The sequence below is a fragment of the Lolium rigidum genome, chromosome 5 (assembly GCF_022539505.1).
Source record: "Lolium rigidum isolate FL_2022 chromosome 5, APGP_CSIRO_Lrig_0.1, whole genome shotgun sequence".
NCBI lineage: Eukaryota > Viridiplantae > Streptophyta > Magnoliopsida > Poales > Poaceae > Lolium > Lolium rigidum.
Genome location: NC_061512.1, coordinates 204,407,037 through 204,479,125, shown reverse-complemented (window position 1 = coordinate 204,479,125; position 72,089 = coordinate 204,407,037). Strand labels below are relative to the sequence as shown.

The 72,089-nt window shown below is 44.5% G+C and overlaps 2 protein-coding genes across 8 annotated transcripts; one reads left to right on the top strand and one right to left on the bottom strand.

Annotated features, from left to right (window-relative positions):
• The first annotated feature begins 24,962 nt into the window (after positions 1 to 24,962).
• On the top strand, positions 24,963 to 29,166 carry LOC124658430 (F-box/FBD/LRR-repeat protein At1g13570-like). 7 transcript variants are annotated; one of them, XM_047196767.1, is made up of 9 exons: positions 24,963 to 25,192; positions 25,434 to 25,571; positions 25,658 to 26,028; positions 26,104 to 26,521; positions 26,605 to 26,754; positions 26,871 to 27,134; positions 27,365 to 27,916; positions 28,006 to 28,437; positions 28,535 to 29,166. In XM_047196767.1, exons 2-7 carry the CDS (start codon positions 25,446 to 25,448, stop codon positions 27,515 to 27,517), a joined length of 1,482 nt encoding a protein of 493 aa, XP_047052723.1. In that variant the 5' UTR covers positions 24,963 to 25,192; positions 25,434 to 25,445; the 3' UTR covers positions 27,518 to 27,916; positions 28,006 to 28,437; positions 28,535 to 29,166. The 7 variants fall into 7 exon arrangements, 6 of the variants coding, with proteins under 6 accessions (XP_047052723.1, XP_047052721.1, XP_047052720.1 ...); XM_047196765.1 differs by having other exon boundaries at positions 25,658 to 26,521; positions 27,365 to 27,628; positions 27,862 to 27,916; XM_047196764.1 differs by having other exon boundaries at positions 25,658 to 26,521; positions 28,006 to 28,123; positions 28,348 to 28,437.
• Positions 29,167 to 30,577: 1,411 nt separating this feature from the next.
• On the bottom strand, positions 30,578 to 34,740 carry LOC124656967. Its single transcript, XM_047195612.1, has 4 exons — positions 34,724 to 34,740; positions 33,261 to 33,739; positions 31,091 to 31,479; positions 30,578 to 30,864 (listed from the first exon to the last, which is right to left on the bottom strand). The coding sequence occupies exons 1-4, from the start codon at positions 34,738 to 34,740 to the stop codon at positions 30,673 to 30,675; spliced, it is 1,077 nt and encodes a 358-aa protein (XP_047051568.1). The 3' UTR covers positions 30,578 to 30,672.
• Positions 34,741 to 72,089: the final 37,349 nt, after the last annotated feature.

The following is a 72,089-nucleotide window of genomic DNA, read 5'->3' as shown; positions in this document are numbered from 1 at the left end:
CACTGCGTAAATGGGTGGTTATAAAGGTGGGATTAAGTATCCGGAAAGTATGAGTTGAGGCATATGGATCAACAGTGGGATTTGTCCATCCCGATGACGGATAGATATACTCTGGGCCCTCTCGGTGGAATGTCGTCTAATGTCTTGCAAGCATATGAATGAGTTCATAAGAGACCACATACCACGGTACGAGTAAAGAGTACTTGTCAGGAGATGAGGTTGAACAAGGTATAGAGTGATACCGAAGATCAAACCTCGGACAAGTAAAATATCGCGAGACAAAGGGAATTGGTAATGTTTGTGAATGGTTCATTCGATCACTAAAGTCATCGTTGAATATGTGGGAGCCATTATGGATCTCCAGCATCCCGCTATTGGTTATTGGTCGGAGTGAGTACTCAACCATGTCCGCATAGTTCTCGAACCGTAGGGTGACACACTTAAAGTTGGATGTTGAAATGGTAGTTCTTGAATATGGAATGAAGTTGGAATATTTGTTCGGAGTCCCGGATGTGATCCCGGACATCACGAGGAGTTCCGGAATGGTCCGGAGAATAAGATTCATATATAGGATGTCATTTTATGTGAATAAAATGTCGCGGAAGGTTCTATGGAAGGTTCTAGAAGGTTCTAGAAAAGTCCGGAAGAAACCACCAAGGAAGGTGGAGTCCACAAGGGACTCCACCTCCATGGCCGGCCAGCCCTAGTGGGGGTGGAGTCCCAAGTGGACTCCACCATAGGGGGCCGGCCACCCCCACATGGGAGGTGGGAATCCCACCTTTGGGTGGGAGTCCTAGTTGGGCTAGGTTTGCCCCCTCCTATGGAAGGTTTTGGTTTCGGGTCTTATTCGAAGACTTGGACACCAACACTTGGGATCCACCTATATAATGAGGGGCCAAGGGAGGGGGCCGGCCACCCCTAAGACCATAGCTTGGCCGCCCCCTTGAGTGGCCGGCCACCCCCTCCCAAACCCTAGCTTTGCTCCTCCACTTCATATTGCCCGGTTTGCTTAGCGAAGCTCCGCCGAACTTCTACACCGCCACCGACACCACGCCGTCGTGTCTGTCGGATTCAAGAGGAGCTACTACTTCCGCTGCCCAGCTGGAACGGGGAGGTGGACGTCGTCTTCATCAACAACCGAACGTGTGACCGAGTACGGAGGTGCCGCCCGTTCGTGGCGCCGGAACCGATCGTGATCAAGATCTTCTACGCGCTTTTGCAAGCGGCAAGTGAACGTCTACCGCAGCAACAAGAGCCTCATCTTGTAGGCTTTGGAATCTCTTCAAGGGTGAGACTCGATACCCCCTCGTTGCTACCGTCTTCTAGATTGCATCTTGGCTTGGATTGCGTGTTCGCGGTAGGAAAATTTTTGTTTTCTATGCAACGTTATCCTACAGTGGTATCGAGCCGTGTCTATGCATAGATGGTTGCACGAGTAGAACACAATGGTTTGTGGGCGTTGATGCTCTTGTTATCTTTAGTTGAGTACTTTGCATCTTTATGGCATAGTGGGATGAAGCGGCTCGGACTAACTTTACATGACCGCGTTCATGAGACTTGTTCCTCGTTCGACATGCAACTTGTATTGCATAAGAGGCTTTGCGGGTGTCTCGTCTCTCCTACTATAGTAAAGATTCAATTTACTCTTCTATTGACAACATTAGTATCAACGTTGTGGTTCATGTTCGTAGGTAGATTAGATCTATATCGAAAACCCTAAACCACGTAAAATATGCAAACCAAATTAGAGAGCGTCTAACTTGTTTTTGCAGGGTTTGGTGATGTGATATGGCCATAATGTGATGATGAATATGTATGAGATGATCATTATTGTATTGTGGCAACCGGCAGGAGCCTTATGGTTGTCTTTAAATTTCATGTTGAGTAGTATTTCAAAGTAGTTGTAATAGTTGCTACATGGAGGACAATCATGAAGACGGCGCCATTGACCTTGGTGCTTCGCCGACGATGATGGAGATCATGCCCGAAGATGATGGAGATCATATCCGTGCTTTGGAGATGAAGATCAAAGGCGCAAAGACAAAAGGGCCATATCATATCACATATGAACTGCATGTGATGTTAATCCTTTTATGCATCTTATTTTGCTTAGATCGCGACGGTAGCATTATAAGATGATCCCTCACTAAAATCTCAAGATAATAAAGTGTTCATCCTTAGTAGCACCGTTGCCAAGACTTGTCGTTTCGAAGCATCTCGTGATGATCGGGTGTGATAGAATCAACAAGTGCATACAACGGGTGCAAGCCAGCTTTGCACATGCGGATACTAAGGTGGCCTTGACGAGCCTAGCATGTACGGACATGGTCTCGGAACACGTGATACCGAAAGGTAGAGCATGAATCATATGATTGATATGATGAACACTTTGAGTGTTCGCCATTGAAATTACACCTTGTCTCGTGATGATCGGACTATGGTGTGGTGGATTTGGTTCGTGTGATCACTAAGACAATGCGAGGGATATTGTTTTGAGTGGGAGTTCACCTAGATTTTTAATTATATTGAATTAAAATTTGAACTCAATTTGTCATAAACTTAGTCTAAACTATTGCAAATATATGTTGTAGAGATGGCGTCCCCAATCAATTTTAACCAGTTCCTAGAGAAAGAAAAGCTTAAGAGCAACGGTAGCAACTTCACCGATCGGTTCCAGTCATGTGAGGATCTTCCTCTCCGGCGGAAATCTGCAATATGTGCTTGATGCACCGCTAGGTGACCCTCCTGCAGAACCGAAACCGATGAAGTAAAAGCTGTTTACGAGACTCGGAAAACTCGGTACTCTCAAGTTCGGTGTGCCATCCTGTGCGGTCACGGAATCCGATCTTCAAAAACGTTTTGAGCACCACGATCCTCATGAGTTGATGAAAGAGTTAAAGACTATTTTCAAGACTCATGCGGCCGTGGAATGCTATGAAGCATCGAAACATTTCTTCAGCTGTATGATGGAAGAAGGCAGCTCCATTAGTGAGCACATGCTCGCCATGACCGGCATGCGAAGAAACTCGGTGACTTGGGAATAGTGATTCCTAACGGATCGGGATTAATCGTGTCCTTCAATCACCGCCACCAAGTTACAAGAACTTTGTGATGAACTACAATATGCAGAACATGAACAAGGAGTTACCCGAACTCTTTGGCATGCTAAAAGCTGCTGAGATTGAGATCAAGAAAGAGCACCAAGTGTTGATGGTCAACAAGACCACTAGTTTCAAGAAACAGGGCAAGTCTAAGGGAAAATTCAAGAAGGGTGGCAAGAAAGCTGCCACGCCTCCTATGAAACCTAAGAACGGCCCTAAGCCTGATGCTGAGTGCTATTATTGCAAGGAGAAGGGACACTGGAAGCGTAATTGCTCCAAGTATCTGGCTGATCCGAAGAGCGGCCTTGTCAAGAAGAAGAAAGAAGGTATATCCGATATACATGTTATAGATGTTTATCTCACTCGGTTCTCGTTCTAGTACCTGGGTATTTGATACTCGGTTCGGTTGCTCATATTTGTAACTCGAAACAGGAACTAAAGAATAAACGAAGACTACCGAAAGATGAAGTGACAATGCGCGTTGGAAATGGATCCAAAGTCGATGTGATCGCCGTCGGCACACTTCCTCTACATCTACCTTCGGGATTAGTTTTAAGCCTAAATAATTGTTATTTTGTACCCGCGTTGAGCATGAACATTATATCTCGGATCTTGTTTAATGCAAGACGGTTATTCATTCAAGTCTCGAGAATAATGGTTGTTCTATTTTTATGAATAATATCTTTTATGGTCAAGCACCACAAAAGAATGGCTTATTTCGTTAGATCTCGATAGTAGTGATACGCATATACATAACATTGATGCTAAGCGAATTAAATTAAATGATAATTCTACTTATATGTGGCACTGTCTGTCTTGGTCATATTGGAGTGAAGCGCATGAAGAAACTCCATACCGATGGATTACTTAAATCACTTGACTTTGAGTCACTTGATAGATGCGAAGCATGTCTAATGGGAAAAATGACTAAGACTCCATTTTCTGGTATGATGGAGCGAGCTACCGACTTATTGGAAATCATACATACCGATGTGTGCGGACCAATGAGTGTAGCATCGCGCGGTGGTTATCGTTATGTTCTAACCTTCACAGATGATCTGAGTAGATATGGGTATATCTATTTCATGAAACATAAATCCGAAACTTTCGAGAAGTTTAAGGAATTTCAAAGTGAAGTAGAAAATCAACGTAACAAGAAGATAAAATTTCTACGATCTGATCGTGGAGGTGAATATCTGAGTTATGAGTTTGGCATGCATTTAAAGAAATGCGGAATACTTTCACAATTGACACCGCCAGGAACACCACAACGAAACGGTGTATCCGAACGTCGTAATCGAACTCTCTTAGATATGGTTCGTTCTATGATGTCTCTTACCGATTTGCCATTATCATTTTGGAGTTATGCATTAGAGACAGCCGCATTCACTTTAAATAGAGCACCATCAAAATCCGTAGAAACGACACCGTATGAATTATGGTTTAATAAGAAACCTAAGTCAGTCGTTCCTCGAAAGTTTGGGGTTGCGAAGCCTATGTAAAGAAGTTACAACCGGACAAGCTAGAACCCAAAGCGGAGAAATGCGTCTTCATAGGATACCCTAAGGAAACTATAGGGTATACTTTCTATCACAAATCCGAAGGCAAAATATTTGTTGCAAAGAACGGAACCTTTCTTGAGAAAGAATTTCTCACTAAAGAAGTGACTCGGAAGAAAAGTAGAACTCGATGAGATTAATGAATCTATACTCGTTGATCGAGTAGCGCAGTATCGGAAGTTGTACTGCATCGCCTACACCGGCAACGAGAGGAAGCTAATGATAATGATCATGAAACTTCGAACGAGGAAACTATCGAACCTCGCAGATCGACAAGGGAACGTGCCACTCCGATTGGTATGATCCTTGTCTAAATGTCATGATTGTGGATAACAATTATGAGGACCCCGCGACGTATGAAGAAGCAATGATGAGCCCAGATTCCAACAAATGGCAAGAAGCCATGAAATCCGAAATGGGATCCATGTATGATAACAAAGTATGGACTTTGGTAGACTTACCCGATAGCCGAAAGGCTCGTCGAGAATAAATGGATCTTCAAGAGAAAAACAGATGCCGATGGTAATATTACTGTCTATAAAGCTCGACTTGTCGCAAAGGGTTTCCGACAAATTCAAGGAGTTGACTACGATGAGACTTTCTCACCTGTAGCGAAGCTAAAATCTGTGAGGATTTTGTTAGCAATAGCTGCATTTTTCGATTATGAGATTTGGCGATGGATGTCAAAACGGCGTTCCTTAATGGAGACATTGAGGAAGAGTTGTATATGGTACAACCCAAAGGTTTTGTCGATCCTAAAAATGCCGACAAAGTATGCAAACTTCAGCCGTTCAATCTATGGACTCGAAGCAAGCATCAAGAAGTTGGAACCGAGGCTTTGATAAGGTGATCAAAGACTTTGGGTTTATACAGTGTCATGGAGAGGCCTGTATTTACAAGAAAGTGAGTGGGAGCTCTGTAGCATTCCCGATATTATATGTAGATGACATATTATTAATTGGGAATGATATAGAACTATTAAGCGAAGTGTAAAAGGTTATTTGAATAATAGTTTTTCAATGAAAGACCTTGGTGAAGCATCGTATATATTAGGCATCAAGATTTATAGAGATAGATCAAGACGCCTAATAGGGCTATCGCAGAGTACATATCTCGGACAAGATTCTAAAGAAATTTAGAATGGACGAAAGTAAGAAAGGATTCTTACCTATGTTACCAGTGCAAGGTCTTGAGTAAGACTCAAGGACCGGCTACTGCAGATGAAAGAGAAAGGATGAGTAATATCCCCTATGCCTCGGCGAGTAGGATCTATCATGTATGCCATGCTATGTACTAGACCGGATATAGCACATGCCGTTAGTTTGACTAGCAGATATCAAAGTGATCCAGGAATGGAACACCGGACAGTGGTCAAGAATATCCCGAAGTACTTGAAAAGAACTAAGGATATGTTTCTTTGTTATGGAGGTGACCAAGAGCTCGTTGTAAATGGTTACACCGATGCAAGTTGGAACACCGATCCCGATGACTCTAAGTCACAATCCGGGTACGTGTTTATATTGAATGGTGCCGCAAGAAGTCGGGCAAGCTCGAAGCAAAGTGCACGGTGGCGAAGTCTTCAACGAATCGAGTACATAGCGAGCTTCGCAGGCTTCATCGAAGCGGTATGGATGAAGAGGTTCATTGTAGAGCTCGGTGTGGTTCCTAGTGCATTGGACCCATTAATCATTTACCGTGATAACATGGGTGCCATCGCCAATGCACAAGAGCCAAGGTCACACAAGAGGTCGAAGCATATCAAGCTGCGTTACCACTCGATTCGCGAGTACATCGAAGATGGAGAAGTAAAGATTTGCAAAGTACACACAGATCTGAATGTAGCAGATCCATTGACTAAAGCTCTCCCTAGGGCAAAGCATGACCAACACCAGAATGCCATGGGTGTTAGGTATATTACAATGTAATCTAGATTATTGACTCTAGTGCAAGTGGGAGACTGAAGGAGATATGCCCTAGAGGCAATAATAAAAGTAGTTATTAAATCTCTATGTTTATGATAAATGTTTATATGTCATGCTATAATTGTATTAACCGAAACATTAGTACATGTGTGATATGTAGACAAACAAGAAGTCCCTAGTATGCCTCTTAAACTAGCTTGTTGATTAATGGATGATTAGTTTCATAATCATGAACATTGGATGTTATTAATAACAAGGTTATATCATTGTGTGAATGATATAATGGACACACCCAATTAAGCGTAGCATAAGATCTCGTCATTAAGTTATTTGCTATAAGCTTTCAATACATAGTTACCTAGTCCTTATGACCATGAGATCATGTAAATCACTTATACCGGAAAGGTACTTTGATTACACCAAACACCACTCGCGTAAATGGGTGGTTATAAAGGTGGGATTAAGTATCCGGAAAGTATGAGTTGAGGCATATGGATCAACAATGGGATTTGTCCATCCCGATGACGGATAGATATACTCGGGCCCTCTCGGTGGAATGTCGTCTAATGTCTTGCAAGCATATGAATGAGTTCATAAGAGACCACATACCACTGGTACGAGTAAAGAGTACTTGTCGGAGACGAGGTTGAACAAGGTATAGAGTGATACCGAAGATCAAACCTCTGGACAAGTAAAATATCGCGAGACAAAGGGAATTGGTAATGTTTGTGAATGGTTCATTCGATCACTAAAGTCATCGTTGAATATGTGGGAGCCATTATGGATCTCCGGATCCCGCTATTGGTTATTGGTCGGAGTGAGTACTCAACCATGTCCGCATAGTTCTCGAACCGTAGGGTGACACACTTAAAGTTGGATGTTGAAATGGTAGTTCTTGAATATGGAATGAAGTTGGAATATTTGTTCGGAGTCCCGATGTGATCCCGGACATCACGAGGAGTTCCGAATGGTCCGGAGAATAAGATTCATATATAGGATGTCATTTTATGTGAATAAAATGTCGCGGAAGGTTCTATGGAAGGTTCTAGAAGGTTCTAGAAAAGTCCGGAAGAAACCACCAAGGAAGGTGGAGTCCACAAGGGACTCCACCTCCATGGCCGGCCAGCCCTAGTGGGGGTGGAGTCCCAAGTGGACTCCACCATAGGGGGCCGGCCACCCCCCACATGGGAGGTGGGAATCCCACCTTTGGGTGGGAGTCCTAGTTGGGCTAGGTTTGCCCCCTCCTATGGAAGGTTTTGGTTTCGGGTCTTATTCGAAGACTTGGACACCAACACTTGGGATCCACCTATATAATGAGGGGCCAAGGGAGGGGGCCGGCCACCCCTAAGACCATAGCTTGGCCGCCCCCTGAGTGGCCGGCCACCCCCTCCCAAACCCTAGCTTTGCTCCTCCACTTCATATTGCCCGGTTTGCTTAGCGAAGCTCCGCCGAACTTCTACACCGCCACCGACACCACGCCGTCGTGCCGTCGGATTCAAGAGGAGCTACTACTTCCGCTGCCCGCCGGAACGGGGAGGTGGACGTCGTCTTCATCAACAACCGAACGTGTGACCGAGTACGGAGGTGCTGCCCGTTCGTGGCGCCGGAACCGATCGTGATCAAGATCTTCTACGCGCTTTTGCAAGCGGCAAGTGAACGTCTACCGCAGCAACAAGAGCCTCATCTTGTAGGCTTTGGAATCTCTTCAAGGGTGAGACTCGATACCCCCTCGTTGCTACCGTCTTCTAGATTGCATCTTGGCTTGGATTGCGTGTTCGCGGTAGGAAAATTTTTGTTTTCTATGCAACGTTATCCTACAGATAGCACCAGTAGATGTATTGCAATAAATAGCAGCTAGTATAGACTACATAGAAAATCCTAGGCACATAACCATCAGTAAAACCCTAGATTTCATCACAGTGGTGCATATTGGCATTCATAGTTAGTATGATCCCCAAATATGCAAGCAAAGTTGAGTAGCCCACAAGATCCAACCAACCATGTGAGCAACCGACCGCAGCAAGGCTACCGAGGTCACATCACATTTAGCACCAATTAAGAGAAAGCCAAATAGATCACATCACTATCCGGAAATGGATTCAGACTTTAATTGCTTGTAAAAGAATCATGAACAGCAAATTCATATACAAGCAAGTCATTTAAATCATCACTGCATAAGCAGTTCATCATAATTTAAGTAATCCAAGCATGAATCTATCACAGATCCATGCTAAACATTGACAGCAGCATACTGTTAAGCAACACAGTTTAATCCATAACCACTAGAACAAGTCTAGATAGCTAAGATGAGCAACAGCACAAGTAGGCATCAGCATCACAAGAAAAATTGAATCATTTAGCCACAGTATTAACCAGTAAGCTATCATCGATAATGGGATTGATCAAGTGGATCAATCCTAGCAAGCCAAGTTACACGCAGAGGTTAGCCAACAAGCAAGAAATGATCCAATGGATCATTGGCTTGCATAGGAAGCACCGAAGCATATCACGAGCACCACCGGCACACACACAAGTGTCACGGATGCAACACAAGTACACCTAGACAAGCAAGTATGATAGCCCAAGAAGCACAAGCAAATCCTAATCAAGCATAGCATGGAATAGTTAGCTCTTGAGCAAGCACAAGAGAGCATGACAAGTGTAGAGCATGCTAGGAGCAAGCAGAGAAGCAAGCACAAGCATAAACAAGCAAGCAAAGCAAAGCATGTGCCGCACCAAGAAATGGTAATTGGGCCATGAACTTGCAATTAACGTAGCTACATGTGCAATTTGCATAGGAATAGCATGGCTCGTGTGATCACAGGATCACCGAGAGCAAGCAGAACATGAGGAGGAAGAAGAACGAGTAGCTTGAGAGGCGCAGGCATGGAGAGGAGAAGGAGATGAAGAGAAGTACTTACACACGCCTGGTGGCAGAGGCTATGGCATGGCGAGGCAGTGCTCGCGCGGCCATAGCAGCTGCAAGGCCAGGGAAGGCGTCGGCGTTACGCCGACGAACACCACCACAGCAGCACGGCACGGAGACGACGGCACAGGTACTGCGAGCAGCACCTGCGCCAGGTCGGTCTCGGAGGCGCGCACGTCGACGGCGAGGACGAGATTCGTCGGAGACCACCAGATCGCCCAAGGCGATTCTCCACAAGATCCAGATGGAGGCGATTCGCCAGGAGAGGGCGAGAAGGGAAAAACTGCGCGGACAGATCAATAGATCTGCTTGCGGCGGTTCAAGATCGGTAGGTGGCTACGGCGGAGGAGCACGGCAATGGCCGGAGCAAGGCGGCGGCCATGGCGGCGACGCCATCGCCACGGGAGTCGCAGGAGCCTAGGGTTAGGGACGAAGAGAGTGAGAGGGCCGAGTGAGTGAGTGAGTGGGTGGGCCGTTCGGCGCCACCAAGCCACTATGGGGCAAGCCGTAATGGGCTGTCCCATGGGCTTTGAGTATTGGGCTGGGCCCAATAGGGGCCAGGGGCATTTTTGTCTTTTAACATTTAATAAAAGACCGTAACTTTGCCAATTTTTAATAAATAAAATACAATTCTAAAAATCCATTAAAAATTGGATTTATGAATGAAAAATAAATCTTAACAAAGATAAAATATGAAATGGAATTTATGAAACAAATTCAAAATTATGAATTTTAAGAATTTAAATAATAACTTGGAATTTAAAATTATTATTTCCTTGTATTTAAAATTCAAGGAAAAATCTCAAATAAGTTCAAATACTTATTTTCAAACATTTGAAAATGAAATTCTAATATTCCACGTCATTTCTATTGCAAAGAGTATTTTTCCAAGAAAAATACTATATTCCTTTTTATTTCAAAAACTATAGAGGTAACTTTATAATTTTCAATTATTTTTGGAATAATTAAGGGAATTACCAAGTAAATAGTTTTACTTTGAATTGTTGTACTTTGTGTGAATTAAAATGGTTTATATTTTTAAATCAATTGTAAATTACCATCAAAGACATAAATCTTAATACAACCCTAAATTGTAATAACTCCACGGGGAAAGGGATTCAACATAAAATAATACATCCATGATTGCATTATTTGGATTTTATAACATTGTCCTTACCGGACAATGATGCTTCTTACGTAACCCGAGGTCCAGGTTCCATCAACCGCATTGAACCGCACTATCTCGCAGTCCACGTGCAAGTTCACCCTTGCTCATGTCAACTTGAGTATTTTATATTATTTTAATGCAAATCTATATACTTATCATTCCCGCATCGCAAATGAAATGTTACTTTACAACTATGAATATGACTATGTGGCTGGCAATGGAACCATGGTATGTGTTGATATGGTGGAGGTTCCATTGCAATGGGTTATATCACCCTAGGATTAAATTACCAATGCCGTCCGAGTGATTCTAGCGCCGTACAAATCGCGTTGACCATGAGATCTATAATGGCTCTGGGGAAGCCAGTCGTATCTTTTCCCTTCTGCACGCCAACGGATTGGTAGAGCCGGCGGGGTGCTGGAGGCACTGCCGTAGGTTGGGATAGCCTTTTAAATCCCCATCCATTAGTGATGATGGCTCTATGATCTATGAAGGATTGTCCAAAGTACACCATGAGTAAAGCCGTATTATCGGGGGAAGTCTACCGGAGGTGTGCGGGTGGACAAAAGGGTGGGTTTGCAGTCAAGTGAGAAGGCGGTGTGGGCTTGGATCTTTATACCTGGCCTCACACCAAAGGAAGTGTGAACGGGGCAAGTTCCCTGCGATGGCAAAAAGGGTGAGATCTCTTGTGGGAAAAGTAACGCACCTCTCGCAGAGTGTATCAAATTGTGGTCGTCACTCCTTGTTCCGGGAAGGGAACCGCGAACGCGGCGTGAAAGGAACTCCATGAAGTTCTAGTCAACCCGTGAAGACCGACGGGCATAGTTTTCATAATAAAAGCAACCTTTTGAAGAAATGATTGCGAAACATGCATTGACCGGCGATTTCCTAATCAATGGTCGTAGCTAGTGCATCAAACACCTTTTTATTCTTTTAGAACTTGCCGAGTACCTCTCGTACTCACTTTCTTCCGACACCCTTGCTAGACCGTGATCCGAAGTGGAGGCCATCAACGATGGAGCACCGTGAGGGAAGCTACGAGCTGGTCTACGAAGAACCCGATCTTACCGGCGGAGGGAAGGCGTAGACTATGGGATAGTCTACGGACCGCACGACACGGAGGTGGAGGAGTAGTGACATACCCTAGCATCATAGAGCCGAGCAACGTAGAACTTACCTAAATAAGTTGTTGAGCTCTCTTTTATATTGTTATGAGTTGTAATCGTACTTAAGTAGTATCTTAGGGTGTTCTCATAGGACCCGTGAGAATACCAACTTGTTAAGACAATGTTTGTAATAAAGTATGGAGTGTTATGACCTGCAATGTTTCTGTTGTACCACTCTGAGGGATATGGCAAATTGTGAAGAAGTCCCTTCGCAAAGATCATATCAACGACTTGTATACTACAACATGCGATGGTATGTTGGGTCACCGCAGCTGGTATCAGAGCAAATGTTGCGACCTTAGGTTGGAAGGACCTAGTATAGGGAAGAAACCTGTAGGAGTCTAGTAGAAATAGTAAAGGATTCTCTAGAAGTATGGTGATTATTCACTTGAGAATAGCAAAACCATATATTTTAGTGCGATAATTCTTTATTATAGCTATTATGATGCATTATCACTACTAATATTCTCGCTTTTGTATACGAGCCATAATGGCGAACACTTTTCCTAAGAGGACTTTGAGGAAGGTTGAGGGTTGGCTTGGTGATTATGATGGACCAATAACAGCCTCTCCGTGTGGGATGTCGAAGGAACTTCATTGCGATCCACGTGATACTCGTTATCAAGTATACTTACTATGATGGGGAAATCCTAGCCAAGTGCGTAGTATCGGTCCAACTACCGGAAAACCGCTGATGAGTCGTATAATGCCATACGGAGAAGCCAAAACTATCACCACAGCCTACCATATGGGCCTATTCAAGGCAATCCTTGAGATAAGGCAACACAAGTCAGTAGAACTCCTATGTTCGTAGTTTTCTCATATACCTCATGCCGAGGAAGATGAGGATCCCACTCTTAATCATTTGGTGTTAGCACACGAGTCCCGAAGCCGCACCACAACGACATGGATAGTCAGTAAGTCTTTATTGACCACGATGTACCTTTTACACATGAAGATGAGAGGTGAGATTGACCACATGCTAGCCGAGTTCACTAGACCTCGATAAAGTCCAAACTCGGATGCGAGATTTGAGGGCACAACCACAACATACTACACCTTTCTTTAACCTGCATGAACGATGTAGATTTGAGTGACCAGTGGTCCAAGAGAAATCCATTTACGAGAGATCCACTTACACTTAACTTTGTCCCGCACTATCCACACGTGTCAGCATCATATGATACTGGATATGGGGGAGACCACTCATGGAACATAAATTGCTCGGAGTCACCAATCGAGAACTCGACGGGTTGGCGTTTCGGGGAACCTTTTGGTGATGAGGAGGAGCCAATTCCATGTGATACAGGAGATGAGAGTGGTGGGGTTAACCAACATTGCGGTCAGGAAGAGAAAGGTACTGATTCCATTTCTTTAGATTTGGAGATGGGATTATCTAAACCATCACAGTACGAAGTAGGTGAGAGTTCTGGAACCAAGAAAAAGAAGAAGAAGAAGAAGAAGAGGGGTCAGGTGAATAGGAATCCTTCATGGATGACTGAAGAAGGAGGTATGTATCCTACTGGGGATATGTACGAGTCATTGTCTAGCTACTTAGGCATGACTGATCTCTGTCTCGGCACTTCGTCCGATTCAGATTACATACCTACTGGAAGGACCTTTGTCCCGGATGGTGTACGAAAGACAAGTCGCTATACCGGATGGACCCCAGGGATGTACGCGGAGGCGAGCTATGATGATGGGGAGTAGAGCTCCAAGGAGAAATAAAGTAATCTAGGTGGTATTGTAATAGAACGTATTTTAAATTCCCGTTGGCTTGGGCTTTGAGCCAAATAAGTGGTTATATATACCACATGTAATATAAGTTTGTGAGTGTGTTATGTATTATACGGTGTATATACATAATAAATGTTTGTTTTGGATTTGCTTCTTGATTTTATTGTGTGACTAGTTCTCGGGCAATGAGTTGAGCTCAGAAAACATTTGCATGGTGTAATTATGAGTAATCGCTCTTTGTTACAGGACTAGGGGGAAATGGCGTTAGTAGAAACCGAAGAGGCTCGCAGAGAGCGGGAAGAAAGAGAGAAAGAGGAGGCAGATGCAGCAGCTAGAGCAGAGAACGCACCACCACCACCACACCCAATGTTGCACCCAGACTTCCAACAGTATATGAGGTCAATGGAGGAAGATAGGAGGCGTTACCAGGAAAGCCAGAGCAAGAACATGCAAGATTTCTTTACCCATGTCATCAATGATAGGGGTAATGAAGGGCAAGGGAGTAACTCTATCGGACTTCCAAAATGCAAGACCACTACCATTTACATCAGCTCCAGAACCAATGGACGCTGAAGATTGGCTCATGGATACGGATCGGAAGTTGAAGACCGTTGGTTGCAACGATGAGGAGAAGATCGATATACCACTTATTCGTTGTCGTGACCGAGCAAGCATCATGGTGGGAGAACCTTGTAGCAAGTACACCCTCCGTGATAAGGTATTTACCCGGGAGGAGTTCAAGAAGAAGTTTCGGGATGCTCATGTTCGTGACGGCGTGGTGGAGTTGAAGAAGAGGGAGTTTGAAGAACTAAGACGTAACACCGCACCAATCATGCAGTATGTTCGGGATTTCAATAGGTTATCCGTGTATGCACCCGAGGATGTAGATACGGAGGAGAAGCGGAAGAAACGGTTCATGAAAGGCATGAATCCATACATGAAGATGCAACTAAGGTTGCCAAGGACTGCCGAATTCCAGGAACTGATTGACTCGGCAATCACTTTCGAGGATGATTACAGGCAAGTCCAAGAGGACAGAAGGAAAAGGGCTCGTATAGAGCCAAGGAAGTACCCAATAAGTAAACCAATACCTGATCGGAGTTTCAAACCCCGATACAGACCTACTACTGGTAACCAATACAACCGGGGAGGTCAGAGTCAGAACCCAATCAACCAGGTCATCTGCAACAATTGTGGCCTAAAGGGTCATTTGCAGAAGGATTGTCAGAAACCCGTAATCATCTGCTATGGTTGTGGGAAGGAAGGACACATCAAGCCGGAGTGTCCAAACAAGTCGTCGTGGAGCGGACGGAGCTCTGGAGGACGAGGTGGAAACAACAACAACAACCGCAACAACAACAACAACAACAACAACAACAACAACAACAACCGCAACTACAACAACAACAATAATAAGAGGGGAAAGCCTTATGGAAAGCTGAATTGCACATCTTTGGAACAAGCGGAAGAGTCGGATCAAACAGTCTTAGGTACGCTAAGCATTCTTACTCATCCTGGGCAAAGTATTATTTGATACTCGGAGCAACCACATCATTTCTTGCATTGGAATTTGTGGAAAAATTCGGGCTTAGATGTTCTAAGTTAGAAACCCCTATAACTGTCTCTATCCGCGGGGAACGATCTTAGTAACCCACGTGAAAGAAGCACAAGTCCTAACCATATGTGACTCGTGTGTATTTCGCGGACCTATTCATCATACCCATGAAGGACATATCGCTCATCCTAGGGATGGATTGGTTGATAGAGAATGGAGCGGTGATTAACTCGTGGAGACAAAAACAAGATCACTTCGCAACTCCATCGGGAGGTCGAATAGTGTTCCAAGGAGATAAGTACGATGAGTTAGAGATTGGATTGGAACTCAATAGTCTCGAAGGAGGTGAGAATTGAAGATATTCCTGTAGTGAATGAGTTTAAGGATGTATTTCCTAAGGAACTACCGTGAATGCCACCCGATAGAGAGATAGAATTCACAATCGATCCGATTCCAAGCACGACGACCAATAGCACAACCACCATATAAGATGGGGCCAAAGGAGTTAGTGGAACTGAAAGCTCGTGATAGATGAACTGGAACAGAAGGGATTTATTCAAGAAAGTGTGTCACCATGGGGTACACCGAGCTTATTTTGTGGATAAAAGAGATGGAGGAAAGAGGATGTGTGGAGATTACGTAAATTTGAACAATGTCACTATCAAGAACAAGTATCCTTTACCTAGAATTCAAGATCTTTTTGATCGAAGTTCAAGGAGCGAGAGTCTTCTCGAAGATAGATTTAAGGTCCGGATACCATCAAATCAAGATCAAGAAGGAAGATGTACCAAAAACAGCCTTTGTATCAAGGTATGGACACCATGAATACTTGGTTGTACCATTTGGACTAACAAATGCACCAGCAATTTTCATGAATTTGATGAACAAGATATTCATGAAGTACTTGGACAAGTTTGTGATAGTGTTCATAGATGATATTCTAATCTATTCCAAAGATAAAGAAGAACATGCCAAGCATTTGAAGATAGTTTTGCAAACTTTGAGGGAACATCAGCTATATGCAAAGTTCAGTAAGTGCAAATTTTGGTTAGATAGTGTTGAATTTCTTGGACATGTCATAACCAAAGAAGGCATAGCGGTGAATCCAAGCAAGGTTCAGTCCGTATTGGAATGGAAATCACCTAAAAATGCTAAGGAGATACGAGGATTTCTTGGTATGGCAGGTTACTATCGGAGATTCATAGAGGGATTTTCGAAGATTGCAGGACCAATGACCAAGTTACTCAAGAAAAATACTCCATTTGTGTGGACTGATGAGTGTGAAGCCGACTTCCAAACACTCAAAGATAAGTTAACCACAAGCACCGGTGTTAGCAGGCTCTCGAACCTGGAAAGGATTACACGGTGTATTGTGATGCTTCCAAGAATGGACTTGGATGTGTTCTCATGCAAGATCGGAAGGTAATAGCTTATGGATCAAGGCAGTTAAAACCACATGAACACAACTACCCCGTACATGATCTAGAGTTAGCGGCAGTTGTGTATGCTTTGAAGAGTTGGAGACAATTTCTATATGGATCCAAGTGTGAGTTATACACCGATCACAAAAGTTTGAAATATTTCTTCACCCGTAAAAGAATTAAATATGAGACAGAAGAGATGGTTGGAGTTGATTAAGGATTACGACCTTAAGATCAACTATACACCGGGCAAGGCTAATGTAGTAGCAGATGCCCTAAGTAGGAAGAGTACGGAGAATCAACCTACGGAATGGGAAATTCCAAAGGAACTTCGGAAAGAGTTAGAAGATGCTCGGATTCTCGTTTATTCAAGGTGATGCCAAAGGAAGTATAGCAACCATGAGGATTATGGATGAGATGTACTCAGATTTGAAATATGAGATTATCCGAAGCAAGCGGATGATTTGTTCATCCAAGAGGAAATCAAGAGGATTGGAGAAGGAAGACCATCGAATTCCATCTAGGGGATTTTGATTCATTATACTTCCGAAAAGGATCCGTGGTACCGATGATCCAGAAGTGAAATCAATCATATTAAAGGAAGCTCATGAAACCCCTTATTCAATACATCCGGGAAGTACTAAAATGTATATGGATTTGAAGGAGATGTTCTGGTGGAACAACATGAAAAGAGAAATAGCACAATATGTCTCGGAATGTCATACATGTCAACGAGTGAAGGCAGAGCATCAGAGTCCTGTGGGATTACTCAAACCACTAGAGATACCGGAATGGAAATGGGATGAAATAGGAATGGATTTTGTTACTGGTTTACCAATGACTAGTAAGAAGAAGGATATGATATGGGTAATAGTGGACAGACTTACCAAGAGTGCTCATTTCATAGCCGTAAACACAAAAGATACTGCCGAGAAAAGCTTGTGGATATATATGTGAAGGAGATTGTTAGCAAGCATGGAGTACCAAAGAAGATAGTCTCGGATAGAGGTTCAATTTTCACATCGACGATCTCGGAAACAACTACAAGAATCTTTGGGATCCAAGTTGGATTTCGAGACAGACGATACCATCCACAAACCGGAGGACAAACCGAAAGAACCAATCAAATACTTGAGGACATGCTTAGAGCTTGTGCTCTGAACTTTGGAGGCTCATGGGAGGACCATTTACCTCTAGCAGAATTCTCATATAACAATAGTTATCAGAGTAGCATCCAGATGGCACCGTACGAAGCATTGTACGGAAGAAAGTGTAGATCACCAATTTGTTGGTTTGAAACCGGAGAAAACAAGGAGTTTACACCGGACTACATCAAGGAGAGACAAGACGTCATCGAGGTGATCCGGGATAGACTCAAAATAGCTCGTAGTCGTCGAAGAGTTACTGCTGACTTAAAGAGAAGAGATTGGGAACCGAAAGTGGGAGACATGGTTTATCTGAAGGTTAGTCCAATGAAAGGACTTAAGAGGTTCGGAGTGAAAGGAAAGTTAAGCCCTCGATATATTGGACCATTTAAGATACTCAGTCAGAATCGAGGAACAGCTTTTGAGTTGGAATTACCGGCACAACTAAGTCAAGTTCATAATGTATTTCATGTTTCACAACTCAGAAAATGTTTGAAGGCACCGGATGATCCTATCACATATGAGGAAATAGAATTGCAATCTGATTTAACTTATGTGGAAAGGCCTGAAAAGATCTTAGAAGTACAATGGAAGAAGTTAAGAAACAGAGCAATCAAATATTGTAAAGTGCAATGGCAACACCATCCTGAGCGAGAAGCTACTTGGGAGACAGAAGAAGAACTCAGGAAGTCTTACCCCGAGATGTTCAGGTACCAATCTTAACTTCGGGACGAAGTTTCTGTTAAGGGGGAGAGGCTGTAATAACCCAGAACATAGGAACAACGAAGGTTAGATTTAGAAATGGGATGTGCATTTCATCGCAAAACGGGGGAAATTTTCGCGCCTTATTGCAACTAAACCTAAGAGGGATCGAGGTTCTCTCTCATCTTGCACTTAGGATTAGGCAATGTGAGTTGGGGAAATTTCGATATGATCTCTTTTGTATCTTGTTGATTTGGGGAATTGATTTCATTTGACAAGTGTTAATACATTTAACAATAAGCATTGAACAATATCAAATGGAATTCATAATTTAAACACAACTTATGAATTCAAACAACTTTGAATTTCAAAGTGAATCATAAATACAATGTTTATTCCGAATATAAATATTAAATAAATCAAAAGCTCATAAACAAAAACTTGGGCTTTATTGATATCACAACACAAATTACATTGTCTTTACAAAATTCTTGATACAAGAATTGATGAATAATAAACGAGAAATGAAAATAAAGATTACAATATTGCTCCTAAACTAAAACCTAGACTATATGACTTGGAGAATATCTTCCGGCCATGTCCATCTTCAAAACCCGCAAGAAAAAGAACCAACACTAGCCGAATATTAGTGTTAAGCCAAATAAATTCAGTTTGGACAGAACCAAGTGTCATGCACACTTGTGCTTGTCCAAAACCATGGACAACACAAGATAAGGGCAGTGAGCGAGACCAAACCCGAGCACACACCGTGGGCTCAAGTTTCAGCATATGAGAGCACACGGTCTCAAGTGTCTTTGAGCAGACAACGGCAAGGCCATGCATCAGCTTAGTCACTAAAGCGGCCAGTGCTTGTGTGTCAATGCAAGGATAGAAGCAGTGGCTCATATAAAAGCAACACAAACCCTAGAAATTGTAGCAGCTCGACCAGGATAAGGAATTCACCGTGGTAAGGGTGAAGCTAGAACACAGAGTTCATCCAGCTTCTTGAGCAAGAACGGAACAAAACCACACAACCACTTAAACCACCGAAATCATGGTGACCTAGAAGATCATCCAAGATCCGGAGGTGAAGGGACTGTGAACAAACCACAAGTCCGCATCAACACAAAATCTCATACTAGGAGCCGGAACAAGGTATACCAAGTTCTCGGAGCGGATCCAATGGATCTAATCCATAAAACATGCATGACATAGTCATGGGGTTGAGCGAGATGCTCAACGAGGGTGAATCATCACTTGGTTTTCACCAAGGATCACTCGCTAGTCTAAAAAGCCACCAAAATAGAAACCATCCAGGATACGGATCTTGTGCACGAAGCAAGATCTGATGCACAGATAGCACCAGTAGATGTATTGCAATAAATAGCAGCTAGTATAGACTACACAGAAAATCCTAGGCACATAACCATCAGTAAAACCCTAGATTTCATCACAGGCAGGCATATTGGCATTCATAGTTAGTATGATCCCCAAATATGCAAGCAAAGTTGAGTAGCCCACAAGATCCAACCAACCATGTGAGCAACCAGTCAGTAGCAAGGCTACTGAGGTCACATCACATTTAGCACCAATTAAGAGAAAGCCAAATAGATCACATCACTATCCAGAAATGGATTCAGACTTTAATTGCTTGTAAAATAATCATGAACAGCAAATTCATATACAAGCAAGTCATTTAAATCATCATCTGCATAAGCGAGTTCATCATAATTTAAGTAATCCAAGCATGAATCTATCACGGATCCATGCTAAACATTGACAAGAAGACATCTTGTTAAGCAACACGATTTAATCCATAACCACTAGAACAAGTCTAGATAGCTAAGATGAGCAACAGACACAAGTAGGCATCGACATCACAAGAAAAATTGAATCATTTAGCCACAGATTAACCGATAAGCTATCATCGATAATGGGATTGATCAAGTGGATCAATCCTAGCAAGCCAAGTTACACGAGAGGTTAGCCAACAAGCAAGAAATGATCCAATGGATCATTGGCTTGCATAGAAGCTATCGAAGCATATCACGAGGCACCACTGGCACACACACAAGTGTCACAGATGCAACACAAGTACACCTAGACAAGAAAGTATGATAGCCCAGTAAGCACAAGCAAATCCTAATCAAGCATAGCATGGAATAGTTAGCTCTTGAGCAAGCACAGTAGAGCATGACAAGTGTAGAGCATGCTAGGAGCAACGAGAGAAGCAAGCACAAGCATGAACAAGAAGCAAAGCAGACATGTGCCGCACCGGTAAATGGTAATTGGGCCATGAACTTGCAATTAACGAAGCACGAGCAATTTGCATAGGAATAGCATGGCTCGTGATGATCACGGGATCACCAGAGAGCGGCGAACATGAGGAGGAAGAAGAACGAGTATCTTGAGAGGCGCAGGGCATGGAGAGGAGAAGGAGATGAAGAGAAGTACTTACACACGCCTGGTGGCGGAGGGCTATGGCATGGCGAGGCGGTGCTCGCGCGGCCATAGCAGATCGCAAGGCCGAGAAGGCGCCGGCGTTACGCCGACGAACACCACCACGAGCAGCACGGCACGGAGACGACGGCACGCAGTGCGCGAGCGGCACTGCGCCGGGTCGGTCTCGGAGGCGCGCACGTCGACGGCGAGGACGAGATTCGTCGGAGACCACCAGATCGCCCAAGGCGATTCTCCACAAGATCCAGATGGAGGCGATTCGCCAGGAGAGGGCGAGAAGGGAAAAACTGCGCGGACAGATCAATAGATCTGCTCGCGGCGGTTCAAGATCGGTAGGTGGCTACGGCGGAGGAGCACGGCAATGGCCGGAGCAAGGCGGCGGCCATGGCGGCGACGCCATCGCCACGGGAGTCGCAGGAGCCTAGGGTTAGGGACGAAGAGAGTGAGAGGGCCGAGTGAGTGAGTGAGTGAGTGGGTGGGCCGTTCGGCGCCCACCAAGCCACTATGGGGCAAGCCGTAATGGGCTGTCCCATGGGCTTTGAGTATTGGGTCGGGCCCAATAGGGGCTGGGGCATTTTTGTCTTTTAACAATTATTAAAAGACCAGAACTTTGCCAATTTTTAATAAATAAAATACAATTCTAAAAATCCATTAAAAATTGGATTTATGAATGAAAAATAAATCTTAACAAAGATAAAATATGAAATGGAATTTATGAAACAAATTCAAAATTATGAATTTTAAGAATTTAAATAATAACTTGGAATTTAAAATTATTATTTCCTTGTATTTAAAATTCAAGGAAAAATCTCAAATAAGTTCAAATACTTATTTTCAAACATTTCAAAATGAAATTCTAATATTCCAAGTCATTTCTATTGCAAAGAGTATTTTTCCAAGAAAAATACTATATTCCTTTTTATTTCAAAAACTATAGAGGTAACTTTATAATTTTCAATTATTTTTGGAATAATTAAGGGAATTACCAAGTAAATAGTTTTACTTTGAATTGTTGTACTTTGTGTGAATTAAAATGGTTTATATTTTTAAATCAATTGTAAATTACCGTCAAAGACATAAATCTTAATACAACCTTAAATTGTAATAACTCCACGGGGAAAGGGATTCAACATAAAATAATACATCCATGATTGCATTATTTGGATTTTATAACATTGTCCTTACCGGACAATGATGCTTCTTACAGAACCCGAGGTCCAGGTTCCATCAACTGCATTGAACTGCACTATCTCGCGAGTCCACGAGCAAGTTCACCCTTGCTCATGTCAACTTGAGTATTTTATATTATTTTAATGCAAATCTATATACTTATCATTCCTGCATCGCAAATGAAATGTTACTTTACAACTATGAATATGACTATGTGGCTGGCAATGGAACCATGGTATGTGTTGATATGGTGGAGGTTCCATTGCAATGGGTTATATCACCCTAGGATTAAATTACCAATGCCGTCCAGTGATTCTAGCGTCGTACAAATCGCGTTGACCATGAGATCTATAATGGCTCTGGGAAGCCGATCGTATCTTTCCTTCTGCACGCCAACGGATTGGTAGAGCCGGCGGGTGCCTGGAGGCACCGCCGTAGGTTGGGATAGCCTTTTAAATCCCCATCCATTAGTGATAATGGCTCTACGATCTATGAAGGATTGTCCAAAGTACACCATGAGTAAAGCCGTATTATCGGGGAAGTCTAACTGGAGGTGTGCGGGTGGACAAAAGGGTGGGTTTGCAGTCGCGGAGAAGGCGGTGTGGGCTTGGATCTTTATACCTGGCCTCACACCAAAGGAAGTGTGAACGGGGGCAAGTCCCTGCGTGATGGCAAAAAGGGTGAGATCTCTTGTGGGAAAAGTAACGCACCTCTGCAGAGTGTATCAAATTGTAGGCTGTCACTCCTTGTTCCGGGAAGGGAGCTGCGAACGCGGCGGAAAGGAACTCCATGAAGTTCTAGTCAACTCTGTGAAGATCGACGGGCATAGTTTTCATAATAAAAGCAACCTTTTGAAGAAATGATTGCGAAACATGCATTGACCGGCGATTTCTCGATCAATGGTCGTAGCTAGTGCATCAAACACCTTTTTATTCTTTTAGAACTTGCTCGAGTACCTTCGTACTCACTTTCTTCCGACACCCTTGCTAGACTGTGATCCGGAAGTGGAGGCCATCAACGATGGAGCACCAGAGGGAAGCTACGAGCTGGTCTACGAAGAACCCGATCTTACCAGCGGAGTGGAAGGCGTAGACTATGGGATAGTCTACGGACCGTGACGACACGGAGGTGGAGGAGTAGTGACATACCCTAGCATCATAGAGCCGAGCAACGTAGAACTTACCTAAATAAGTTGTTGAGCTCTCTTTTATATTGTTATGAGTTGTAATCGTACTTAAGTAGTATCTTAGGGTGTTCTCATAGGACCTGTGAGAATACCAACTTGTTAAGACACTGTTTGTAATAAAGTATGGAGTGTTATGACCCGCAATGTTTCTGTCGTACCACTCTGAGGGATATGGCAAATTGTGAAGAAGTCCCTTCGCAAAGATCATATCAACGACTTGTATACTACAACATGCAGTGGTATGCTGGGTCACCGCACCAAATATGAGGTGCCAAAAATAACTCCAAGAAACAAAAGTTGATTGCACATAGAGGATGACAGGCGGGTCCCATTTAGCAGCAGCGGTATCACCGTTTCAGAGGCGGCACGAGATCGAAAGAAAAAGGCAAGTGACCAAATATGAGGTGCCAAAAATAACTCCAAGAAAAGAAATTTGATTGCACATAGAGGATGACATGCGGGTCATATTTAGCAGCAGCGATCTCAACGTTTCCAAGGCAGCACGGGATCGAAAGAAAAAGGCAAGTGACCAAATATCAGGTGTCAAAAAAAATCCAAGAAAAGAAAGTTTTATAGTACATAGAGGATGATATGCGGGTCCCATTTTGCAGCAGCGGTATCACCGTTTGAGAGGCGGCACGGGACCGAAAGAAAAAGGCAAGTGACCAAGTATGAGGTGCCAAAAATAAGTTCAAGAAAAGAAACTTGATTGCACATAGAGGATGACATGCGGATCCCATTTAGCAGTAGCGGTCTCAACGTTTCCAAGGCGGCACGGGATCAAAAAAAAAATGAAGTAGCCAGAAATCAGGGGGTAGAAAAATCCAAGAAAAGAAAGAATTTTCGTTCATAGAGGATGACATGCGGGATCCATGATCCTGCATCGTAAACGGCTCGATCAGAGAGCGTTGAACGAGACGGCGCAATCGAGAAAAAAATAATGCTAGAGAGGCTGCCATCTGGGCCCTACATCCCTAGACGGTGCGGATTTGCGTTGACTCTGCCGGCGAACCCGAGAATTCGTGATGCACCATGTCTCGGGCTACCATACGCGATGTTTTGGACGTTTTCGTCGGGCTAGGTGGCCTCAAAAACGAGAAAAAAAAGTTTTGATATGCACCACGAAGAGACAAAAAATCGTCGGCCATGGTGCAGCAGCAACCACGGCGCGACTTCAACTTCACCGGCTATGGAAACTTTTCTTGTAGTGTGGTGGGCATTGCAGAGGGGCTCCCTCGTCACAGGACCCATCTACCAATATATCTGGTGACTGATGAGGCCAGTGCATACCCGTGACCTCCCCATTCCATTTCCGCCGGTGGAGAGCTCGACACAACCACCCGCCTCGCCTGAATCTCCCTCTCCCCTGCGTGGAAACGAGTTGGACGGAGAAATGAAGCCGATGAACAAAAACAAAAAAGGTCAAAGTCAGGGGAAAGCCGAGTGGGAAAAAAATCGGAATAAAACAGGACTGAAGCCTGAAGGTAGGAGGCATCAAGATTCGCTAGCTGAAAATTAGGAAACATATATGTAGGTAAAAAAAAAAGCACGAACGAGGGAATCTCAACGTTATATATCGAACGGCTGTAAACATGACTGAGATTTAACTAATTCTCAGGTTCGCAGGCGAAATTAGCAAATCCGAAAAAATATCGCTTGGTTTTGGTTCTCGGGAGTCCGGATGCGACAACGCGTACACACGTCGGATACTCCTGAGAAGAAAGAGCAATTCCGTACGGAGTCGGGCTCCTGCTCCTTCACATAGGGCTCCGCCGGGGAGGAAGGAGGAAGCCCTCGCTATCCTTCCACTGCTAGCCTCGGAGGCCGAATTGAGAACCCGTTGCCCGCATCAGGAGCTCGTTGCCGACTCCGCCGCCCACCCCAAAACCGTCCATCGCCCGCCAGATCTCTCAATCCATCGTCCCGGCCGGCGAGGCGATTGGGGAATAAGAGGAACCGCCGGAGCATCCACTGGTTTGCCCTCTGCTCTTTAGTCCTCCTCTGCTAAGCTTTTTGTTCCAGATGCCAGTTTTACGATGCATCCTGGATCCCTAGCGAATTGAGGTTGTGTACGAAAACACATTTAGACGTATCCAGAAAAAAATGGCTCACAACATACTGCTACTACTTCGCTTTACTGAACTATCTTAGCTGAAGCCTCCACTATACTCTTTTTTTTTTCTAACATAACCAATTTTTGTAAAAATATTTTCAGCAATAAAATAAGATGGGCAACTATCTGACAAGCACAATATCGGCACAGGAGCATGATCAGCATGTCCATGTTAGACCAGCGAGGAGACTGACAAACGAAAAGGGAAGGCCGATTGTTAGGCTCGAAGACCTTCCAGAGGTACATATATGGGTGCCTAAATCTAAATCGCCTTGTTGATTTCCTGAACTAATAAGTGGTATGTCTTTTTTGTTCTCTCTCTCAAGGATGTGCTGCATACGGTTCTATCGAAATTACCTGCAAGAGAGGTCGTGCGGTCCAGCGTCTTGTCGAGAAAGTGGAGATCCGTGTGGACAACCTGCATCAAGCTGAGCTTCAATGACGCCGATGTGTGCAGTGGGCGTGGCGGTGCGAAATCGGAACAAGGCACCCAGGTTTTCATCGACCGTGTCGACGCGGTTCTGCGGAGGCACCGAGGCAGGGCTGTTGACCAGTTTGAGATCAAGTTTATATTCGAGAGCAAGCTCGCTGACCATCTCGATAACTGGATCAGCTTTGCGATGACAGCCCACACGAAGAATCTAGCTTTTGATCTGGCACCACCATCCAATTTCCTCAAGCACGGGGATCATTACAGGTTCCCGTTTGAACTTCTAGACAGGGAAGGTGCGTCCTGCCTACAGCGTCTTCAGCTTTGCTTTGTGTCTTTCAGACCACCTCCTGCCCAGTTCGTAGGTTTCCCAAACCTAAGAAAGCTTGCTCTCCACGTACTCGACACCACAAATCAGGATCTCGACAATATCTTGGGCAGTTGCTGTAAACTTGAGTGGCTGAGCATAGTGAGATGCCATCTGAAGGATGAACTGAAGGTGACTCGCCCATTGTCCCACCTGCGTTACCTGAGAGTCATGCACTGCGATATAACCAAGATAGACTTCCATGCTGCAGAACTCTCCACCTTTGTTTATAAAGGATCATTCATACCTGTTTCCCTCCGTCATGCTTCGAAACTTGAAAAGGCGAAAATTTGGTTTTACGATACAACTTTTCAGCAAGCTATCACCTCACTTCTCGATGGGCTTCCGGATGTACGAAACCTGACATTGCAGTTTTCATTTCAACGACTAGAGGTATTTTACTGGAACACTATTGAAGTTACGATTTAATTTGTGCAACGGCATTTTAAGATGACCTTTGCTGTTTTATCTTTCAGAACCGATGGGTGTTAAACAGCCCTCACATGTTTTCTCAGCTCAGGCATGTGCAGATACTGCTCATCGCAACTGATGAAGACGCTGACAAAATTCTCTATTTAGTTTCCTTTCTGAGGGTTGCTCCCTTTATTGAAAAGCTTGAAGTACATGTGAGTAGCATTCTCGATCTACTCTTCTTTTATCACCTATTATTTTCAACCTTAGCATATATTAATTAGTATTTTGTTCCAACAACTGTAGTAATCTTTGACATTGTTGTTCGCAGTTTCATTGCCTTCCTACTTTGTGGTTTGCAAATTGTGGGCCTTTGAGACAACAAATACCCGCGAATGAATACAAATACGTGAATCTGAAGAATGTACGTGTTACAGGATTTAGAGGAGCAAGAGGCCAAGTTGAATTCCTTATGCATGTTGTGGAGAATGCCCCTGCGATACAAGGGGTGACTGTAGATACAACTCAAAGACTAACTGACGCATATGATCCAGATGAAGCAACCCCAACACTAGATAGGGCGGCGCTTGATATGGTTAGAGGTCCTGTCCTTAAGGGACTCCCATCGCATGCAAAGCTTTCACTTATTTAAGATAGATATGCAGAGGTATCTGTGTACTTTTGAACTCCATGGAAGCAACAAGTGTAGTACATCAAGCCTGATTTAAAGGCCATGTAAATTTGTATGTTTTGCCATATTGAATTAAAAGCGGCATCCCATCCCATGATTTAAATCCTCAGCGCCTCGGGCTTTCTTGCTGTCAGATTGGCACTAGATACCATCTAAGCACATCGGCGCTCGGGCGTGGTGGCCGTGACCCCAGCAAGCGATGTCCTCTTCATCACCAGCCGGTCGAGGACAATGCAATCCACTCCCTCTCTTCCTACGGCTGCCGCACCGCGCCACTCATGACCTGAGCACTGGAGATCTGCAGCGTCCGGTGCTCTGGCTGCAAGGAGATCCATCTTTCATGTCATGTCTCCTTTACCGTGTTGTGCTCACGGCACATTGTCCTAATGCTTGCAAAGGTAACCCGCTCAATCTTATTACAGTTTATGATAGTTATAGTAGCCTGCGAATGTACCATGGATTAGACTGTTGTAATTGCAGTGCAGACTTCAATATTAAGATGGACTGATGTCGCCTTGATCCCCTTCTCTACAGAACATTCTGCTCACTGATGAGCATCTTTAATTTTTCTATGCATTTGGTGTTGGGTGTTGATAACTGCTTGCTTTTATTATCTCATCATGTGTGACAGCTCTGGAGTTGGAATCACCTGATCAAATGAACAAGCTTCTTCTAGCACTCGTAAGGTGTTAAGTACATCTACATTTCAGGGTCTACATATATGACGGTGAATGCAGTTCACAATACTGATTCTGATCTATATGCATCTTCTCAGGGAGGAGGCGGAGGAAATCTTTAGGCTTCAGCAAACAAGTTGTGATTCTCTGGTTTCTTCTTCCACATAAGCGGTGGTGTAGGAAGCATGTGCCTCTCGGGGGTGGATGATCCGAGAGGTGATCTCTTTTTGTCTGAGACAGTTTCAGCTACCATACAACAAACAATAATATCAGGCCATTTGGTTCCATTTATTTTTCTACATACTGCATACATAGGTTTCTAACTTTGAGGTAGCTGCTTGTCTTTAGTTTTCTGTGGAGCTTCAAGTTCTCTATATATGATCTTATAATTTTTTTTTTCTTGTGCTGTTTTATTTGAATAGCTTCCCTTAGTTATGCAGGTTTAGTACATTTTTCAATATTCTGCTCATTGTGATCCAACTAAATTAACCCAACAATTTGAGGCTCTCATGCACGTCAGCAGCAGCCAGGTAAGCAGCGGTGCTTGATGTATGTAATAGAGGATATCCATCTGCTCCTGGAATCGATTACAATAACCAACTAAACATATCTTTGTGTCAGGAACAGTGCAGGTTAATCCTGTCTGGGACAAACTCTGGAAGTTGTCGGTTCCAAGTAAAGTTCAGATTTTTCTCTGGAAGGCGCTTCATGAGGCTGTGCCGGGAAGGGCAGTATTAGCAGCAAGACACATTAACGACTTGGAATAAACCTTTTCCGGGTTGTTATAAATTGAATACCGATGCTTCTTTCTTTGGTGATGGTTCAGCAGCAGTTGGTGTAGTTTTGAGAAATACCAGCGGTGAGGCAATTGCGGGCGAGTACTGTCCGTTGGAAAATGTTTTATCTGCAGCTACTGCAGAAGCTTTGGCTCTCCTAACGGGACTGAAACTTTTGGAGTTTGTGGGATGCAACAATGTGACGATTGAGGCAGATTCTTTGGAGTTGATACAGGCCTGTAATGGTACCATTGAAATTTGGAATCCTATGCCTTTTGAAGGCGAGCAATATTCAGAATATAACTTTCAAGCTCTATCCGAGGGAGGCTAATTGAGTGGCGCATGAACTAGCTAGATTTGCTTCTGAAACAAAGGAGAGTTTTGTATGGGATGGTGATCCACCTGGGTTCATCCACCCTTTTATTTTGCATGATGTAACTCTTCTGTCAATGAAATAAAACGCCATAGAGGCTTCCCTTTCAATTTTTTTTTCTTTGTGTCAAGTAAGTTCTTAGTGCTATTATCTGAAGGACACTACTTTGGCTCAATGTTTGATCCTCTGTCTACTATCCCAATCTCCCATGGCACCGCCCCCTCCTTCTCCCCATTGGGAGCGCCCCCTCCTGCCCCTTCCCATGGCTTCCCCTTCCTCTTTTGATGTGTGGCTCTCCCTTCTTCGCTTAATCCCTAGAACACCAGTGTCTCAATTCCTAATCCTTTCTTTCCTTTGGAAGCTGCTTCAAGTTGTGACAAGAAATCTGCAGTAATCAGTACCATAAAAGGACCGAGAATGAATCTGATCTGCCTTTTGTGATGAATTTTGTGTGTCCAGATGCAACTGAAGTGCTACAACGTGCTCTTTTCTTTTACCGTGAAACTGATGGTATTTTGTGCAGGCCAAAGTGTTACTAAGTACTGTGAGATACATCATTAGCTTACTTGATGAAATCTGCCTTGTAGCAAGTACTTTCTGATACGAGAAATCTGCAGTGTAGCAAGTACTTTCTGATTTACGAGAAACCTGCCGTATAGCAACATGCTCAAAATTTGCAAGCTTTTGCTCTAACTGTCAGCAAACAAATCACACCTGCACCCATCAACTGGACAGTATGCTTATCAATTGGTGGTAGTATAACTAATAGATTGGCATTCCTGGATTTCTTTTTACTGAACATGTACTTATTTTCTGATATTCCTCAGAAGAAAAAGTTGCTAGTCGCCGCTGCATAAATGTGTTGGATACAATTTTTGCATTGTTTAATTCCCTTTTTCATAACAAATTTTTTCTTTATTATTAATTTTTTCCATGTGTTTATTTGTTTTGTCCATATATTTTACAGGGTACTGTGGCTTACTATCAATAGACCCGGGCCTCATTGCCAGTGCCAGGAGACTAGATACTGGAGAGGGTTTCTAAGCTTTGGTCATTTATTTAGGTCTAGGTTATCTGTGAGTAACATGATATGTGCAGCATGGGAAAAAAAATTACTTGTGTTTGGCATATCAAGCTCAGCTGCCTTCTCATGCTAATAATTTTAGTGATGAGATAAGCTATACTTACAAGAGTATTTTCAGACATATTCCTTCTCTGGGACAAAATATCTATAGAGCTCAGCCTCTGCATGTAGCAAGAACCTTCTTGCTGTTTTGATTGCTGAAACTCTACAGTGCTGTCAATGCAATTAGATGTCAACTGCTGACTTACCGAATTCAGAAAATACAAGAGATGAGGGAAGCCTGCTGGGATATACTACAATGCCATGTCAGATCGATAACAAGAAAGAACCATCAGTTTTTTGTTCATGATGATGACTCATCATAGAGACGAGGCAAGCCTGATGGGTATACTACAATGCTATTTCAGATTGATAAGAATGAAAGCATGATCAGTTTTTCTATTCATGACAATGACTCATCAGAGCTACATCTGCCTACAGAACTGAACTCCCACCAGCAGAACAATCAACCAGTAAAGGGTCCTGGACCCGACTAGTCGTTCTTCTCGTAGAAGGCAGCCCGCTTAGCCTTCAGTGTGGCTCCTCCACTGATCAAGGACAGAACCTGAGGGCCGTGTGACCTGAACTCTTCGTAAATCTTGACAGCCATGAATGGCGTAACATCCAGGTCGACATCCACCTCAGCCTCAGAGTCGTTGCCAATCCACTTGATAACCTTTACTGCCTACAAATAGTACACGGCTTATTTAGGATGCAGATTAACAAAGACGAAACAGACAGAACATAATTCAGAAAGTTAAGACACTGAAGAATGCTCCATTTTCCTAACTTGAGCAGAGCAGAGCAAAGCAAGTTAACACAGAACACCTACTTGGTCAGAGACATGTCAGATAAAGCTGAACGCTAGAGATGCAGACATAGAATTGCACAAGAAGTGCAGAGTAATCTACCTGCTCAACCGTGCTAACGATGATTTTTGTCTTCGTTGGTGAAGAGGCTGCCTCAGGCTTCCCCTCCGGCTTTGGCTCCTCCACCACCTCTAGCCCGTAGAGCCGTGCCACCTGTTGAAGTGCACCCCCCAAAAGCAGCCCTATAGAGTTAGCTCCTTGGATTGCAGCTGCAGTATCTCCTAGTAAACCCCCGATGTTGCCGCAAACCCTGGCGATGCTAGTCAGCACAGCTGGGCCAGGTCCTGCTGTGGCGCTGTCCGGCGCATAAGTAGCGACGCGCTGCAGGAATTCGCTAAGATGTGCAACGCTGGCCTGGTACCCAGAAATGGACGTGCTTAATCCGTACAACCTCTCGCCGGCCGCCCCCAATCCAGTCACCCATGCCCTGACTGGAAATTAGCAAATGATGTTAGCTTCAAACCATAGCATTGCAGAAATACTGTTAGAACCACGCAGGAGATATTCATAAATTTATGGGAGCATTTGCTGTGCAATCACTTGTTTCGTGCAATCGTGCAATCTAACTCACGCGAGACGTCCGATCCAAAATCTGCGGCCCGCTCCAAATACACGTGCGTCCACCTCCACTAACTTGCAAGTTTGTCAACAAAAACCCTGCACATCTCGGCTGTCCCATACTGAGAACTCATTCTTCTCTAACAGATCTCGATCTCTCAGGTTATCTCTTTCGTTAATCACTCTAGGGCTCCGGCCACCGGCTGACACAGGTTCCAGACGGCGCCGACTCCGCTGAGCTTTTCCTCAACGCCAAAGAGATAAAGTGTCAATCACAATCAGAAGTTCGTTTTTTACTGGTTGCACTACTGTTCACAGATGCATTGATAGCTTGTTGTTTCTTAATTACCACACAGCTGGGCTAGTAGCTGATCGCTGTTGTATTTGATATCGTTAAATCCTCATACACTGATACACATCTAGTTGGATATATAATATCAGTAACCCATCGATCCAAGGCCTGCACTCACATCCTTTTGTATTTAGTATCAGTATATAGAGTTCAAGAACACGTATAGGCATGGTGGTTTTCAGATGTGTATTAACCCATGATCAAACCATCCTTGCAGATCATGGAAGCTAACAATAGCATGCCTGCACATGAATTTGTTGGCGCCCAATCGTCCATGGACATAAATGGCCCACGAAGCAACAATGATGGTTTCAGTACACCCAGGAAAACAACAAGTATACCTCTACGTGTAAGTATCCAGTCAGTCAGACAATATAGTATGTCCTCTAGTTTAAAATTTTATATAGATGTGCATTGTGGAACAGATTTACTTAGCATGGTTATGTTGCTACAGTGTTCATCATTCACCCCTGAGTGTGAAGAGGAACTGAAGCCTGTAGTAGGGATGGTATTTGATGACATGGACTCTGTGGAGAAATTTTATAAGTCATATGCACATCATGTTGGATTTGGAGTCCGTGTCGGGCAGCACAAGAAGTTAGTGGATGATGTAGTTATGTGGAAGCGTTTCTTATGTGACAGACAAGGATTTAAGTTGAAGAAAAGTACAACTAGTACTAATCCCTCACAGAAAGCTACAATGACCGGCAATACCTCAAAAAAGAATTCAAAAAAACGTAAAAGGAAGGAAACAAGATGTGGATGTGATGCCCGTATTTTTGTCAAGAGGACTAGTGATAACAAGTATATGATAGCTTCATTAGTTGAGAATCACAATCATGGACTAGTGACACCTATTAAGCATCATCTGATCAGATCGAACCGCCGAGTCAATGAGAAGGCAAAACAGACACTTTACTCATGTCACAAAGCAAGCATAGGCACATCACAGGAAACTGATGGTATCTTGTGCAAGCCAAAGTGTTACTAAGATCCGCGAGTCATGGATTCCAGCCTACTTCAGGGACATACACCTAGCAGGGATTCTTAGAACTACATCAAGATCGGAAAGTGCAAATTACACAGCAAATGCTCCCTAAATTTATTCCTAAATGTGATGTAGTTGTCAAAAACTCAAAACTAAAACCAGAAAGCATAACTGATTATTGATATCAAGAATTCTATGCCCAAATTCGTTACAAATCCGTTTTTATCGGCAAGGACGCGATCAACATTTAGAAATTGGTACAGAGATAGTGTGTAGGTTTTGACAAATATATCAAGAACGGAAGAAGTAGCAACCTGGCATGGACGACTCAGCGCCGCTTGTCCCAGCCTCGCCCGCTCTGGGATTCTCGGGCTCGTTGCCGCTTGTCCCAGGCTCGTCCGCTCTCGGAATCTTGGGCTCGTCGCCGGTCGGCTTCTTGTGCTCTCCCCCGGTTTCCGCCTTCTTGAGCTCAGCCGCGGTGGGCTTCTTGACGCCCTCCCCTTCGGCCTCTGGCTTCCTGAGGCCCTCCCCCTCCGCTCCAAGCTCCCCGCCCGCAACCGCCTCCTTCGAGAGAGGGGGCCTCGCCACCGCCGTCCCGTCCCCCGCCTCCTTCGAGGGAGGGTCCCCATTCGCCGCGGCCTCCTTCGCGGCAGGCCTCTCGTCCGTTTCCCCCGACTGGGCGCGAGGCGACGACTCCGCCGCCGCAATCGGGTGGCCTTTGACCTCCTTCGCCGGAGAACTGGGGAGGAGCGGCGAGGTGAGGCGGAGCGAGCGGTTACGGACCGGTGGTGAGCTGGAGGAACGAGTATCAAGTTGGGTTGTGTTGAGACGGGACGGGGTCTGGGGGTCGGTTCGGATTATATGCGTCGCCTCACCCCAAAGAAGGCCTCCCTATTTTTCTTGGATTTCCCTGGATGTTTGTTTATCTGAGTTTTAATTTTTTTTGTCGATTTTCTGTCAATTTTCATGTTTTCAACCCAAACCTGACTAGAACCATATGCAAAAAGTTAAGTACTCACTCCGTATGTAAAAAAATATCAAAGATTTATCTATATTGGATGTATCTATACACTAAAAAATATCTAGATACATCTAAATTCACACAAACTTATAACATCCTTTTATATTTTAGTGAACCACTAGTGAGGATCTAACATTTGGTATCAAAGTCATAGATCCTTGAGCCACCCAACTTCCAAAATCCCCGCCCCCATAGCTCCAAATTCCACCAAAAATGTTCAAATATGTTAACGACCAGAAAAATAGATGATATCATTCCGGAGTGTCGGGTATTTATGACATCATCAAGGATGTCATGTTTTCCGGCGTCTCCCTGTAGGGTCTTGTTTGGTTCTCATATGGCTTTCCCCTTCTTATGCAACTTGGCTCGCTCGAAGTTGTATAAGTGGAAGCTTGATTTAGGTCTGTTTATGCATTTTGATTGGTTGTAACAATTCTATTTTCCCTATGTGGGAGAAACAGAAGCCTTGCCGTTTGTTTAGATGCACGTTAAATCACTACTAGGAAAAGGGCAATCAGTGGCGCACCACTTTTACCCATCAGTGGCGCACTAGTGGTGCGTTACTGTTATCACGCCACTGCTAAGTTTTAGTAGTGGCGCACTAGTGGTGCGCCACAACTACCCTAAGTAACAGTGGCGCACTACGTGGTGCGCCATTGACAAGTCCAGTGATGCGCCACTATTACCCCAAAGGGGTGCGCCATTGTTGTTCGCGATAGTGCGCCACAACTCTATGGTGTCGGTGCACTACGCTACCTCTCGGGGTGCGCCATCTGTTATGGCGTTCAGGTGCGCTACTTGCTACTTTCGAAAGGGGATCGGAGGGTAGTGCGCCACAAGGTCTAGACTAGTGCGCCACTGCTACTTACAGTGTCGTGCGCCAGCGATGGTCCTCTAGTGCGCCACTTGCTAGTATTTCGTTTTTATTTTTTGTATTCCTGGCAGGTATTTGTACAGGTTGTATATCACACTATAACAACACAAATACGGTATATATAACACATATAAGCAGCTAGCACGGTATACCAATACATAGTCCTTCACATTAGCCTCCATGATTCACAAGATTTCAAATATTAGATAAGTGTTACGGTGTTACAAGTCACAAATGAGCTAGTGGTTACACAAGGTCGATCATCTAAACTAGCATCACATAGAAGAGAGCTAGAGTCACTACTAGCACCGTCCCGATGAAAGTGGTCTTCATCCGGTTCCTCCTCCGCTCCAGTCCTATCTCCCGCCGGATAGCGTGCGTATCTGTCTTCGGCCTCCGCTCTAGTGGTGTACCCTTTGTAGCTGTTACCGCTAAAACGGTGAACTCTGTCTCCGACACTCCTCCCGGTCGTTGTAGACTCCGGGAACCTTGCCCTTGTACACGACATACCACGTCATATCTGCACATATATGAACAAGCCAAAGAAACTAAGAAGCGCAAACTCAAATAAGAGACAAGTAGCTAGTATGAACTAAATGGAATGCCTCATATTTTGTTGGTCGGAACAAATATGAACATTTAGAGAAGGCGTCGGTGAAACCAAGTAGGATGCACAAGAGATTGATATTTGTGTCATCGCACCGGGTTCAACGGCCCCTCCTCCAAGTGTATAGGTGACCAAACATTCTAATCATCGGCATTCGAAAAACCAAAGCAAATGGAATGACGATGGCCTCATACATTGTTGGTCGAAACAAATATGAACATCCCGGGATGGCGTAAGTGAGGCCGGGTAGGATGCACAAGAGATTGATACTTGTGCCATCACACCGAGGCTCACTTGCGTCACCCGAGGTGTACTGATTGACCGAACATTCTAATCATCGGCATTCCGAAAAACCAAAGCAAATGGAATGACGAGGGCCTCATACATTGTTGGTCAAAACAAATTTTAACATTCGAGGGATGGAGTAAGCGAGGCCGGGTAGGATGCACAAGACATGGATATTTGTGCCATCACACCGAGGCTCGCTTGCTCCACCCAAGTGTACAAGTGACCAACCATTCTAATCATCGGCATATGCAAACAAAATTAACGACCAAATCAAGTGCGGAAAACGACGAGCCATATATATAAGTTCACAAACATAGTCGAACTAGTAATTAAACGAGACATGCAAGTAAAAGTCGTTGGATAAAGTTTATTACAACACAAGCTACATAACTAGGCTCGCACATCAAGACTCGGCTATGTGGACTTAGGAGCGTGGATAAAACCGCCGCCTTTCTTCAAGCACATCCATGAGCGGTAGTCGTCACCCTGCATTTGGAGCATTGTGTCTATTTCAGCATTCGACGGGCGATAGCCGGCATAGAACTCCCCCGCGCTTCTAATGACATCTTGAAAGATGATTTCACAGAACTCTACTTGGACGCGAAAGAAGTCTTCCTTGATGCCGTCGTCAGGGACCCGCGACAATTTGTTGGCCCAGTCTCTGAGATGCTCAGGTAGCATAAGTTGCTGCTGGTCCCGTATGAACTTATCCATGTGATAGAGGGCGTAGTAGGCATCCTTGTTACTAGAAGGCGGCTTCTTAACGCAGGGAAACTTTGTTTGGTGCTTGAACACATGCTTCCCGTACCTAACATTTGGCCTCTGCATGTGGCCTTTCGCTTTGGCGTAGCCATTGAGAGCATCATCAAGTACGGCCTTGACATTCGTGTAGTCCGTTTTTGACTCACCGTCCGCATCGAGGTATGTGGCCACAGAATGTTTCGAGGTTATGGAGATGAGTGTGCAGGTTTTGTCTCTGCGTAGAACACATAATGTTTAAGAACATGACGATTGAAATCTAAAAAAATCACGAGTTAAGACCGGTACGGTGAGGGGTGACTTACTCGGGAAATACGGGCGGGGAGGAGGTTACACTTCTTCGGTTCGCTAGGAAGAAGTCTTTGAGGTATCCACTCGCGACTGCCCGGTCTCCGGCGGTGGCCAAGTGGACGGCACGCATGTAGAAGGGGTCGGCTATCGCGATGTCCGGGATGTTGTTTCTAATGATCCGCATCGCCTTGCTGAGCGAATATAGGCGAATGAAGGTGTAGTGCAGCGGATAAGCTGTTCAGCATGGCGAAGATGTCATCATACCGCGAGGAAGATCTTCTCCGCGTAGCCACTATCGACAAAGCCATGGCCCGAGGGCACCTTCGCAAGATACACTGGGTATCCATGATCTTTCTCCTTGATACGCCGCTCCTCCATAAACTGAATACCGTCAACGAGAGATCGCATAGGACCGGGTGCAGCATCGTACAATCTTTGAATTAGCATCCGCTGACCCGACACATGCACCCTCGACTCGATATTCTTGAGCGCTGGTGGCCCGTCCACGAGCACGGATCGGTGCCGGCTGGTGTGGCGGACTTGTCGTTCTTATTCTTTCTTTTCCGTCCCTTCGGCTTCGTATTTATTGGGACTACATTCTCCTCTTCGCAAGCCTTCTTCAGTGTGTTAGGACTGATAACACTTCTCACCTCGGCTATCGGCTCGGTCTCGGTGAAGTCGGCGGCTGGAGGCGTCTCCCGAGAACGAGAATAGGCGCCGCTTGTTGCAAAAGGTTTTCCCCTCGGCGGCAGCTTGAGAGGGCGGTTGGCTGCGAGATCGTAGTCCGCCCCAAAATCGAAGTGGCAATCCGGGTTGGCGAACGTAATGTCCTCGTCGGACCATCGTTCGGATCCTGTGCCATATGCATGTCCTCGTCGGGCTGATGGCGGCACCGTTGGGGTGGTCTTGCCATGGCTTGGCGCCGGCACGGCTTGGGGTGCTTGTCCGTGGGGTGGTGTCGCTCGCCCCCAAACGAATACGGCTCTTTGGCCAAACCATGGACCAATTGAAGCATTGGTGGAGGGCAAGGACCTCATCTGCGTCGGCGCCATGGGGTTGAAAGGGAGGTACCACGTCGTCATAGCCACTAAGCACCCGAACCAGTTGAATCCTATAGACGTCGGGTGCCATGGGTACACCGTGTAACTGGCGGTTGCTCGGTTGAACGATTTTGGCCTTGGCAACATCGATCAACTCACCGTTCACAAAATGCGGGGAGAGTGCATGGGACGTCGGCGGCGGCATCCTGCGGAAAACATGTAGGGCGTTAGGGATGGCTAGCGTAGTCAAAGGCAAGGATATGGAAGTCATATCGGAGACGAGGGTTGGTTACCGTGATGGCGTCCCGCTCGGCTAAGGTCGAGGCACCGCCGGCGGCGGGCGTGCCACTGATGGAGTGGCCGCTTGTTGGCGCGGTGCCGGGCGGCGTATTATCCGCAGCGACGGGTGCATTGAGCTGAAGTAATGGCGCCGCGGGAGACACCAAGGTTGGCGCTGCCGGAGCCACCAAGGTTGGCGCCGCCGGAGCCACCAAGGTTGGCGCCGCGGGAGCCACCAATGCTTGGCGCCGCCGGAGACACCATTGTTGCCGCCTGCGGACTCACCGATGGCTCCACGTTGTGGGAGTTGCTGCCCGTGAGCCGGGAACCGGGGGAGGCCCCTTTTTTCCTCCCCTATACCACGCGTCCAGACCGGCAACCAAGGTAGGGATGATGGAGCTAAGCGTCGTGCCCACTTGGTCCTCCACTTGCTGTCGTTGCGTCCTCTGTTGGGTCTCCACGATATGTTGCACTTGTTGCCGCACTTGCTCGTCGACCAATGTCGGGATCCGCACAACTTGTGCCTTGAGATGTGCGACCTCCTTCTCATCGATGGTGGCCTTTTTCTCCTTTTTCCCCGACTTATAGTATTCTGACCATTTCATAGAGCATCCTTTGCCGACCACACGACCATCCGGCGTCGGCTTACTCAATGGATCCCTCTTCTTGTGGGCATTCAACGCCCTATTTAAAGGGTTGTCCCAAGGGGCACCTTTGCGAGGAGCTCGTGGACCCCGCGCCGCTACTAGCTTCCTTTTCACTTTCCGCAGCAATCTCCTTAGCCTACGGGAGGAACATGCATGAACCATTTAGAAATTTGGATTCATCAATAAGAATGCAACCATAAAGGAGCTAATTAAGCGGGTGCATTCCTTACCAGAAGAGCCTCAAACTCCTTCACATCCGGAGTGGTGGTGAGCTCCTTTGTTTTCGGGTCAATACGGTACCGGGCCAGGAGAAAGTTCCTGGTTTGCTTGATTTTGTATTGCGGGAAGAGGGGCTCGAGGCCGTTCTTCACACGCTCCTCATCCGCGGCGTCCCATTTCGGTTGCGCCACCCTAAAACCGCCAGGACCAAGTTTGTGGGTGCCTAAGTTCAGTTTTCGCATGTCCTCCCCCACGACTAGAATCCGACGTTGACTCGCTCTCGCACTTGATCTTGAAATCAGCGTAGTCTTGCTCGGTGATCGAGGGATTTAACTCCTTGATCTTCTCGTAACTCTCACCACTATTAATCATTTTCTTCACTCGGTTCCTCCAACTAGCGAGGGCGGTGCTCATCTTCGTGAGGGCGGCATTGTGCACTTTGTTCCGCATGAGACGCTTTCTTGAGCAGTCCACCGGGAACTCGTATCGTTCGTGCGGCTTCTGGAAGAGGAGGGTGCGCAAATTCGCTCGGTCAGGATGCCTGAGGTTCTCGGTGTTGATCGAGACCGTGCTCCGGAGGATGCACCCGAGTTGGGCCGAGTACCCTTTGACTAACTCAGGGGGCGCCGTTGGATGCCCACTGGCGTCCACTTCGGTGAATGCCTGCTTCACGGTGCTGAGCACATTTGGGCGACGCTCCCTCCGTAGCTTCTTCCGTTTGCCGGTGTCATCCTCGCCGGCACCATCCGTGGTGTGGTCATCCTCGCCGGCACCATCAGTGGTGTCATCGTCGGCGGCATCGTCCGATCGGTACTGCGGATCGGTGCCATCATCCTCGCCGTCGTCACGGCGAGGTTGTGACTCCATCACCTCCATTTCATCGGTTAGCATCCAAAATGGCTTGCTTGCCGCTGCCGCCGGCCTCATCGTTGTCGGCCATGTTCGAACTAAGTAGGAAAAAATGCATAAATTAGCGCAAGATTTCACGGAAAAATTGGGCATGACCTATGCTAATTTATGTACATATGAGTGCCCCATTTTCGCCGAAACGGAAATGAATCAACATTTCGACGATAATGGGCAACTCATGTCGATCCACGCACAAGAATATGACACAAATACGAGCAGGAAAACAATCCACCAGCTGAGCACCATGGCACATATACAATTGTTCCTCCATATACACCATATGCATCAGCTAACCATGGGCAGTACAACAAGCAGCAAGCAGCAAGCATCATCAAGCAGCAAGCAGCAAGCAGCAAGCAGCTAGCAGCTAGCAGCCAGCAGCAGTAGCAAGCAGCAGCAAGCAGCAACAAGCACCATCAGCACCAACAGCAAGAAGATGATGCGAACTATTAAATGAATAGAAAAATCAGTAACAAATCAGTAACTTTAAGAACCTAGCAGCAACAACAATCAACCTAGCAACTAAAATGGTGGTTATTCATATTTGAGTGTACATGTACAGTACACAATGGTGGTTATTCATTTCAGGTGAAAACAATTTTTTCAGCCTTCTAGCTTTGAAAGCCTACGGACACTTGTATGCTTTCGACATAGTAAGGTACCCGAGGTTTAAAAATCTCAAATTGTTTTTAACTTGGTGTTCTCTCTATTAATTCCTTATTTCTTTCGTTATTAAGCCTAAAACTTCACAAGTACAATAGGGCAATATCAATTATAAGAGGTCTTACTCTCCTCGGTGCTTTCGGGACGGAAAGAATCAGCTTGGATGAAGCTATAACGATTTCATACACTAATCTAGAGGAGACTTCAAGCAATCCCTCAACCAAAAGAAAATAATGTAGCATATTTACCAGTAGATTTTTAGGGTTACAACATGTAAGAACATTTTGAACACTTATAAGCTAACCAACATGAAATGCATGGTTGCTACCAATAAAAAACTTGGAAAATCTGTAGAAGTGACAAATTGTGATTAGAGAGTTTTGCTACTCAGTTACGGGCTTACAAGCGATCGAAGTGATGATCAACATCGGTACATTGTATAATCATTTCTTTCAAGACAAGCGAGAGACTCGTTGCTCTACTACCAGCTAAACTAACGAAGTATCCATAAGCACAATTCACCATTCCAATAGGAGAATGGTGAAGTGGTGCGACACCAAACATTTCATTTTACTACTAATAATGTCAGCAAACTGAATTACAAAAAAAGTGAACATCTGGACACAGGTTTGATTTATAAACAATAGGCTATGGGAAGATTATCCTCATCAAAAACATGTTTCTTTGGATGCATACCATGAACTCGGAGGGCTCGAGCAAGGAAGTCTAGTTTTCTATATAGAATCCAACAATTATATTATGCACACAACAAAGCAATATGTGACCAAAGTTGTCGAGCTACCCATCCGCTTCAAAGCACTAAAGACATGCATATGGTACTATCATGCGGATATCGGTAATAATGCTGACTATGCTGCAATTAACGAGAGCAATTAATAGTGGCCATGTAATAAGAAATTAACAGAGCAATTCAAGTTTAAAAATTAACGGGGGAGTTGCTTGGGCTCATCACCTTGAGGCGAGTGTGCGAGTGGTCGAGGAAGTACAGGTGGTCGGGGCGGTGCAGGTCGCCTCCTCCTCCTCGGTGCTTGGCGCTCCACCTCCACCCGGTGGTGCTCCTCCTCCCGGTCTCGGACGTGGGCGGCGAGGCGAGAGGCAGCGGTGCGATGAGGCGGTGGTGCGGCAAGGAAAGCTGCAGGGCGAGGTGGAGGTCATGGCCGGGGCGGGGTTAGGGTTAGGGTTCGTGCCAATGCGGGGAGAGGAGAAAGGCTCGAGCGGGAGAGGAGGGATTACCCGGCTGGAGACGTGGGCGCCGAGTGGAGATGACTGCGACGTCGAAGCTCGTCGGTGGAGAGAGGCGTCGAAGCTCCGCGGCGTGCTCAGGGGCTCCTGCTCCGCGGCGTGCTGCTTCTACTCCTGCTCCGGGGGCACGGCAAGCGGTAGAGGAGCGGTGGAGGGGTGGCGGCCACCGGTGGGCGGCGTCGCGAGGCAGATAGACGGACGGGGCAGCGTCGCGAGGCAGATCGAGGGAGGGGCGGCCGCCGGCGTCGGAGAGGATTGGGGAATGGGGATGGGGAGAAGAAGAGAACAGGGATTTTAATTTGGCTAAGTCCCCGACCCCCCTAAGCAATGGCGCACTGCTTGGGGTGCGCCACAGTGACTCTTAGCAATGGCGCACCACTAGGGGTGCGCCACTACGACTTTAGGATAGGGTCAAAAACAAAATGGATGGTACCTTGACAAGATCCGCACCATACCGCAATGGCTAGCTATCCGTCCCCTGTTTGGTTTCCCCTGGTCGGCCAGGTTCGAACCCTGGTGGCCCCAATTTTTTAACTTTTTTTTTAAAATGATTTAACCCAGCAGTAATAAATAGCATAATACACCAAAATAAAAGGCAAAAATAATTATAATTATGTAGAATATTTAAAATACTAGAATCTAGAAAATATCCAAAAATATAAATTATATGTCTATTTTGATCGGTACAATGTGTAGATTAACAATATGACGATCGCCCGCACTCATCACTCCCACAAGGGGAGCGCGTGCGTACGAGGGAGCGAGAGGGAAAGGCAGATTTGGGCGGCGGAAAGGGGAGCGCCTTTTTCCTTGTGGGAGTGATGAGTGCTGCGGGTGCGGGAGGGAATCTCCGGGAGATTGCTGCCGGTGGTAGGGGCGGGCGGTGCTCCACCACCGCCGAGCGCGCGTGATGGGTGTGGCGAGGCACGCCACGAATGGAACAGTGGCTCGCTACGGGACTCGGGAGGGAAAAGGTGGAGCCGACCGCGCCGTGGCGGTGACGAGGGAGGGAGGAGGCGGAACGGGGTTTGGACGTGCGAACCTCGAGGCCGGCGGCGATGTGATCCGGCGGCGGAGGCTGGGGACGAGGGGACGGTGGTGACGCCGCGAGCGAGGGGATGCGCCGGCCGATGGCGATGCGAAGGTCGTATCGTTCCGGATCTTTCTGCGCTCTTCTTCTCCTTGGCAGCGGTGTGTTTCCCTTGTTCGTGTGGTGGGTAACGTGGCCTTGTTGTGTTCGGTCGGTGATGGACTCTCCGTGGTAGGGTGCGAGCCGGTCCGTCTCGTCTCGACGGACGCACTTTTTAGATTCTATAGTACAATAATTATAATTATGTAGAATATTTAAAATACTATAGAATCTATAGAATCTAGAAAATAATTATAATTATGTAGAATATTTAAAATAATTATAATTATGTAGAATATTTAAAATACTGCTAGGGTGACATAGCAATGGCGCACTGCTTGGTGGTGCGCCACTGCTAAGCCTCTCATCTCTAAATGGGCTCTGCCACCCCCTAGCGATGGCGCACAGAACGACATGCGCCATAGGTAACCTATGTAGCAGTGGCGCACCACATAGGTGCGCCATTGCTAAGCCTATCATCTCTAAACGGGCTCTGGACACGTCCTAGCAGTGGCGCACCTCAACAACGTGCGCCATAGGTAAGGAATGTAGCAGTGGCGCACGACAGAGACGTGCGCCACTACTAGTTTGGGGGAGGAGCTGGACTCCTGTCACCACTTACTTATGGCGCACCACAATCATGGTGCGCCACAACTACTTTTGTAACAGTGGCCCACCGTTTTGTGGTGCGCCACTGCTAAGTAGTAGTGGCGCACGGCAGTCATGGTGCGCCACTGCTGGCAGTCTTACGGCTAGGCCTTTTCCTAGTAGTGAATTGTGTTGTGTTTCACTAAACTAATTCAATCTCAATCCATTGTAATCTACCTAATCATGCCTCTATTGAAGATAAAAAAAAGTCTACATAAAAAAGATGAGCCTCAACATTGTGAACAATTATACGTCTTCACGAAGTAACAATAATCAAGTGGGCATTCCGGCTTCAATGAAGCATGAAGCGTCTTCATCAAGATCAAGCGGGATGCGCGAGATAAAGGTATTGCTTTGCCAGGTTTTCCTTTTACCAGTCTCAAGGTGGTTGTTGGGAGACTGGGTCATAGGATAGATAGGCGCACTATCAAGGAGGGATTTAGGTTGGGTAACTTGATCACATCGTCTTAGGGAGCTCAATTTTTTGCATACTTTGCATCCCTATATTTTTGTTGCTTATTGGTGTTTCTCTCTGTGAGGTGTTAGATATAGTGCCCTAGAGGCAAATAATAAAGAGTGTTTATTATTATATATCAATAGTTCATAATAATTTTGTGACATGCTATAACTGTATCAATCGGAAACATTGATACACGTGTGTTATTGCAAACAAATCAGAGTCCCTAGTGAGCACACACGTGCACAACTAGTTCATTGTGGTCAATCGTTGGTCGAGGTTTCCCGATCATGGACACGTAGTTATTAACAAATGGAGTCACATCATTGAGTGAAATGATATTAATGATAATCCCATATATAAGTATTGTAATGCGATCAAAGTCACAACAAGTTCAATGTTACGATATTTATGAAAGCGTAGTAACTTAATCCTTAGACCATGAGACCATATCTAATCGATCATATCTAACCACCATCACCGGAGGATGCTTTCGTTGTATCAATCGCCACACCGTTTCTAGGATGGTCATAAAGGTGTTGAGATGCATATCTAGGATAGGATTCCGACAAAAATCCGAAAGATGTTCGGGATAGTTTGGAAGGTGTCTCGAACTAATAGCAACTAAAGATATGTTAAATATTTTATTGGATGAATCAATATATTGAAATATATTTAATTTAATAAAAATATAATTTCTATTTTGGACATCCCTACTTTATTAGCCTCCCAGGGAGCCAAAGTTAAAAAAAAAGAGAAAAAAGGGAAAGGGAGCCAGCCGGCCGCCAAGTTGGCGCGCGAGCCGTGCCATGCACACTCGGCCGGGAAAACCTATACACCGACCAGGTCGGTGGCTACCGGGCACCACACACCCCCTAGTCGGGTTTGGGCCAGGCCCATTTTTTCTGTTCAGCCTGTAGTAGTTCAGTTTTCCATTTCGGTTTCCTTTTTCTTTTCTCTTTTCTGGTTTATTTTTTATTTTTAATTTTTTCTCTTTTTCTTTTCTTTTTTCTATTTTGTTTGTATTTTTCAGATTCGAAAAATTATAATTTTAAAAATAGTTCAAATTGATAAAAAATGTTCAAATTTGAAAACCGTTCGACTTTGAAAACCGCTCAAAAGTGAAAAATGTTCAAATTTAGAAATTGTTCATATTTAAAATGATTTTTAAAAAAAAACTAACAAAATTCAAATTGGAAAAGTTTCAAATTTAAAATATGTTCATATTTCAAAAAAATTCAAATTTTGTAAATATTTAAATAAAAAACAAAAAAATTAAAATTCCAATTTTTTACAAATCGGATCTAAAAAGAATCAGCTTTTGGAAAACATAAAAAGAAAATTAGAGTAGAAAAATAAAGCAAAAAATAGGAGGAGGAATGTTGGCTTGGCCCAACAACCTATGTGGGGGGTGTGCTGCGCCTGTTCTGTGCCGACCAGGTCGGCATAATACAACCCCCCCCACCCCCTCGCTCTGCCGGCCGGTCGCTGGTTCGCCTATTTTTTAATGTTTGAAACTTCGATCAATTAAAATCTTTCTGAGACAACATGTTCAACCAAGCACATGTATCACACAGGAACTTTTTTCTCATTCCTCTGGTACGCCTATTTCTTTGCATTTGCCCCCCAACTGGCAGGCTAGCGTAACTGGCTGACGAAGGTGAACACCTCTTTGTGCAACCCGCTAGCCACAACCCGAGTAATGCATTGGACGTATAAAGATGTTTATGATAGGAGTAAGCCAAGTCGTGGAGCCAGCAGTAGTTTCAAGGCGTTTACCTACAGATTATATTAATTTATGCTCATTTTGATGGACAATTGTGTATCAGACGTTTTAGTGAAAGAATATAGGATATTGACAATAAAAGCTTTAAAATTCCAAAATCCCGCGTACGGAAAAAATCGGGAGTGGTGGTTAACCTAATAAGAGTGATGCAACTATCCAAAGTATGCCTAAAAATAGTTCTGAAGTTCATATTACCATTATTTATTTATTTCATGGATGGAACAATGGTACAAGTTGTTTCTGGTCTGTAAAGTTTAAGACCCCAAAATGAAAATGATTAGAATATTTGGTACACGCTAGAGCTATGCAATGCTGATCATTACTACCATGGCACCCAAAGTATAAAAACCGATCATGGAAACTTACCTATTGAATTAAAAAAAACTTGCAATATTTCTCTTAAAGCGCTAATCAGTTGCACGCCTTTTGGCCAGTTCTTTTTTCTCCAGGTCAGGTGGCTCACCAACTGTAACATCCCAAATTTCAAATAAAGGAAGAGGAACATTTCCAAGTATCCAAATTAAGAACCAACAAAAACTTTTACTTTGCATATAGTACCCTGCATAGGACTTGTGCATTTTGAGTGATATGCCATGATGATTGTTATATTTGTGAGTATGATGAATTCCAAAACCCTAGAATTGATCAAGTGATGATCACCAACCAAATAAATCAAAAAGAGAAAGAAACCAATATTCATAAAATCCTAAAAACCCTAACATATGGTCTATGTCATTTTTGTAATTTTGTCCCTAAACTCATTTGATCTTCACCTATAGTTGTATTATGATAGTAAAGAGTAATTACAACTTTGAGAATCAAAGATATACCTTTTAAACCAATTTCAAATTTGAAAATATGATCACATGAGATAATGGTCATTTCTGGCTTTTATAGTCTGATCACCACTTTGAGCCTCTCTATTTCAAATTTTCTAAACCAAACAAATCCAACTCTTGGCATGTCATCCAAGTACACAATAAGGTGAACAACTTTTGTATAGATCATCTTACCAAAATCTTTCTGGATCAAGAGATAGGATCAAGTAAAGATGAGACTTTGAAACAGATTCAACAATCCCCATTTTCAAATTGTGATCAAACCTTGCTGCCCCTTGACCATTTCTTGGCTAAACCAAGTCCCCTGGACATCACTCAACCTAACCCATGCAAGAACACGCCATGGACACGACCAGATCATGGCCGGCCATGGTCATGCCGACCACGTCGCCCTCGACACGCCTCCCCTCTTTTCTCTCCCCCATCGCCACGGCCACCATGTCCAACGCGTAGCCCACGACCTGCTGAGATCGTCCGTGCACGCCGTCGATCGCGAGGACGCCGACAAGCCCCGGACGACGCGCGCCGGTCGCCCGAGTACGCCGCGAGCGGCATGGGCGACGTCACTGGCGCACGGACGCGCGCGACACGGCCACGCGGCGCTCGCCAAATCTCGCCGTACCCCGACCATATCCGCGCACCCTGGTACCCTCCTCGCCACGCGGAGCTCGTCGGACACGCTCGCGTCATGCCTTGGCGACCACGGCCGCCGGAGAGGACGAACGCGCCCGCCACGGCCGCGACAGTACACGCGCTCGCCCGACCACCGTACGCCACCGTTTACCGCGCCGTTGACGCTCCGAGGACCGCGGTGACGTCGTGAACACGACCCCGTCGTCGCCTAGCCCTCTAGCCCACCGGAGCGGCCGCGCCCTTGTCGCCATTGCCACGGCACCCCAGCACCCACGCGCGACTATAAATAGAGGCCTCCCCTCGACAATCCAAGCACACCACCATGATCACCACTCACCACCGCCTCGCTCAGCACCAGTAGCCACCCCAATCGTCGCCGGAGCAAGGCCAATCGACGCATCACTGCCGTGGAAGCTCGCGGCAATCGCCGTCGATCCAGGCCTCCCCAAGCGACGCCACTGCTACCAGGAACCTCGCCGTCGTCTACAACCTCTTCGAGCATACTGCCAACCCTAGCTGGAGCCACCGTAAGCCCTCCGACCCCCTACCTGCGCCGCCGGCGAGCTTCTCTCTCGCCGTCGACGACGACACGCATGAGCCGTTAGATCGCGTTCTAATCCAACGCCCCCTGTTGATTCATACCGCTTCGGCGTTAAGCGTCGCTGACGGGTGGAGCCCACTGTCAGGCGGCCCGCGCGTGCACAGATGCGTGGTGGGCTGGCCTTGGGCCATTTTTAAACGTTTGGGCCCAGTTAGTTTTCCCGCCGGCCTTTTTAATTCAAATCTCGTTTAATATTTTTAGTTTGAATTCAATACTGAACCCAACTTTGAAAATACATAGAATCTGTTTAGCTTGGCCAAATTTAACAAACTTTATATCTTCGGAAAGCTAGTAAAAAGTTCTACAATTTGCCACTCGTCTCACTTCGAGATTCATTGTAGAAATAAAATGATAAAAAGAAGAAGGCAGGGACTTTTTCTTATTCAAATAATTCTTAAAAATCAACCAAAATAGATATTAAGTTAATTCCAACTCCTATAGCTCACATTTGACTTACACTAATTGTTTCTGCAAGAAAATGGTGTGGTCACTTTGCATGATCATGCCCTAGTTTGATTAATGGACAATATGACTAGTTTAGTTAAGTGATAATGTCCAAAACTATTATGTAAATTCTTATGAAGTATTTTTACTTCATTTAAATATTGTCTCAAATGAATTCATGTGATGTTTGCACCCCTGGTCCAAACACTCCTATATGAACATTTGGAGATTTAAAACATTTGTAGAACTATTAAAGGGTATGAGGTGGTCTACCTCATTTAAATCATTTTCTTCAATAATAATAATGAATGGTTGACTTGGAGCAACATAAGTTCATGTATTATTGTTTGATGATTTAAACCTTAAGAAGATTTCAATGAGAGGAAATTATTCCTCAAGAACCATATGAAATTTACTTGTCACATATGAATAAAGGGAAATTATTTTCCTCAAGTCACCCAACCAATGCACCTACTTATTTCATGTGTGTGCTTAGCATAGCTTGTGTGAAGTAATGATGTGCTTAGTTTAGCTTTGAGCTTGTTTAGTGATTATACTTCGTATTCAACTTTAGACGCTAGCACCGGAGATTATCAAGAGGAAGGAGAATTCTACCTAGAAGAGGAAGAAGAAAACCTAGAGAACTACCAAGGCAAGATAATACTCTTGCAAAGTGCAAAGCTCTCCTTGAGCAAGGCACCATGATTCTTACCTTTCTTCATACAAGCCTATCTTATATTTACACTATACAAGTTGTACTTGTTGTGTTCTCAAAGGATGGAATAAAATTGGTCTAGAGAACAAGATTACTAGATGAATAAAGATAGCAAAGCAATGTAGCACCCCTCATGATTAGTGCTAGTGCTAAAATACTAAAACTTGACTACTTTAGATGGGAACATGTGAATGGTTGAATTTGAAACCTTGGAATGATGAAGCATTCCATTGAATGATTGGAGGTGGTTATGAACCAGAGAAGATGGTGATTTTTGATGAAAACATGATATTGGTTTGAATGCGATACCTTTCCAATCTTTGAGTACCCCCACAATACCTGATTATGGGTAGGGCTTAACTGGAAGTTTATAGATCTTAGTATGGGTTCCCTCTGAACACACATCATAGGGGTTATGCCGAGGCTGCCTCCGTTGTTGAGAAATGATGTGAATTGAGGTGAAATTGTACGGCCGAGCCCTGTGCAGTTCCCAGGTTAACAGTTGGTTTTCATTGGGAGGCCAAGCTCATGGGGAGAGGTGCTCATACTAGGATGTGTAAGTGAAAGGTTATGGTTGATGATCCGCGTCTTGTGTTACGGTGACTCGGAGTTATTCCGACGGATGAAATCAAATGTTGTGGCACAAGTGTGCAACCTCTGCAGAGTGTAAATCTATTCGAATAGTCGTGTCCACGGTCACGGACGGTTGGAAGGGCCATACAGTTTCCTATGTCAGAATTTTGAAAACCTTAGTGAATGTGAATGGTGACTTGGTGACTCGTTTGGAATTATACCAATGTTGTGGGAATGACCCTAATGTTCCCACTTAAGTTAGTTTAGCACATGATTCAAGCTTGTGAACTAAAATTTGGCTTATGCAAGTTAAAATAGAGTTTAGTACCTTTAGTTGGCATTTTACATTAGTATTAGTTTGCAAGTACTTAAAGTACTTACGGCTTTGTCCCTGGCTATTCCAATGGCCAGAGTACGATGATGAACAGAACTATCACGAGGATGACCAGCAGGACGCCTACGACAACTAGGGGTTTCTAACGTCAAATGTTGGCCTGTGGACTAGAGAGTCCATTACTATTACGCTTCCGCTATGTATGAACTTGTGGATGTATGTTGATTGAAAGATCAACTATTTGTGTAAGATGAATCATGTGATTCAGGATTGTAAGACATTATGGTTTGTAATAAATAATGACTGTGATATTCGACTATTATGCCTCGCAACAACATTATCCTGGGATTGCGATGAATGACATAATAGGCATCTGGACTTAAAAATCCGGGTGTTGACAAGTTGGTATCAGAGCCATTGTTTGACCTTAGAAGACCCTAGTTAGAATGGACGTTCATAAAAACTTAACTTTGAAATTAAATGAAGTGAATATTTATGAAAATTTACTCGCATTCTTGCCTTTGAGACTATTTCGAAATTTGGATGAATAATGTACTTTTCTTAATTGAATCTACCTAAAAATTTGCCACACTTATTCACTCTCTAACTTACTCATCCTTTTCGCTTTCAGATGGAGCCCAATGAACCCATCAGCGCGAAGTTCTATCAGCTCGGGAACGGTGGGAGCCTCGTTTTTGAGCACGACCTCACCGCTGTCTCAGCTTTCCTTGGGCGACTTCACCCTGAGTTCCACGGAATTCAGGTGAACGATCAGCCCGGTGGCGAACTCCAGTGGATCATCACTGCAGATCTGCGAGGCACGATGGAGTCTCCCAACCAGGAGAGGATCCTGTTTTCGTTCCGTGAGAGCAACTGGCTCGACGGACTGGCGAGAGCTCTTCAGGAGGCACTGGCACGCCTCTGCGGACAGAATGTGGTACGCCTGCTTGCGTCCCGCTTCGCTCACCTGGTGAGGCGTGATGCCTCAGGAGTGCCCATGACTCTGCAGTCCCACCCGGAGCTAAGGCACCACGCCGAGCACCTAGACTTTATGTTGTATCATACACAGCAGGATCTGGACAACGCTCGTGTGTACGCGAACCAGACGCACCTCGCCCTGGCCACCCATGGCGATGCTATCAAGATGTTGTCCAGGGACCGCAACAAGCTTCGCCTGCGGTGTGCGAAGAAGGATGCTACTATCACGCGCCTTCGCGCTCAGATAGCGTCACTTGAGGCCACGGTGAAGGCTCAGGAGGAGCAGATCCAGGAGATGGAGGAGGACGAAGCCGGTATCGATATTCAGGGAGGAGGAGCCTTCCTGAGTGACGATGACGACTTCGAGGAGGACGAGTTCACCGAGGAGGAGGACTACGCTTTTCTGGAGCCGGGACCTGATGACGTCGTTCCTATCGACGTTGAGGACGAGGGTAGCTGCACTTGAGCACTGATGTAGGCATGAGTTGTATCCCGACCGTTGTATCGTAGTATGTGAAATGGTTCTTAAAACCATTGGAGTGTTGAACTACTAGCTTGTAATATGTGATGTGGTATGAATGAATGAATGTTTGTGTGTGTCATCCAAAGCATTCAAGTTTTTACAAGTTTTTGAACTTATTCAAAATAAACCATAGAATTTCCCTCTTATCTTATAATCTCCTGTATATTCAGATGGCCCCTCCCAATCGCAACAACAACGATGCCATGATGCAAGCTGCTGCAAACCTGGCTGGCGAGACGGGGAGGCGAAAGGGCTGAACGTCAAGCCAACATCACAGCAACTGCAAAACCTCGCAAACCAAGGCCATGGGAATCATGATCATCCCGGTTCAAAGCTCAAGAACTTTCAGAACACCAATCCGCCGGTGTTTAGCAAGACGGAGGAACCCCTCGATGCCGATGACTGGCTTCAGACCATGGAGAACAACTTGGAGGTAGCTGGAGTGGAAGCCAACGAGATGGTCATTTTTGCAACCCATTACCTCGCTGGACCAGCCCGAGCCTGGTGGACTAGCACCCGTGCCATGAACGGAGGTCAGTTCATGACTTGGGCAGATTTCAAGCTCAAGTTTAGCAACTACCATGTACCACCGGGTCTTATCAAGAAGATGAGGGATGAGTTCCGTGAACTGAAGCAAGGTCGCATGACGGTGGTAGAATACCGCGACAGATTCCTTACCCTGTCAAGGTACGCCCCCGATGAGAGAGGCACCACTGAGAAGAGGCAGGAGAGATTCCTGAACGGGCTGCATGATGAGATGCAGACTGTTCTCGTCAACATCCCCTTCGCCGACCTTGAAGCCCTTGTTGACTCCGCCATCCAGATGGAGGGCAAGCTGAACCAAGCCAACGAGAACCGCAAACGTCGCATGACGCACCAGAGTGGGCCTAGCAATGCCCCGAAGTATCGCCCTAGCTCAAGCGGAAGTTTCACTCCTAGAAACAACCACAAGCCCCCTATGCAGAACTCGCGCCCCGGTTATCAGAACCGGAGTGGAGGGAACTCCAGGCCAGGAGGCCACAACAACAACTACAATAACAACCATTACAACAACAACAACAACTTCAACCGCGCTCCGCCCAGAGCTCCCAACCCCAACACCAGCAACACTAACACCGCTCCAAGGACTGGAAGCAACGCTATTCCGGTCGCAACCAAGGACAAGTCCACTATCACTTGCTATGAGTGCGGAGTGGTGGGGCACTACTCCAACGAGTGCCCCAAGAGACTCGCCAAGCTCGCCGGCAACACCGCTGCACCTGCTCAGCGGCAACGCCGCGTTTCCACCGGAAAGAAGTTCGCCCCCAACAACCCCAATAACCGCAACGGCCGTCTCTTCCACATGAACGCCGAAGAAGCTCGGGAAGCACCGGATGTTGTCTCGGGTATGTTTCCTGTCAACTCGGTACTGCCGAGTGTTGTTTGATTCCGGAGCATCTCATTCTTTTGTCACTGAAGACTTTGCATCAACAAGTAAAATTCAACCTCTCAGTTTGAAACATGTCATGATAGTTCAAATCCCCGGATCAACCACTAATGCCAGAAAATTTTGTAAAAATGTACCCATCAGAATACATGAAGTAGAGTTCTATGCCAATCTGATAATTTTGGGAACCAAAGGTTTGGAAGTAGTATTGGGAATGGATTGAATGGCAAAACACCATGGAATGATTGACTGTGCCAAGAAAGCCATCACCATGACCAGTAGCACCGGTATCATAGTAGAACATGTCTCTGAACTGCTACCCAGAAAATTTACCTTCAACCAGAGCGTAGCCAAGCCAACTCTGGATCAAATCAGGGTCGTTTGTCGATATCTCGATGTGTTTCCGGATGGTCTACCCGGTATGCCCCCGGACCGGGATATCGAGTTTATCATCGAGTTAATCCCCGGAACCGGACCTATAGCCCAGAGAGCCTACAGCATGAACCCAGCAGAGCTTGTGGAGCTGAAGAAGCAACTGGATGAACTGTTAGCCAAGGGTCTGATTCGACCAAGTGTGTCACCTTGGAGATCCCCCGTTTTGTTAGTGGATAAGAAGGATGGTGCCAGTCGTTTATGTACGGACTATCGTAAGCTTAACGATGTCACCATCAAGAACAAATACCCCTTGCCAAAGATAGAAGATCTGTTTGACCAGCTGACCGGTGCCGTAGTATTCTCGAAGATTGATCTCAGGACTGGATATCACCAGCTGAAGATTCGTGCATCAGACATTCCCAAAACTGCCTTCACCACCAGATATGGATTGTATGAGTACAATGTCATGTCATTTGGATTGACCAATGCCCCCGCTTATTTCATGAATCTCATGAATAAGATCTTCATGAACTTTCTGGATAAGTTTGTTGTCGTTTTCATCGATGACATCCTAATTTATTCCAAGTCTGAGGAAGAACATGAACAACACCTAGAAGCTGTCTTGGAGACCCTTAGAGAGCATAAGCTGTATGCTAAATTCAGCAAATGTGAGTTCTGGTTGAAGGAAGTAGGATTCCTGGGACATATCTTGTCTGCAGGAGGAATTGCCGTAGATCCCGCCAAGATCAAGACTGTTGCAGAATGGAAAGCCCCAACCACCCAGACCGAGGTCCGCGCTTTTCTTGGATTAGCCGGATATTACCGCAGATTTGTAGAAGGCTTTTCGAGCATCGCTCGACCAATGACCCAACTATTGAAGAAGGACAAGAAGTTTGAATGGACGGACAAATGTGAGGAGAGTTTCCAACAACTCAAGCTTAGACTGACCTCAGCCCCAATTCTGATCATGCCGGACATCACCAAGCCCTTTGATGTTTATTGCGATGCATCCAAGATTGGTCTCGGATGTGTGCTTATGCAAGAAGGCAAAGTGGTATCTTATTTGTCCCGGCAACTGAAGCAGCATGAGCAGAACTACCCCACCCATGACCTCGAGCTCGCAGCCGTAGTTTTAGCACTGAAGGTGTGGCGTCATTACCTCATGGGTAATCGCTGCGAAATCTATTCGGATCACAAGAGCCTGAAGTACATCTTTACCCAGAAAGAGCAGAACATGAGGCAAAGAAGATGGTTAGAATTGATCAAGGATTATGATATGGAGATCCACTACCACCCCGGCAAGGCCAATTTGGTAGTGGATGCGTTGAGTAGACTGCCATGCCAGTTGAACTCAATGATAGCCGAAGAACAACCCAGCCTATACCAGGAGTTTGAACAGTTTAGAATGGAGTTAGTCAGTGAAGAATTCCTAGCCAGCATGGAGCTACAACCCACCTTGTGAAGGAGATATGCCCTAGAGGCAATAATAAAGTGGTTATTATTTATATCTTTATGTTTATGATAAATGTTTATATATCATGTTATAATTGTATTAACCGAAACATTAGTACATGTGTGATATGTAGACAACAAAGAAGTCCCTAGTATGCCTCTTAAACTAGCTTGTTGATTAATGGATGATTAGTTTCATAATCATGAACATTGGATGTTATTAATAACAAGGTTATATCATTATATGAATGATGTAATGGACACACCCAATTAAGCGTAGCATAAGATCTCGTCATTAAGTTATTTGCTATAAGCTTTCGATACATAGTTACCTAGTCCTTATGACCATGAGATCATGTAAATCACTTATACCGGAAAGGTACTTTGATTACATCAAACGCCACTGCGTAAATGGGTGGTTATAAAGGTGAGATTAAGTATCCGGAAAGTATGAGTTGAGGCATATGGATCAACGGTGGGATTTGTCCATCCCGATGACGGATAGATATACTCCGGGCCCTCTCGGTGGAATGTCGTCTAATGTCTTGCAAGCATATGAATAAGTTCATAAGAGACCACATACCACGGTACGAGTAAAGAGTACTTGTCGGGAGACGAGGTTGAACAAGGTATAGAGTGATACCGAAGATCAAACCTCGGACAAGTAAAATATCGCGTGACAAAGGGAATTGGTATCGTATGTGAATGGTTCATTCGATCACTAAAGTCATCGTTGAATATGTGGGAGCCATTATGGATCTCCGGATCCCGCTATTGGTTATTGGTCGGAGTGAGTACTCAACCATGTCCGCATAGTTCACGAACCGTAGGGTGACACACTTAAAGTTGGATGTTGAAATGGTAGAACTTGAATATGGAATGGAGTTCGAATATTTGTTCGGAGTCCCGGATAAAGATCCCGGACATCACGAGGAGTTCCGGAATGGTCCGGAGAATAAGATTCATATATAGGATGTCATTTTATGTGAATTAAAATGATCCGGAAGGTTCTACGGAAGGTTCTAGAAGGTTCTAGAAAAATCCGGAAGAAATAAGGATGGAAGGTGGAGTCCCAGAGGGACTCCACCCACCTGGCCGGCCAACCTAAGGGAGGAGGAGTCCCAAGTGGACTCCCCACCATGGTGGCCGGCCACCCACCAAGGAAAGGGGGAGTCCCACTCCCCCTAGGTTTGGACACTTGGAAGGTTTTGTTGGGGTCTTATTCGGACTCTTTTGACCTAAACCTTGGGGCCTCCACCTATATAAAGAGGGGAGAGAGGGGCTGGCCGGCCACTCAAGCCACCACCATGGCCGCACCCCTCAAGGGTGCCCTAGCCGGCGCCCCTCTCCCCAAACCCTAGCGGTCTCTCTCCTCCACCACATCCCGCACGCTTAAGCGAAGCTCCGCCGGATTTCTCCACCACCACCGACACCACGCCGTCGTGCTTGTCGGATTCAAGAGGAGCTACTACTTCCGCTGCCCGCTGGAGCGGGGAGGTGGACGTCGTCTTCATCAACAACCGAACGTGTGACCGAGTACGGAGGTGCTGCTCGTTCGTGGCGCCGGAACCGATCGTGATCAAGATCTTCTACGCGCTTTTGCAAGCGGCAAGTGAACGTCTACCGCAGCAACAAGAGCCTCATCTTGTAGGCTTTGGAATCTCTTCAAGGGTGAGACTCGATACCCCCTCGTTGCTACCGTCTTCTAGATTGCATCCGGGCTTGGATTGCGTGTTCGCGGTAGGAAAATTTTTGTTTTCTATGCAACGTTATCCTACGGTGGTATCGAGCCGTGTCTATGCATATATGGTTGCACGAGTAGAACACAATGGTTTTGTGGGCGTTGATGCTCTTGTTGTCTTTAGTTTGAGTACTTTGCATCTTTGTGGCATAGTGGGATGAAGCGGCTCGGGCTAACTTTACATGACCGCGTTCATGAGACTTGCTCCTCGTTCGACATGCAACTTGTATTGCATAAGAGGCTTTGCGGGTGTCTGTCTCTCCTACTATAGTGAAGATTCAATTTACTCTTCTATTGACAACACTAGTATCACCGTTGTGGTTCATGTTCGTAGGTAGATTAGATCTTACTCGAAAACCCTAAACCACGTAAAATATGCAAACCAAATTAGAGACGTCTAACTTGTTTTTGCAGGGTTTGGTGATGTGATATGGCCATGATATGATGATGAATATGTATGAGATGATCATTATTGTATTGTGGCAACCGGCAGGAGCCTCATGGTTGTCTTTAATTTTCATGTTGAGTAGTATTTCAAAGTAGTTGTAATAGTTGCTACATGAGGTGAACAACCATGAAGACGGCGCCATGAACCTTGACGCTACGCCGACGATGATGGAGATCATGCCCGTTGATGATGGAGATCATGTCCGTGCTTTGGAGATGAAGATCGAAGGCACAAAGACAAAAGGGCCATATCATATCACATATGAACTGCATGTGATGTTAATCCTTTATGCATCTTATTTTGCTTAGATCGCGACGGTAGCATTATAAGATGATCCCTCACATTAATATCAAGATAATAAAGTGTTCTCCCCTCGTATGCACCGTTGCCAAAGTTCGCCGTTTCGAAGCATCTCGTGATGATCGGATGTGATAGATTCAACGTTCATATACAACGGGTGTAAGCCATGTTGCACACGCGGAATACTTGGGTTTGCTTGACGAGCCTAGCATGTACAGACATGGCCTCGGGACAACGGAAACCGAAAGGTTGAACACGATTCATATGGATGATATGATCAACATGTTGATGTTCACCATTGAAGCTACATCATCTCACGTGATGATCGGTTTTGGTGTAGTGGATTTGGATCGTGTACCACTTAACAACTATGAGGGATGTTGTATTAAGTGGGAGTTCATTAGTAATTAGATTAAAACATGAACTAATTATCATAAACATAGTCAGAGTAGTATTTTGAATTAATTTTGTAGTATTGGCATCCGTTTTCTACCATGCGCTAGTCTTGTTATTGAGATAGAAATAATGTTAAAATCTGATAAGAAACTTTACGGATTGGTACCGTATTGTTAATGAATCAAGAAATGATTAAGTCCTATTGCAAACTTTTAGTAAACCTCACATTTTTGATTCAAAGAGCTATGGTTTCAATTAGTACCTAAAGTTATCTTGTCTCCGTCAAACTTGAAGTTCAAATTTGTTTGAAAAGTAAGGAGCTGAAAATTTAGTTTTCAGATATATGAGATATCTAAGACCTTATTGCAAGATGATAGAATATTATATGGTGAGACTACATAAACTCATAAGTTTTATGGGAATGTATGAAGGTTGAAGACGCCGGGCGTCACAATCCTCCAACTATTGGGGCACTAACGATATTCGCATATCCATGAAGTTATCATCCTTAGTATGCACCGTTGCTAAGACTCGTCGTATCGAAGCATCACGTGATGATCGGGTGTGATAGATTCTACGTGTGCATACAACGGGTGCAAGCCAGATTTGCACATGCGAATACCAAGGTTAAAACTTTATGAGCCTAGCATGTACGGACATGGTCTCAGTAAAGTCATCATGATACAATGGATAAAATTATGAGTGAAATTGTTCATCATATTACAAGGTTACTAATAGTGAAATCCGGAACACTTATCATATGATGATCAACTTCAAAGTAAGAACCTCAAGGTTATTGGTATTTGACCAACAAACCTAGAAGTTAATGATGTTGAAGTGTTTTCCGAATAATGAGGAAAGCTAAAAGAGAAAGCTGCAAAAGATATTTTGGCAAAAGAAAAGAAAAGACTAGAAAGTCTAGCTCGGGTGTATATAAATGATATACATGTTATGGTTGTATTCCTAGTTAAGTCACACTATGAAATTCTTGGGTATTAGTACTATATTGGTTGGTATGAAGTGTCATACAAAACAACGCAATACAAGAATACAATGGCATAAGTGACTGACAAGGAATATGATAGGAATGCACGTCTGGAACAAAATAAAGTGTTATTATGTTCGTCATTGGCATTCTATCTAGCCCTTAGAATTTATAATAAAGAACTTAATAATTGTTATTTTGCTCTGGTCAAATGAAAACAATGAGTTGTTCAAATTATGACATTACTCCATGTACGATGGATAAGTTATTATAAATCTTAATGGTGAAACACACATACATAACAATGACGCTAAAATGCCATAAGGCAAATGATTTGAATTCCACTTATTTGTGGAACCGCCATTTAGGTCATGTTAGAAAGAAACGCATGAAGGAACTCCATGTAAATGGATTTTTGGAGTCATTTGATTTTTGAATCATTTGGCGCTTGCAAATCTTTTCTAAAGAGAATGATTAAAATACCGTTCATAGGCCAAGAGTTGAACGGGCAACTAACTTAGTGGAAAAATACATGATGATGTATATGGTTCATCGGGCATAGTTGTGTGCGGGAGATTCTTATACTTCATGAAAACTTTCAACAATGAATTGAGTATATATGTGGATATATTCAATAAGGAAGAAGTTTGAAACATTTGAATGGATTCAATTAAATTTCAGCATGAAGTGGAAATCATCGTAATAGAAAAGTCAAATATCTATGATTGGATCATGGTGAAAATATTTGAATTACGAGTTTTAGCGAACATCTAAGAGAGTCATGAAATTGTTCTACAACTCACATTTCTTGGAGTATCACAATGATGATATAGTATCCGAGAGATGTATCCAAACCTTGTTGGATTAATGATGAGATAAAATATTATGATGCCATTATATTTTTGTGGATTATGCTTTAGTGACTACCGCTTTTACACTAAATAGAGCATCATCATGATCCGTTGAAATGACACCATACGAGTTATGGCATGGGTATAAATCCTAATAGTCCTTTCTTTAAATTTTGGTCTAAGAGTTTACAAACCAAAATCGGATGAATGTCTTTGTTGGTTATCCCAGAGATTTAATTGGGAATTCTTCCCACAAAACAAAGACAAAAGTGTTTGTCAATGTTTCTTATTTCCAGAAATTGTTTCTAGTGAAGTATTTGAGTGGGAGGACAATATATTTTGATAAGGTTTATGAACCCGAGCATAGTGATCGAGTAGCGCGAAGCATCGGAATTGGTTTCGGAAGCGGCCACGACGATCATGGCTCCCATGACTACAAAGTGTTTTAGCCATGGAGATCGAAGTACATATTGAACCTTGTAGGTATGGTTTACTTTGTGATCAAATAAATGATTTGTGGACAAAGGATTGATTTTGAACAATGATAAACCAACTACAAATAAAAAAGTTATGATGGGCCCTGACTCCGTTAAAATGGCTATACGCCATGAAATCCAAGATAGATGAATACTTTTTGAAAGTAAATGGATCTATAAAATTGATGGACTTGGATGGAATATCCTTGAAGAAGCTTGACTTGTCGAAAAGTTGTTTACGACAAAGTTCAAAGAGTTGACTATGATAAGATTAGATCTTCCGTAGCAATGCTTATAGTCTATGTGGATTATTCTAGTAATCACTACATATTTCTTTTATGAGATATGTTAGTAGGATGGCAAAATACATTACTTATCAGAAGTGTGTACTAAAGGTGTATACAAGATACAACCAAGAGTTTTGCTGATCCATGGAATACTAGATAGGTATACAAACTTCAATTGGATGAAGTGAGTATCGCGGAGTTGGAATCTTCACCGGATGAAATAGTCAAAGAGTTTTTGATTTCATCGGAGACGATGAAGAGGCTTGCATTTGCAAGAAATTAAGTGGGAGCGTCTGAGACATATTTATAATACTTTATGTAGATGACATATAGTTGGTTATAAATGATGTAATTATATACTTGATTAAAAGGTTTCATTGAGAAATTAATTTCAATGAAAGGATATGGATCGAAACATATTTAGTGTCAAGATCTATGAAGATAGATTGAAACACATAATAAGTTTAAGTCAAAGTACATAGAATGGATATTGAAGTAGTTCAATATAGAAATATTAAGAAGATGTTCTTGTCATGTGAAGTTTTTAACAAGACTTGAGTGTGTCTGACACTCAATGAGTAAAAACACATGAGTGATTTTAGATCACGGATAATATGTACAAAATCAGATATCTTGTGCTCTAAAATGTTATGAGCATATAACAGAATGATTCATGAGATGATCATTGGACGACAGTAAGAGTATCCTTGAGTACTTTAGAAGAACCAATGATATATATATATATATATATATTTTTTTTTTGTATGGAGAAATGATAAACAAATCGCTGTAAGGTGATTACACCGATATTTGTTTTGTCACATATAAAAATAAAATTTCAATCTCAAATTAGACTAAGTGTTGTTTTTAAAAGGTAGCACAATGAGCTAGAAGTTGTCTATGCTAGATTTAGAAGAGTTCTAAATATTATGACGGATTCTACAAAAGAAGGCAGAATATGTCATTGTTTTGACAATGACAAAGGATGTTAAAGTCAAGAAGTTCTTTGAGAAATTGGTGTAGTTCCAATAGTGTCAGAACTTTGAAGCTATATTGTGTGTGACAATATTAGTGACATATTTCAGACCACGGAATTAAGGTTCCACCAGAAGACCAAACATATTTAATGCCGACTCATTTGGAAATGAGTGATGCATTGAGACGCAAATGAATTACAAAATACATACGTTTCTGAGCGTGTCAAACCCGTTGACTAAAGCCTCTCTCGTGAGCAAAACATGATAAAGCACCAGAAGGCCAAGGTGTTATATCTTTACAAATGTAAACTAGATTATTGACTCTAGTGCAAGTGGGAGACTGAAGGAGATATGCCCTAGAGACAATAATAAAGTGGTTATTATTTATATCTTTATGTTTATGATAAATGTTTATATATCATGCTATAATTGTATTAACCGAAACATTAGTACATGTGTGATATGTAGACAACAAAGAAGTCCCTAGTATGCCTCTTAAACTAGCTTGTTGATTAATGGATGATTAGTTTCATAATCATGAACATTGGATGTTATTAATAACAAGGTTATATCATTATATGAATGATGTAATGGACACACCCAATTAAGCGTAGCATAAGATCTCGTCATTAAGTTATTTGCTATAAGCTTTCGATACATAGTTACCTAGTCCTTATGACCATGAGATCATGTAAATCACTTATACCGGAAAGGTACTTTGATTACATCAAACGCCATCTGCGTAAATGGGTGGTTATAAAGGTGGGATTAAGTATCCGGAAAGTATGAGTTGAGGCATATGGATCAACGGTGGGATTTGTCCATCCCGATGACGGATAGATATACTCTCGGGCCCTCTCGGTGGAATGTCGTCTAATGTCTTGCAAGCATATGAATAAGTTCATAAGAGGCCACATACCACGGTACGAGTAAAGAGTACTTGTCAGGAGATGAGGTTGAACAAGGTATAGAGTGATACCGAAGATCAAACCTCGGACAAGTAAAATATCGCGTGACAAAAGGGATTGGTATCGTATGTGAATGGTTCATTCGATCACTAAAGTCATCGTTGAATATGTGGGAGCCATTATGGATCTCCAGATCCCGCTATTGGTTATTGGTTGGAGTGAGTACTCAACCATGTCCGCATAGTTCACGAACCAGTAGGGTGACACACTTAAAGTTGGATGTTGAAATGGTAGAACTTGAATATGGAATGGAGTTCGAATATTTGTTCGGAGTCCCGGATAAAGATCCCGGACATCACGAGGAGTTCGGAATGGTCCGGAGAATAAGATTCATATATAGGATGTCATTTTATGTGAATTAAAATGATCCGGAAGGTTCTACGGAAGGTTCTAGAAGGTTCTAGAAAAATCCGGAAGAAATAAGGATGGAAGGTGGAGTCCCAGAGGGACTCCACCCACCTTGGCCGGCCAACCTAAGGGAGGACGAGTCCCAAGTGGACTCCCCACCATGGTGGCCGGCCACCCCACCAAGGAAAGGGGGGAGTCCCACTCCCCTAGGTTTGGACACTTGGAAGGTTTTGTTGGGGTCTTATTCGGACTCTTTTGACCTAAACCTTGGGGCCTCCACCTATATAAAGAGGGGAGAGAGGGGCTGGCCGGCCACTCAAGCCACCACCATGGCCGCACCCCTCAAGGGTGCCCTAGCCGCGCCCCTCTCCCCAAACCCTAGCGGTCTCTCTCCTCCACCACATCCCGCACGCTTAAGCGAAGCTCCGCCGGATTTCTCCACCACCACCAGACACCACGCCGTCGTGCCTGTCGGATTCAAGAGGAGCTACTACTTCCGCTGCCCGCTGGAGCGGGGAGGTGGACGTCGTCTTCATCAACAACCGAACGTGTGACCGAGTACGGAGGTGCTGCCCGTTCGTGGCGCCGGAACCGATCGTGATCAAGATCTTCTACGCGCTTTTGCAAGCGGCAAGTGAACGTCTACCGCAGCAACAAGAGCCTCATCTTGTAGGCTTTGGAATCTCTTCAAGGGTGAGACTCGATACCCCCTCGTTGCTACCGTCTTCTAGATTGCATCTTGGCTTGGATTGCGTGTTCGCGGTAGGAAATTTTTTGTTTTCTATGCAACGTTATCCTACACCTTGATTGGTCAGATCAAGGAAGCTCAGAAAGGAAATGCCAGCATTGATGGAATCAAGACCCAGATAGTCGCAGGAAAAGCACCGGGATTCACCGTGGATGAAGCCGGAGTTCTTTGGTACAAAGGACGTCTCGCGTACCATCGGACTCAGACTTGAAGCAAGTCATTTTGAAGGAAGCCCATGACACCCTATACTCTATTCACCCCGGAGGTACCAAGATGTACCAAGACCTGAAGGAACAATTTTGGTGGCATGGAATGAAGAGGGAGATCGGAAGCTACATCGCCAAGTGTGATATCAGTCAACGAGTCAAGGCAGAACATCAGCGACCCGCAGGACTCGTCGCAACCCCTACGGATTCCGGAATGGAAGTGGGACTCTGTAGGAATGGACTTTATCACAGGTTTGCCCAAATCCAGCAAAGGAAATGATTCCATATGGGTAGTGGTTGATAGATTGACCAAGGTAGCCCATTTCATCGCTGTCAAGACCACCTACCAAGGATCAAAGTTAGCTGAACTGTACATCTCTAGAATAGTAGCCCTGCACGGAACCCCGAAGTCAATAGTGTCAGATAGAGGATCCCAGTTCACCTCAAGATTCTGGCAGAAGGTGCATGAAGGACTAGGAACCCGTTTGAATTTCAGCACCGCCTATCACCCGCGACCGATGGACGGACGGAAAGAGTCAACCGGATATCGGAGGACATGTTGAGAGCATGTGTACTGGAGTACGAATCCAAGTGGGAAGACTCGTTTGCCGTACGCCGAATTCTCGTACAACAACAGCTACCAAGCCGGCTTACGGATGGCCCCCTTTGAAGCTCTGTACGGAAGGAAGTGCCGTACCCCCCTGAACTGGTCGGAAGTTGGAGAAAGCCAAGTCTTTGGACCTGATGTTCTTCGTGAAGCCGAAGAGAAAGTGCACAAGATCCGCGAGTACCTCAAGATGGCGCAATCAAGGCAGAAGAGCTACGCTGACAAGAGACGCCGAGAGATGACCTTCGAGATCGGAGATTTTGTCTATCTTAAGGTATCCCCCCTGAAAGGAATGCAGAGATTCCAGCTGAAAGGAAAGCTTGCACCCCGATATGTCGGACCCTTCAAAGTTCTCAGTCGCCGAGGCGAAGTGTCCTATCAACTGGAGTTACCTGAAGAAATGTCGGCTGTGCACAACGTATTTCACATCTCACTCCTTCGGAAGTGCCTGGAAGTCCCCGAGAAGACGGAAGTGTTTAAGAACATCGATCACCGTTCGGTGGATATCAACCAAGATCTGACATACCGTGAAGTGCCGATTCGCATTTTGGAAGAAGCATACAGAACCACCCGCACCCGAAGCATCAAGTTTCGAAGATACAGTGGAGCAATCATACCGAAGATGAAGCCACTTGGGAGCGAGAGGAAGACATGAAGAAGGAATACCCAGATCTCTTTAGTACCTAATTTTCTTTAAGATCTCGGGACGAGATCTTTTGTAAGGGGGAAGGGTTTGTAACATCCCAAATTTCAAATAAAGGAAGAGGAACATTTCCAAGTATCCAAATTCAGAACCAACAAAAACTTTTACTTTGCATATAGTACCCTGCATAGGACTTGTGCATTTTGAGTGATATGCCATGATGATTGTTATATTTGTGAGTATGATGAATTCCAAAACCCTAGAATTGATCAAGTGATGATCACCAACCAAATAAATCAAAAAGAGAAAGAAATCCAATATTCATAAAATCCTAAAAACCCTAACATATGGTCTATGTCATTTTTGTAATTTTGGCCCTAAACCCATTTGATCTGCACCTATAGTTGTATTATGATAGTAAAGAGTAATTACAACTTTGAGAATCAAAGATATACCTTTTAAACCAATTTCAAATTTGAAAATATGATCACATGAGATAATGGTCATTTCTGACTTTTATAGTCTGATCACCACTTTGAGCCTCTCTATTTCAAATTTTCTAAACCAAACAAATCCAACTCTTGGCATGTCATCCAAGTACACAACAAGGTGAACAACTTTTGTATAGATCATCTTACCAAAATCTTTCTCGGATCAAGAGATAGGATCAAGCAAAGATGAGACTTTGAAACAGATTCAACAATCCCCATTTTCAAATTGTGATCAAACCTTGCTGCCCCTTGACCATTTCTTGGCTAAACCAAGTCCCCCGGACATCACTCAACCTAACCCATGCAAGAACACGCCATGGACACGACCAGATCATGGCCGGCCATGGCCATGCCGACCACGTCGCCCTCGACACGCCTCCCCTCTTTTCTCTCCACCATCGCCACGGCCACCATGTCCAACGCGTAGCCCACGACCTGCTGAGATCGTCCGTGCACGCCGTCGATCGCGAGGACGCCGACAAGCCCCGGACGACGCGCGCCCAGGTACGCCCAGGTACGCCGCGAGCGGCATGCGCGACGTCACTGGCGCACGGACGCGCGCGACACGACCACGCGGCGCTCGCCAAATCTCGCCGTACCCCGACCATATCCACGCACCCTGGCACCCTCCTCGCCACGCGGAGCTCGTCGGACATGCTCGCGTCATGCCTTGGCGACCACGGCCGCCGAAGAGGACGAACGCGCCCGCCACGGCCGCGACAGTACACGCGCTCGCCCGACCACCGTACGCCACCGTTTACCGCGCCGTTGACGCTCCGAGGACCGCGGTGAAGTCGTGAACACGACCCCGTCGTCGCCTAGCCCTCTAGCCCACCGGAGCGGCCGCGCCCTTGTCGCCATTGCCACGGCACCCCAGCACCCACGCGCGACTATAAATAGAGGCCTCCCCTCGACGATCCAAGCACACCACCATGATCACCACTCACCACCGCCTCGCTCAGCACCAGTAGCCACCCCAATCGTCGCCGGAGCAAGGCCAATCGACGCATCACTGCCGTGGAAGCTCTGCAGCAATCGCCGTCGATCCAGGCCTCCCCAAGCGACGCCACTGCTACCAGGAACCTCGCCGTCGTCTACAACCTCGTCGAGCATACTGCCAACCCTAGCTGGAGCCACCGTAAGCCCTCCGACCCCCTACCTGCGCTGCCGGCGAGCTTCTCTCTCGCCGTCGACGATGACACGCACGAGCCGTTAGATCGCGTTCTAATCCAACGCCCCCTGTTGATTCATACCGCTTCGGCGTTAAGCGTCGCTGACGGGTGGAGCCCACTTCAGGCGGCCCACGCATGCACAGATGCGTGGTGGGCTGGCCTTGGGCCGTTTTTAAACGTTTGGGCCCAGTTAGTTTTCCCGCCGGCCTTTTTAATTCAAATCTCGTTTAATATTTTTAGTTTGAATTCAATACTGAACCCAACTTTGAAAATACATAGAATCTGTTTGGCTTGGCCAAATTTAACAAACTTTATATCTTTGGAAAGCTAGTAAAAAGTTCTACAATTTGCCACTGGTCTCACTTCGAGATTCATTGTAGAAATAAAATGATAAAAAGAAGAAGGTAGGGACTTTTTCTTATTCAAATAATTCTTAAAAATCAACCAAAATAGATATTAAGTTAATTCCAACTCCTATAGCTCACATTTGACTTACACTAATTGTTTCTGCAAGAAAATGGTGTGGTCACTTTGCATGATCATGCCCTAGTTTGATTAATGGACAATATGACTAGTTTAGTTAAGTGATAATGTCCAAAACTATTATGTAAATTCTATGAAGTATTTTTACTTCATTTAAATATTGTCTCAAATGAATTCATGTGATGTTTGCACCCCTGGTCCAAACACTCCTATATGAACATTTGGAGATTTAAAACATTTGTAGAACTATTAAAGGGTATGAGGTGGTCTACCTCATTTAAATCATTTTCCTCAATAATAATAATGAATGGTTGACTTGGAGCAACATAAGTTCATGTATTATTGTTTGATGAATTAAACCTTAAGAAGATTTCAATGAGAGGAAATTATTCCTCAAGAACCATATGAAATTTACTTGTCACATATGAATAAAGGGAAATTATTTTCCTCAAGTCACCCAACCAATGCACCTACTTATTTCATGTGTGTGCTTAGCATAGCGTGTGTGAAGTAATGATGTGCTTAGTTTAGCTTTGAGCTTGTTTAGTGATTATACTTCGTATTCAACTTTAGACGCTAGCACCGGAGATTATCAAGAGGAAGGAGAATTCTACCCAGAAGAGGAAGAAGAAAACCTAGAGAACTACCAAGGCAAGATAATACTCTTGCAAAGTGCAAAGCTCTCCTTGAGCAAGGCACCATGATTCTGACCTTTCTTCATACAAGCCTATCTTATATTTTACACTATACAAGTTGTACTGGTTGTGTTTTCAAAGGATAGAATAAAATTGGTCTAGAGAACAAGATTACTAGATGAGTAAAGATAGCAAAGCAATGTAGCACCCCTCATGATTAGTGCTAGTGCTAAAATACTAAAACTTGACTACTTTAGATGGGAACATGTGAATGGTTGAATTTGAAACTTTGGAATGATGAAGCATTCCATTGAATGATTGGAGGTGGTTATGAACCAGAGAAGATGGTGATTTTTGATGAAAACCTGATATTGGTTTGAATGCGATACCTTTCCAATTTTTGAGTACCCCACAATACCTGATTATGGGTAGGGCTTAACTGGAAGTTTATAGATCTTAGTATGGGTTCCCTCTGAACACACATCATAGGGGTTATGCCGAGGCTGCCTCCGTTGTTGAGAAATGATGTGAATTGAGGTGAAATTGTACGGCCAAGCCCTGTGCAGTTCCCAGGTTAACAGTTGGTTTTCACTGGGAGGCCAAGCTCATGGGGAGAGGTGCTCATACTAGGATGTGTAAGTGAAAGGTTATGGTTGATGATCCGCGTACTGTGTTACGGTGACTCGGAGTTATTCCGACGGATGAAATCAAATGTTGTGGCACAAGTGTGCAACCTCTGCAGAGTGTAAATCTATTCGAATAGCCGTGTCCATGGTCACGGACGGTTGGAAGGGCCATACAGTTTCCTATGTCAGAATTTTGAAAACCTTAGTGAATGTGAATGGTGACTTGGTGACTCGTTTGGAATTATACCAATGTTGTGGGAATGACCCTAATGTTCCCACTTAAGTAAGTTTAGCACATGATTCAAGCTTGTGAACTAAAATTTGGCTTATGCAAGTTAAAATAGAGTTTAGTACCTTTAGTTGGCATTTTACATTAGTATTAGTTTGCAAGTACTTAAAGTACTTACGGCTTTGTCCCTGGCTATTCCAATGGCCAGAGTACGATGATGAACAGAACTATCACGAGGATGACCAGCAGGACGCCTATGACAACTAGGGGTTTGTAACGTCAAATGTTGGCCTGTGGACTAGAGAGTCCATTACTATTACGCTTCCGCTATGTATGAACTTGTGGATGTATGTTGATTGAAAGATCAACTATTTGTGTAAGATGAATCATGTAATTCAGGATTGTAAGACATTATGGTTTGTAATAAATAATGACTGTGATATTCGACTATTATGCCTCGCAACAACATTATCCTGGGATTGCGATGAATGACATAATATGCATCTGGACTTAAAAATCCGGGTGTTGACACCAACAAACATAAACCTGGCATAGAATCTCTAAGGTTAACCGCTTTGACTCTGTTAGAGTGTCCAATATAGCGGAGGCAACCACATAAATTGATCAAACTTACACAAATTTTATTCCTTCTTCTAGCAATGTTAAAGTTTGGTTCAAAATGCCTTGCATATGACTGATATTTGGAAATAAAAAATCATATGAGATAATAAACATCATTAGTTCACGACCAGTAACATTAATTTTTTTGATGGGTCAATGATGAAGTATAAATTCTTTTTGCCTTGCCATGTAACTTCACCAACCTTAGTGGTTAGAACTTCTGCTCATCTCCTCTCATCCACAATGTAGAGAAATGGATCACACTATTATACATCAGATAAGCATACCCTCAGGGCAATACTGAATTTAAAAGAGCTTGTTACTCGTTATTTGAAACCATCTCAATCCTGATCGTGCAAATAAATCAGATGCACATAATTTGAAGATGTGAAGCTGCAACACTTGGCAGAGGAAAACATGTGAGCAGTCAACTATTTATATATAATCCATGACACATCATCAGGTTATTACTCATTAGCCTGTTTTGTACGATCATGCCAAACCAGTTAAGTTGGAATAAGAAAATAATTCAACCAAAGAAAATTGGTTCTTCAGAAAAGAAAATTAATTGCATGAACACTATATTTCTTACCAGGGGAAACTCACATTGTAATAGTTGATGCATACACCTACATATAGCAGAAACAACATCCATCAGATGTGTAATCTTTTTGAGATGAGCCTGAATATGGAAACAGCCAAATGTTCAACGGTACGACACAGGAAACATTATCTAAACTAATGACAACACTTTATGAGTCGACCACCAAGAACAAATAATATAAATCCACCCCTTGGACTAATCATCATTTTCTCTCCTATTTATAGTAAGAAGACAACTTTACTTCTTCTATCTGGAAATAGGCATCAACAGGATCCTCAGCTCAAAAAATTATATACAACGGTGCTTGATTGACCTTACAACATTATTGACGTGAATGAGAGAGTTTCTAAAGCTGCAACATAAGAAAGTTTTTCTCCGGTATCTACGCAAGGAAAGTCAGGATATGAGTAAGAAGAGAAAGTAGCAAGTGCTAGCAAGTGGAATAAGCCTAATAACATTGTGTTATATATGTATATTACCAGCAATTACATATACTGAAGATGCAACACTGAAGCCCAAACTGAAGATACAAACTTAAAACCTTTGTACCTGCTCCACTTATTTGATAACACAGCATAACACTGAGCAGCTGCGGTAGCACCAATGTAAGCAGATCTACTTGATGTACGACCAGTCTGACATTTTAATGTAAAAAGACTTACTAAGAGCATCTCCAGTTTTGGGGCGCGCCGGACATTTTCTCGTTTCCAGCCACGCACCCCAAAGGCTCTTTCCGTCCGGCGCGGCTTAATACGGTGTCCGGCGTCCCGAGCCCGTCCTTGGTCCATAGGGGACGCTCCAGGCGCGCCAGACACAGCGAGAAGCGAGGCGGGGAGTGGCGGGCCCGATGCGTCAGCGACACGAACGACGCTCAATCGTCGCCTACCTAGCTACAGTGCAGTTGCCGTGAAGGGGGACCGTTATAGTGGCAACCGCATCGATCGACGCGCGAGCCGCCGGAATGGAGAGCGAACTCCACAGAAGAGCAACCGTAACCCTCTTCGATATCTGCACCGCCATTCATCCCCGCTCAATAAGACCCGTACGCATGCACATTTCGATCTTCAACCGGCCGGCGCCATTCATATCTCCTCTCCTCTCTGACCATGAGCAACCTCTCTTTGCCATCGGGCACCGATAGCGAGGGGAAGCCGCCGTGATGGCGCCATTGGTGGGACAGAGTTGCAACGCCTAGCAGCTCTAGTTCCTCGCCAACGGACATCCAGGAGGAGGATTGGGAGGCCGACGACGGCCATGAGGAGGAGGGGAAGGCCGTCGCCGACGATGGAAGGAGGAAGAGGCTGAGGAGGTGGCGGCGGCAAAGAAGGAGGCAAGGACCCGGGCAAGGTGAAGCGCAACTAGGGAGCACCGACGACGACGAATACATCAAGTACTACTTGTCGGAGGGGGACACAAGTTCCTCCGACGCGTCGAACGACACCGGCTCTTCGGAAGAGGTGACGAGCAGGAAACGCCTCCATGAGGACGACGATGTGGGGCCATCAAAAAAGAATTAGTTTAAAAAATTAGTTCATATTTTTTGAAGTTTTTATGTGTAGTTTGTTACAATATGTTGCACTACTTTGAAAATCTTGACTATACCTATAGATTTCTTCTCTATATTGAAATAAAAATGCAAAAAATAAATAATAATTTTTTTTAATGTTTGGGGGCCGTGTTTGAGGAACATGCAACTGGGGAGCGACGTCCCCCAAACGCGGCACGAAGAAAACGCATCCCCGCTAAATCCGGCGTTGTTAGGAGAACGCGGCTGGAGATGCTCTAAACCAGGTTTCTTTCCAACAAGCTAAGGTGTACCATATTATCTGAGTTTGGGTATTCAGCAATTCATCTGATCCTTTTTCGCACCTCCAAACAGTACGCCAGTACGGCCACATTAAGGTTCAAATCAACATTTCAGTTTTAGGCCATAGTGTATACTCTTTCTGTGAAAAGTTCTTTTGGATCATGGGCACCAGTGCTATTATTGTATTAAAAAAATTGAGAATTATATTTATATATTTTAAAAAAGTGATGTATTTTTTAAAGTAGTTAATGATGTATTTCACTAATGTATAAAATCTCAATTACAAATGTTCTGAGCTACATAACAATGATAAAGTCTGAATTTTTTTGGAGATTTGAATCACTATATTGGGATCCACATATTTGTTATTTTTATGCAGCCCAAAATACACATTATTTCCAGTTGGAAATTTACACGTTTGTGGGATACAGTACTGACTGCATCATGATTTATTTTCAGTTTTTTCTGAAACTTAGAAATAATTTTTTTAATTATTTTTCTGAAAAAAGGATCACTGGTACTCATGTGCATCAAATCTCTGTCCCTCTTTGTGAGACTATTCTATATTATCATCCATTTCTCTTTATTTCATCCAAGCTAAAATGGTGTTCATAATCTATAAAAAAAACTGCAAATGGGTAAACTTTGAATATCAGTGAAATGTGGTTCTTGGTGTGGCACCATGTAATATTTCTTAAGTTTGGCTTAAGTATATAACAAA

Excerpts from the sequence above, each read along its gene's own strand:
- LOC124656967 (XM_047195612.1), bottom strand. Across the intron at positions 31,480-33,260 it reads CGCTGAGTCGTCCATGCCAG|TCAGGGCATGGGTGACTGGA; the intron begins GTTGCTACTTCT and ends GCTAATTTCCAG. Across the intron at positions 30,865-31,090 it reads TCGTTAGCACGGTTGAGCAG|GCAGTAAAGGTTATCAAGTG; the intron begins GTAGATTACTCT and ends TACTATTTGTAG.
- LOC124658430 (XM_047196765.1), top strand. The coding sequence starts at position 25,446 with ATGGGCAACTATCTGACAAGCACAATATCGGCACAGGAGCATGATCAG. Across the intron at positions 26,755-26,870 it reads TTGAAAAGCTTGAAGTACAT|TTTCATTGCCTTCCTACTTT; the intron begins GTGAGTAGCATT and ends TGTTGTTCGCAG. Across the intron at positions 27,135-27,364 it reads ATAGGGCGGCGCTTGATATG|ATTGGCACTAGATACCATCT; the intron begins GTTAGAGGTCCT and ends TCTTGCTGTCAG.